The following is a 72089-nucleotide window of genomic DNA, read 5'->3' on the forward strand; positions in this document are numbered from 1 at the left end:
TTAAAATCTTAGATGAAGATAAGTGCACCAGTTTTTGGTGTTCTCTACCCGATTCGTGGGATACTCTGGTTGTTCCAATAGGTAGAAATACAACTACCTTGAAGCTTGATGAAATGGGCTCATCCTTACTGTCAAAAGAGATGAGATAGAAAAATATGGAGGGAAAGAATGGAGATTCTTTATTTATATGAGGATGGTCTCTTTACATAAACAAAAATAAGTCCTCGAGTGAGAGATCTAAATCTAGAGGGAGATCTAAATCTCCAGGAAAGCCTTCAAGGGTGTGTTGGAAATGTGTAAAGGAAGGGCATTTCAAAAAGGATTGTAGATATAAAGCTCCTGAGAAAGGAAAGGGATCTGATGATGCTCCTTCTGTAAAGGAAAAAAACCACAGATGAAGGTGGGGATGTGTACTTGGCTTCTTCTTCAAGTAAACATGTAGATCATGAGGCATGGTTGATTGACACAGGTGCATCATTTCACTTCACTCCCCATAGGGGGTGATTCTGCAAGTATGAGAAATATGATGGTGGTGATGCCTTCTTAGGGGATGACAAAAAGGCTAGAATCACTAGACGTGGATAAGTAAAGATGAAGTTACAAGGTGGAATGATTAGAACACTTATGTTTGCATATTCCTGAATTGGCCAGAAATATGATTTTTGTAAGCAAGATGGATGACGCAGGTGTAAAAATAGTGTTCGATAAAGATACCTGCAAAATGGTTCGGGAAGCACTACTATTGATGTGGGGAGCTTAAATTGGAACTATGTACAAGCTTTTGAGTAGCACTGTTATTGATGGGTGTAAAATTTCTGTGGTTCCTGAAAGTGGAGCAGAAAATTTAGTGGTATCTGGAGAAAAGACCATGCTATGGTATCAAAGGCTTGGACATGTTGGAGAGAAGGACATTCAAATATTTAATGGTAATAGTATGGTATAAGGTATGTCTAATTTCTCTCTCGATTTTGATTTTTGTGAACATTCTGTATATGGGAAGCTGAATCATGTGAGTTTCCCCTCTGGTGCTAATAGGGCGAAAGGGATATTAGAGCTTGTCCATAGTAATGTGTTTGGACCTATGTCGGTTCCATCACTAGGTAATTCTATGTAATATGTATCATTTATAGATCACTTCTCAAGGTGGAAAACCAGATAGAGAAGAAGATAAAGGTGTTGAGGACAGATAATGGCGGAGAGTTCTACAAGAAGGAATTTGAAGATTTCTATAAGAAGTGTAGTATAGCACGGAAGACGACTACTCCATACACACCTCAACAAAATGGAGTTGTAGAAAGAATGAACAAGACATTCACGGAAAAGGAGAGAAGCATGCTCATTGTTGTTGGCTTAGGACATGAATTATGGGTAGAGGCGATGGAGACCGCATGTTCCCTGGTTGATAGATCACCTTCATCAGTGTTGGAGGATAAGACTCCACATGAGGTATGGAGTGGTAATAAACCCTCTCTTTCACATCTGAGGTTATTTGGTTGTGATGTATATGTACATGTTCTAAAAAAGAAAAGAACCAAGGTGGATATTAAATATGAAACATGCATCTTTGTTGGGTATAAGGATGGTTTAAAATGTTATAACCTTTGTAACCCATAAACACGGAAGGTTGTGTACAACCGAGATGTGGTATTTAGAGAGGTGAAAGATGTTTTTGAACAAGAATTCCTACCAAAGGAACCTGAGAATATATAGCTTGAACTAAAGGAGGAAGAATCAGATTCTACAACAGAACATGAATTAGAAGATGAAGAGCCACAAACTCCAGTTGTAAGAAAATCGGTTCAAGAAAGAAGGCAGCCAGAAAGGTATAGTCCATTTAGTTTTTATTCAAATTTTTATTTATCTATTACTGATGATGACCCCAGAACTGTCAGGGAGGCAGTAGATTCATATGAGGCCATCGTTAATGAAATGGAATATTTGGACAAAAATGAGGCTTGTGATTTGGTGGAGTTGCTGGTTGGAAGGAAACCCATTAGAAGAAAATGGGTGTTTAAGAAGAGGATGAATGCAGAAGGCAAAGTGGAAAAATAGAAATCTTGGTTGGTAGAAAAAGGTTATTCGTAGGTGTTGGGAATTGATTTTGGTGATATTTTTTCTCTTGTTGCCAAGGTAGCTTCTATTAGATTACCTTTATATGTTAGTATTGCTTTTGATTTTCAGGTAGAATAGATGGATGTGAAGACAAAATTTCTTCACAGGAATTTGGAAGAAAAGGTCTAAATGAAGTAACATGAAGGATTTGCGGTGAAGGGTAAGAAAGAACTGGTATGCAGGTTAAAAAAGTATTTGTATGTGTTAAAACAAACACAAAGGATATGGTTTTAGAAATTTGATGCATGTATACGGGGACTTCAATTCACCAGAAGCAAAGCAGATGACTATGTGTATTTAAATTAATTGGTGACCATATTATTTATTTGGTCTTGTATGTGGATGATATGTTGTTGATTGGAAATGAAAAAGAAATTATCCAGGATTCGAAGATCCAATTATCCTCCAAATTCGACATGAAGAAGCTTGGTGCTGCAAATTATATTTTGGGCATGGAAATTAAAAGAGATCGAGAAAAAAGGAAGTTCTCGTTAAACCAGAGGAATTATGTTGGGAAAGTATTGTAGAGGTTTAATATGCAGGATAGTAAATCGGTGAAGGTTCCTATTCCTGTAGGTGTAAGTTATCTGTTGAACAGTGTCCCAAGAGACTAGAAGAGGAAGAGGACATGTCCCGTGTTTCATATGCAAGTGCAGTCGGTAGCTTGATGTATGTAATGGTTTGTATTAGATCAGAAATTACACATGTAATGGGTGGATTGAGTAGGTTTATTTCAAAACGAGGGCAAGAGCATTGGACAATAATGAAGCGATTTTTTAGGTATTTGCGTGTACTAGTGATTATGGTCTCTGCTACCAAGGAAGACTAGGATTGGACAGAGTTTTGGACATATGTGGCTCTGTTGATGCAAACTATGCTGAAGATCTAGATCAAAGAAGATCTACAAGTGGGTATACGTTTAACCTATTTGGAGGTGTAGTCTGTTGGATGAGAAAAAGACAGTCTGTAGTGGCACTTTCAACTGTAGAGGTAGAATACATGGCAGCCACTCATGCAAGAAAGGACACAGTTTGGTTGTAGATATTGTGTTCAAGTATGGGGTTAGTACAACGAGATATAAGGATAGAATGTGACAACCAAAGTGAAATTTTATCAGCAAAGAACACTTCTTATCATTCAAATGCAAAGCACATTGATTTTTAGTATCACTTTGTGAGGGATATGGTTGAGGACAAAAATTTGTTGCTGGTAAAGGTGGACACTTTGAAGAATTTTTTAGATGAATTGACAAAGTCTATGAGCACTAAGAAGATTTCTAGGTGTAGAGAACAATGGGCATTGCAAGGGTGAACCAATGACTACCTCTGTTGTGACCCCTTGCGTGGAAAGGAAAATAACAAGTGGGGGAATGTTGGGTGTGTTTTATATTTTTTCCATGGCTAGTAGCATGGGGGGAAGAGAAGGGGGGGGGGGGGGGTTTAGGGGGGCAGTAGCCCCCTTGTATAAGGTCTGGGGCAACACCCTAGGAATTTTTTTTTGGACCCTATATTAGGTGGGCAGACCTACCTATGGTTTTGTGCATGGGTTTTGCACATGGTTTTAGGCATGATGGATTTTTTCCCATGGTATTTTGTAGATCTGGTAAGGAAAGCTACGGTTATATTCTAATCCAAGATTAATGAATTGGGCTTTATGAATGCTTGCACATGTATATATATGTATTGTAACATTAAAAGGAACATAATATAAAATCAGTATGGTATTCTCGGTTTTTGGATCCAAGGGAAAATATTTGTGTATATGTGTTTTATGTTCTCGCCATTGTTTATTTTTTTGTTTTTAAATTCTTATGTAGATAATTTTTGTACAGGGTTAAAACCTACATTTGGTATCAGAGTTGTTTTAGATTTAAGGGAACGCCTTTGCTATTGAGGGGGTTTTCTCAGACCTATGGTAGACCCTATTTAGTGGGAGATCTGCGGGATCGATTCTTGCGATGAAAAAAGATGGCGAGCAATGGGAAGATAGAGTTTGACAAATTTAATGGTCAGAGTTTCAAGTTGTGGAAACTCAAGATGGAGGATTTGCTGGTGGATAAAGATCAGTGCATCATGGTAGATCCAGGTACTAAACCAATGAAAATATCATATGAAGACTGGGCGAAGTTGGATTGGAAGGCAAAGAGGACAATATGATTGTGTATCTCAAATTCAGTATTTTTGAATGTATCAAGGGAAGCTACGATGAAGGCTTTGAGGGACAAGTTAGGGACTTTGTACCAATCTATGTCTCTGGTGAACAAACTGTTCCTACAGAAAAAATTGTATAACCTAAGGATGAAGGATGGAGACTCGGTGACAAAGCATCTGAAGTCCTTTAATACTGTGGTAAGCCAGTTGTTATCTGTTGATATTAAAATTTTAGATGAGGATAAGTGCATCAATTTGTTGTGTTCTCTACCTAATTCGTGGGATAGTCTAGTTATTGCAATAGGTAGCAATACAATTACCTTGAAGTTTAATGAAATTGGCTCATCCTTGCTGTCGGAAGAGATGAGATGGAAAAATATGGAGGGAAAGAATGGAGATGATTTATCTATATGAGGATGGTCCCAAAACATTTAAAAAAAAAAATTCCTCAAGTGGGAGATCTAAATCTAGAGCAAGATCTAAATTTCTACGAAAACATGTAAGGGTGTGTTGGAAATGTGGAAAGGAAGGGCATTTAAAAAAGGAGTCTAGATCTAAAGCTCCTATGAAAGAAAAGGGATTTGATGATGCTCCTTCTGCAGAGGCAAAACCTACCTCAGATGAAGGTGGGTATGTGTATTTGGCTTCTTCTTCAAGTACACGTGTAGATCATGAGGCATGGCTGATTGACTCAGGTGCATCATTTCACTTCACTCCCATAGGGAGTGGTTCTGTGAGTATGAGAAATATGATGGTGGTTATGTCTTCTTATGGGATGAGAGGAAGGATAGAATCATCGGACATGGATAAGTAAAGTTGATGTTGTAAGGTGGAAGGATTAGAACACTTATTGGTGTTTTTCATATTCCTGCATTGGCTAGAAATTTGATTTTTGTAAGAAAGATGGATGACGTAGGTGTAAAAATAGTGTTCGATAAAAATACCTGAAAGATGATTCGGGGAGCATTGGTATTGATGTGGAGAGTTCAAATTGGAACTATGTACAAGCTTTTGGGTAGCACTGCTATTGATGGGTGTAACCATTTGGTGGTTCCTAAAAGTGGAGCAAAAAATCTAGTGGTATCTGGAGAAAACACCATGCTATGGAAGCAAAAGCTTGGACATATTGGAGAGAAAGGCCTTCAAATACTTCATGTTAATAGTATGGTAGAAGGTATGTTTAATTTCTCTCTAGATTTCAATTTCTGTGAACATTGCGTATATGGGAAACAGAGTCGGGCGAGTTTCACTTAGAGGGCGAAACGGATATTAGAGCTTCTGCATGCAAATGTGTTTAGACCTGTGTCAAGTCCATCATTAGGAAAGTTTGTGTAATATGTATAATTTATAGATGAATTCTCAAGGAATACGTTGATATATTTACTCAGGAATAAATTTGAAGTATTTGACAGGTTTAAAGAATTTAAGGCTTTGGTGGAAAGCCAGATAGAGAAAAATTTAAAGGTGCTGATGACAGATAATGGTAGAGAGTTCTGCAAGAAGGAGTTTGAATATTTCTGAAAGAAGTATGGTATAGCATGAAACAAGAATTGTCCATACACACCTCAAAAAAATGGAGTTGCAGAAATAATGAACAAGACATTGATGGAAAAGGAAAGAAACATTCTTAGTGGTCTCGAGTTAGGACAAGAATTCTGGGCAAAGGCAATGGAGACCACATGTTACCTAGTTAATAGATCACCTTCATCAGCGTTGGAGGATAAGACTCCACATGAGGTACGGACTGGTAATAAAGCTTCTCTTTCACATATGAGGGTATTGGTTGTGATGTATATGTACATGTTCCAAAGGAGAAAAGAACCCTGTTGGATAGTAAATATGAAAGGTGCATCTTTATTTGGTATAAGGATGTTTTAAAAGGTTATAAGCTTTGGAACACATAAACAAGGAAGGTTGTGTACAACCAAGATGTGGTATTTAGAGAGGTGAAAGATGTTATTAAACATGAATTCCTACCAAAGGAACCTGAGAAGATAGAGTTTTAACTAAAGGAGGAAGAATTAGACTCTAGAGTAGAACATGAATCAAAAGATGAAGAGCCACAAATTCTAGTTGTAAGAAGATCAGTTCATGAAAGAAGGAAACCAGAAAGGTATAATCCATCTTCTTTTTGTTCAAATTTATCTTTATCTATTACTAATGATGACCCCAGAATTGTCAGGGAGGCAGTGGATTCATAGGATGGGAAAATATGGAAAGAGGTAATGGTTGATGAAATGACATCTTTGGATAAAAATGAGGCTTGGTATTTGGTGGAGCTGTCAGCTGGAAGGAAACCCATCGGAATCAAATGGATGTTTAAGAAGAAGATGAATACAGAAGGCAAGGTGGAGAAATACAAAGCTTGGTTGGTAGCAAAAGGTTATTCCTAGGTGTCAGGATTGATTTTGGTGATATTTTTCTCCTATTTCCAAGGTAGCTTCTATTAGATTACTTTTATCTGTTACTACAACTTTTGATTTTGAGGTAGAACAGATGGACATGAAGACAAAATTTCTTCACGAGGATCTGGAAGAAGAGATCTACATGAAGCAACCTGAAGGCTTTGTGAAGGGTAAGAAAGAACTGATATGCAGGTTAAAAATGTATTTGTATGGGTTAAAACTGTCACCAAGGATGTGGTATCAAAAATTTGATACATATATATGGGGACTTCACTTCACCAAAAGAAAATAGGATCATTATTTGTATTTTAAATTAATTGGTGACCATGTTATTTATTTGGTCTTGTATATGGATGATATGTTGCTGATTGGAAACTAAAAAGAAATTATCCAGGATTCGAAGATCCAATTATCCTGCAAATTCGATATGAAGAATCTTGGTGTTGTAAACTATATTTTGGGCATGGAAACTAAAAGAGATTAGGAAAAAAAGAAGCTCTAGCTAAACCAGAGGAAGTATGTGGAGAAACTATTGCAGGGGTTTAATATGCAGGATAGTAAATCGGTGAAGGTTCTTATTCCTGTATGTGTAAAGTTATCTATTGAACAATGTCCCAAGACACAAGAAGAGGAAGAGGACATGTCCCATGTTCCATATGCAAGTGCAGTTAGTAGCCTGATGTATGCAATGGTTTGTATTAGACTAGACATTGCACATGTAGTGGGTGTATTTAGCAGGTTTATTCCAAAACCAGAGTAGGATCATTAGACAACAATGAAGTGAGTTTTCAGGCATTTTCGTGGCACTAGTGATTATGGTCTATGTCACCAAGGAAGACTAGGATTAGATAGATTTTTGGACATACGTGGTTTTGTTGATGCAGACTCAGCCCTTTGATCTAGATTAGAGAAGATCTACAAGTGGGTATGTGTTTAACTGTTATGAAACCAACTCAAGAAAAGATAGAAAAGATAGAGCAACGCCTTAGAATTCAGCCTCTTCGAGGGGGCAACCTCCTTTACATTACATAAATGAACAATTCTTGGATGATTCAAATGACAAAACCTCATTTCTATATATAGGAGTCTAAGGAGTCACAATATAATCCAGCCGACCTAACAATAATAATATAAAGCCACAAAAATAACAATAGAGGGATTCTATGGGGCACAATAATAACAATATGGGGGCAATAGGGGCACAACAATATTAATAAGGGGTATAACTACAATAGTAATGGGGTAATCACTAGTATTATGGGGACCCAACATGCCCCTCTCCAAAAAAGTGTTGTCCTCAACACTTGAGTAGTTCTAGATACTTCTGCATAAAATTCTCATCCTCCCATGTGGAATCTTCAGCGGATAAGTTCTTCCACTTGATAATATACTCTGAAATTGATCGATTTCGTAGCTGTCGAGTTCTTGTTTCTGTGACTACTTCCGGTTCCAATATAATTTTTCCTTCCTCATCAAGTTCTGGCAATATTGTTTGAATTGGGAGCTTGTCGCCTATAACCTTCTTTAAACATGAAATATAGAAAAATGGGTGCAATCGAGAAGCTGCAGGAAGCTCCAATTTGTATGCCATAGTACCAATCTTTTGCAACACCTTGTACGGACCATAATACTTTGGTGATAATTTATTATCCTTCTTAGCTTGCTTGAGGGACATTTTCTTATATGGTTGTAGCCGTAGGAATACCCAATCACCTACATCAAAACTTCTTTCACTGCGATGTTGATCTGCCTGTTGTTTCATTCTATTCTGTGCCAACACGAGGTTATCCTTTAAGAGTTGGAGGACTTGTTGTTGATGTTCGATGTGATGTTCCACTGCCTGAACCTTAGAATTTTCTCTTAAATATGATGTGATGGATGGTGGTTGATACCCATAAAGTGCCATAAATGGGGTCATTTTTGTTGTTGTATGGAAGGAAGTGTTATACCACCATTCAGCCAGAGGCAACCATTTGACCCATTGTGTCTGTTTATCAGATACAAAGCAACGAAGATATCCTTCCAAGCATTTGTTTACTATCTCAGTTTGCCCATCAGATTGAGGATGATAAGATGAGCTATGAGCTAACTGAGTACCAAGACAAGAAAATAATTCTGTCCAAAAATTTCCAGTGAAAATGGGATCTCTGTCACTTACAATAATCTTTGGGTTTCCATGTAGCTTTTGAATTGTTTCCATAAATGCAGTAGAAACTGTACTGGCTTTAAATGGATGTGATAATGCACAAAAGTGTGCATACTTGGTAAGTCTGTCAACTACCACCATGATGACACTCTTTCCCTCAGACTTGGGTAAACCTGTGATAAAATCCATTGAAACCTCCTCCCAACGTTGGCTTGGAATGGATAAAGGTTGTAATAGACCCGGTGTCTTAATTGTTTCAACTTTATTTTGTTGGCAAACCAAACATTCCGCCACAAACTTTTGAATATCTGATTTAAGGCCATCCCAAAAAAATTCCTTCTTAACCCTGTGGTAAGTTTTTAAAAATCCTGAGTGCCCTCCTAAGGGAGAAGTGTGCAATTCCATAAGAATCTTTTGTTTTAGCTGGGAATTCTTACAGAGGTATAAGCGATCTTTGTACCATAACGAATCATTTTGCCAGCTAAATGTATCAGACGTACTGGAATCTTGTTGTAACTTTCGAATAAGTGCCCACACTTCTTCATCATTCTTCCATTCCTCCCTTGCTTCATTTATCCAATCTGGTTGGATAATAGAAATGGCGTACAACAATGCTTCCACATCCTCATCCTTTCTTGAGAGTGCATCTGCCACCACATTTTGCTTCCCTTTTTTGTAGATGATTTCAAAGTCATAACCCAACATCTTTGTGACCCACTTTTGTTGCTCTTCAGAGGATAATCTTTGTTCTAAAAAGTATTTAAGGCTATCATGATCCGTTTTTACCTTGAAGTGTCTTCCCATTAGGTAGGGTCGCCATTTCTTAAGTGCATGGAGTATTGCCAACATTTCCTTCTCATAAATAGCTTTGCTTAAAAACTTTCCCTTGATTGGACGACTTTCAAAAGCAATGGGTCTTTCATCTTGCATTAGAACAGCACCAATTCCATTTCCTGAAGCATCACATTCCACAATAAAGGTTTTTGTGAAGTCCAGTGTAGCTAAGACCGGTGCTTGGCACATTGCCTCTTTAAGATGTTCAAAGGCCTTTGTTGCTTCTGGAGTCCATGAAAATGCATCTTTCTTCAATAATGTTGTTAGAGGTGCTGCTATTCTCCCATAATTCTTAACAAACTTGCGATAATACCCTGTCAACCCGAGAAATCCTCGCAGATGCTTTATGGATGTGGGGATTTTCCATTCCTTAATGGCTTTAATTTTGCTAGGGTCTACCTTAACTCCTTCATGAGATACAATATGACCCAAATATTCCACCTCCTGGACTCCAAAGAAACATTTGGATCTTTTTGCATATAATTGTTTCTCCTCCAATAGTTGTAGCACCCTGTCAACATGTTCAACATGATCCTTCCAAGACTTGTTGTAGATTAGTATATCATCAAAAAATACTAACACAAATTTTCTAAGGAATGGTTTGAAAATTGAATTCATCAAACCTTGAAATGTTGAAGGTGCATTGGTAAGGCCAAAAGGCATGACCAAAAATTCATAATGACCCTCATGAGTTCTAAATGTTGTTTTCGGAATGTCTTCAATCTTCATTCTGATTTGATGATATCCTGAACGAAGATCCAACTTGGTGAAGTAAATTGATCCATGCAATTCATCCAGTAATTCATCAATGACAGGAATGGGGAACTTATCTTTAATAGTGAGCTTGTTGAGCTCCCTATAATCCGGACACATGCGCCATGATCCATCCTTCTTGTGCACCAATACTACTGGAGCAGAGAAAGAACTTTGACTCGGTTGAATTATACCAGCCTCTAGCATTTCTGCAACCATACGTTCAATTTCACTCTTTTGGACATAGGGATATCTGTACGGCCTGATGTTTGGAGGAACACTTCCTGGAATCAGATGAATAGCATGATCATGATCACGCATAGGTGGGAGACCTTTGGGAGTCTCAAATACCTTGGAATGATTGTCCAGGACTTTTTGGAGATCTGGAGAAATAGATGATTCCGATGTGGAAACATCTAGCGAACATAATTGTGCAATTACACCTCTTTGCTCCTTTTTTAGAAGCTTTGTCATACCATTAGAGCTGATTATCTTTCCTGGTTTCCCTGCAATACCCCTTAATTCAACTTCCTTTCCTTCCGTAGAAAATTTGATGAAAAGTTCTTGAAAATTAAAAGCTATTGTACCCAAGGATTGTAGCCATTGGACTCCTAGTACAACATCAGCACCTCCCATTGGAATGGAAAGCATTGGGCTAGTCAATACATATTCTCCCATGGATAGCTTGATATTATGGCACTTTCCAGAGCAATTTATTGTTCCTCCATTTGCAATCATCACTTGACACTCTGGTGCTGGATATAGGAAGCAATTCAATTCTTTTGCTACCTTACAATGAATAAAATTGTGGGTGCTTCCTGAATCAATCAACACTATTACCTTTTTCTTCTTGATTTGTCCTTCTATCTTGATGGTTTGAGGAGTGGTAATTCCTGCCAATGCATTACAAGATATGGTCGGATTTATTTGTTCTTCATCTAGGCTTTGTTCCTGGAGTATATCCTCTTCTTTTGACCTTTCTTGCTCCTTTTCTTCTTCCTCTTCACAATCTATGTAGAATAATTTCTTCTCAGCACACTTATGACCTTTAGTGTATTTGCTATCACAACTGTAACAAAGCCCTTTTGCTCTTTTTTCTTCCAATTGTTGTGGTGTCAACCTTATAGGTTGTGGAAGACTAGGGGCAACAACACTTCCGTCTTTATAGTTGTGAGTGGTATGCTTCCTGGTTGCCATAATTTTGCTTTCCATTTTTCTTGCTAACCTGAATGCCTTCTCTAATGAATCAGGTTCCCAAAGGCGAACATCATGTTGGATATTATCCTTTAAAGACCCTATGAACACATCAATCCTATGCTCCTCTGGAATATCTTTTACCCTTATGTTCAATTTTTGGAACTCCTCAATGTGCTCCATTATTGAACCCTTTTGTTTGAGACTTATCAATTGGCTAAAAAAAGTGTTGCTTTTTGTATCCTCATAATGTGCTATCAATTCTTCCGTAAAAATTGCCCAAGTGATAAATTGTTTACGAGAGAAAAGCCATTGATACCATACAAACTGATTTGGTTCCAAATATAAAGTTTCCATACGTACCTTTTGTGTGTTTTGCACATTATTGAGATCGAAGAATTGCTCCATCTGTAATATCCATGTTGCGGGATCCTTGCCATCAAACTTCCTCATATCGATTTTTGGAATATGGTGGGTCTTCGATCCAACATTAGAGTCTATGGAATCATGATTAACATTTCTTTTGTTCTCATCATGAGTTTCCTTTACTACCCTTTCACCATTAGTGACCCTTTCTTGTAGCAACTTCTTCAATTCTTCCATGTCTGTCTTCAAATCTATCTTCAAATCATCCATCTTAGCTTCTACGCCTTTCTTTAAACCATCCATATTAGCTTCTACATCTTTCTTTAAACCATCCATCTTAGATTCTGTTCCTTTTTGTGCAAGTGACACTTGTTGCACTTGGTCTTGTAATTTTGCTATATCATGTTGCATTTCTTCCTCTTCTTCATAAGTCATGCTAGAGCTTTCAGGTCGCTTACTAGGTGTTTGCATTTTCTTTCCTTGGGGCATCAATTACCGATAATAATGCTTTACTATGCCCTTTGAATTCCTTCAAACCAAGCTTACGCAAAAATTTAAAAAAAAACTACACACCTTTTTTCACTTTGTAGAAGCCTGATATTGAATCTGATGTATCTCTGTAATTTTGAATCATCCAGTTCTGAAATTGTGACCTGTAGTAGCCTTCTGTGTCCTCTTTCCAATGCCACTAGTCTGATCCAAATTGGATTCTCCAAGAAAGAGTTATGCACAATCTCCAGCAGTGGCCCGATTGTAGACTAGTTCAGTAGAGTGAACTTGTATGAAGTTCCACGTGTGACTGTTTCGACCTTTGACTCTAAAAAATATATAAAAGGAAACTACAGTCCGTCCTCTTTCTATACCTTTTTTCGAAATTTCAATCCGATGCTCAGAAAGAAAGTTATGACGATTTTCCCCAGGTCACCTGTTTGGAATGTAATTTAGGAGTCTGCAAAAAGACCAACTTCCTCAGATCATATCTCCACAAATATAGCGCGAAAAGCTCTGAAATTCGGACCCGAGGTTCAGCGCGATTTCATCTCAAATGAATTTTTTTTGCAACTTCTAAAACATCACAGAAAAAAAATTTATAGCGAAAATGCCACGATGACCTGTTTGGAGCAGCGAAACCCTAGAATCCAAAGCTCTGATACCAAATGTTATGAAACCAGCTCAAGAAAAGATAGAAAAGATAGATCAACGCCTTAGAATTCAGCCTCTTCGAGGGGGCAACCTCCTTTTCATTACATAAATGAACAATTCTTGGATGATTCAAATGGCAAAACCTTTTTTCTATATATAGGAGTCTAAGGAGTCAGAATATAATCCAGCCGACCTAACAATAATAATATAAAGCCACAAAAATAACAATAGAGGGATTCTATGGGGCACAACAATAACAATATGGGGGCAATAGGGGCACAACAATACTAATAAGGGGTATAACTAGAATAGTAATGGGGTAATCACTAGTATTATGGGGACCCAACATTAACCTATTTGGAGGTGCAGTCAGTTGGATGAGCAAGAGACAGTCTGTAGTGGTACTTTCAACTACAGAGGTAGAATAGATGGCAACCACTGATGCAAGAAATGACACATTTTGGTTGAAGAGATTGTGTTCAAGTATGGGGTTAGTACAACGAGATATAAGGATAGACTATGACAACCAAAGTGAAATTTTCTCGGCAAAGAACCTTGCTTATCATTCAAAGACAAAGTACATTGATGTTTAGTATCACTTTGTGAGGGATATGGTTGAGGAGAAAACTTGTTGTTGTAAAGGTGGACACTTTGAAGAATGTTACAGATGCATTGACAAAGTCTATGAGCACTGAGAAGTTTTCTTGGTATAGAGAAACAATGGGCATTGCAAGGGTGAAACAATGACTAAGCTTTTCTGTTACCCCTTATGTGGAAAAGAAAACAACAAAAGGGAGAATGTTGGGTGTGTATTATATTCTTTCCATGACTAGTAGCACATGTGGGGGGGTGGGGTTTCAGGAGGGCAGTAGACCCCCTATACAAGGTCTAGGGCAACACCCTGGGAAATTTTTCTTGGAACCTGTATTAGGTGGGCGGACCTACCTATGGTTTTGTGCATGGATTTTGCACATGGTTTTGGGCATGATGGTTTTCTGCCCATGGTATTTTGTAAATCTGGGCAAGGGAACTACGATTATGTTCTAATCTAGTATTAATGGATTGGGGTTTATGAATGCTTCAGAATGTATATATATGTATTGTAACATTGAAAGGAACATAATGGAAAATCAATCTAGGGCTACTGGTTTTTGGACATAGGGAAAATCTCTGTGTATATTTGTTTTATGTTTTATGTTCTCGCCATTGTTTATTTTCTGTTTTTATAATTCGTTTGTAGGTAATTTATGTATAGGGTTAAAGCCTACAATATGGAGAGAAGCCTCATGCAATAAGGAAAGAAGAAATAAAGTAGAAGGTGAATGATAAGATAGAGACAATAGTCATGAGTCACAAAAGGATGGCTCAAGAAGATCAAAAGAAGGAATCGAAAAGAAGAGGCAGAGATTGTTTCCATGTTTAGAGAGGTTTAGGCCATATCCAAGGAACCAAGAAGTTTAACCAAAGATGGAGAAGAGATAGAGGGTGACTGGTGTAGCACAAATATTCTATCTCTGATATTTAATGGTAAAAATTTAAATTTTTGGGTTGTGAAAAAGAAAACTTTTCTTCGATGTAAAGAGTTAACTGAGTAACGGTATAATAAACCATATCATGAAGTATATGATGCTTTAGTATTGGATTTTATAAAAAAAGGCATTGGATGAGAATTATTTTTTCAAGATAGAAAAAGACACATCTTCCTTGGAAGCATGTTCAATCCTCTAAGGAAAATTTGGTACAAAGGAAAGTGAAATGGAGAAAAAATTTATGTCACAATCTATTGAAGAATCAAAATAAAAGTCAGCCATAGATATGAGAGTAGATGAGCAAGACTCTGGGAGGACAACATAGCTTGCAGAATCCCACTCAAAAGCGGATGATGGTCATGAAGACTATAAAACTGAAACCCAATAAGTAGACATACATATAGATGAAGAAGATGCATAAAATATTTCGGAGGGAGAAGTTAAAGCCTCCATGTGTGAAACAAAGCAAGAGCACATAGATGCTTAAGAACTCCAATGTAATATGGATGGTGAACCCCACTATGATAAGACACATGCACATGATGACTGTAAAGTGAGTTGTGTATTGATGAATCCCATAATATACCTTCATAATGATGGTGAAGCTGTAAGGACCATATCCAGACTGTATACATTTTTTTTATTTTTTTATTTTCTTTTTTTTTACAGAAAATACAACCAGAAAAGAAACGCATTGAAATTCAAATTTATTTAACACACACATTCCTGCCACTCATTTCAGGAAACATATCATAACATTTTCATACTTTTAACTAAGATCAATAGTAATGAAATACATATGTACCGTTCACTAGAAGGCGAGACTCCACTTGCTCTGCTGTTGCTGGTATTCCCTTGTAGCTGGTCACCTCCGCGAGTGAATGATGACGCACTTGATCCGAATGCGAAGACCCATCGGTTAACCTCCCAGCCTACTCCTTGGGTACTCTTCTTCCCCGCAGACCCCCGAGCTGCAATGGGGTTGCACAATGGAGGAAAGCACTAGCTGGTAGAGGAGAGCACACCTTGGCTCCAGAGTCCCCTCTCTAAAATCCTCTACCTCACCAAACTCACTATAGCTTCGTAATCACTGCTATGACATCATCTCATCCATCCAACAATAGGGTTCCCAAAAGTCCCTTCTTCCATGGCTTGCCCCTTCTTTTATAGGAGTCGTCACGTCATGCATAATTAATTATTCTTTTATAATTCAATAGCTTGATTATTCACCCACCCATGTGTCATTCTCACATCAAGGGTCTCCCAAAATTATTTACTTAAATTTTTATTGAAAACTAATATTTTCCTCACCTCAACAAGATTCCTATTTCTTCTCCTAGTTGTCTCTTTATTCCCCCCCTTTTATTCCTTAATTTGTGTTCATTACTTGAAGTCAATTAATGAGTCAAGATTTTATCCCCAATCTACTCCCTAATTTAACTCAGGTTATCTCCTAGATGGATATTCTTATGTTGGTTGTTGACACATGGAGCTTCTCTACATTTCTCTAAATTTAATTTATTATTCTCATTTTAATTCACCTTCCTCTTTTCTTAATTAGGTTTAAATTAGTTTAGGATTAATATTTATCCTTACCATTATGTTTGTCTTTCCCCTTTTTCCTAATTAAACCACATAATCTTCCTAGTATTTTCCAAAATGGGAAGGGTAGAGTTTTTAAGGTACTATATTTTAATTCTTCCTATGATCCTCCTTATTCCAAGTTTTATTTTTGATTTAATTACATTGGTTTCTAATCATCATTTACCCTTGATGTAAATTTACCTAGTTTTCATTCCTTGCTTATATTTATTTATTATTATTTATTTTTAATGACTCCAAGGATGCCAAGTTTGGTTGTGCCCTTCAAGAACTTCCCTAGAAGTTCCAAGGGTGCCACACCTAATAGTTTATTTGTGATGCCAAGGGTGTCAGTTTGGTTGTGCCCTTCAAGAACTTCCCTAGAAGTTCCAAGGGTGCCACACCTACTAGTTTATTTGTGATGCCAAGGGTGCCAAGCTGGTCGTGCCCTTCAAGAAATTCCCCTGAAGTTCCAAGGGTGCCACACCACTTGCCCTTCAAGCATCCAGTGACTATCAGGGGAAAGTATAGTGCAACTTCATAGACTACTATCATCTCCTATGTTGCCTGCTATAGTGAGACTAATGGTGTCGGGGATCAAGGAATCTGCCTTGATGCGCGCCCCCCAGTAAAGTCCTCATGAGCGACCCAACTTTGGGACTTGCCCTCATGGCATCGTGATCTTCAAGGCGAAGGTGTTTCATCCCTTCCAGCCCAAGTCACGGCAGAAGTGCTAGTGGGTGAGATCAAGGACTCTGTCCCACCCCTCCCATGTAGTTCCATCCACCTGTACAACCCCATCACCCATATGTGGGTCATTCGGTCAAGCAACTAATCTGTGCCTGCAACCATTAACATATCATCAGAATATAGTTAAACATATATGGCAGATTTCAAGATCGACTTAGACTTTAAAAGATAAAATAATATGAATTTTCATCAAACCAGGTGTCATCGACATGTCATATGCGAGTGCCTCTGATGGTTTCCTGCCATACTCAATAATCATCAGTAACAAGGTTTCTCAATGTTAGTCATTATCATAATAGCATCATTAACAATTCCTGGTCATTCACATCATTGTCCATTGTAAGTCTGAACTAACGAAAGTAGGTAACATAGGGGACACATCCCTCATGGCTATCATCAATAATCATCAATGGAAACATACATATTCATTAAGCTATCAACATCATAACATTGTAGAAATATACCTATCCATCCAATTTATCATCATTATGCTTTTAGTAGAGCGCATACATATTCTTTACTACCCTCATCATAAATTCAAATAGAGACCAACTTAACTATTTAATGTTGCAATCATCAGAATACTGATAGATAAGATACATAACCATTCATGCTATCATAATATCAATGGAAAGCATTCATAAACATCACAACCATGACTATCTCAATCGCTAATAATAGTGTCATGTGTCCGGATCCTCAACCTGAGGTCCTCAAAGAATAAAGTGTCTAAGATAATGTCATATTAAGGTCAGGAGACTAGAGTGGGCACTATAGAAGCTTTCAATAAATCAATGAATAACATTAGTGATCTAGTTGTAAGACTACAGTCGATGATGACCTCTTTACATCAGAGGTTGAGACATTTAAGTTTGAGAATGACAACTATAGTTTGTCATATGGAGCATGGTTCGTGGAGTTGAGAGTGCATCTGTCATGAATTTAGTAGCAACTTATGAATTTGGTGAAGTTGAATTTGTTAATGAGCTCATGCATGCTCGGATATCCCATCATGGAGTGAATGCAAATTATGTTGATGTTAACTATGATGAAGAAAAATTAATTGATGATGAGTGGTTTCACATGATGCAACAAAAAGAACACATTGATATGTTGTTATTTGGTGAGAGAATCCCACTTGTATCTGGAAGAGAAGTGGAAAACAACTTGTTTATAGTAGTAGAGGTTGGTAAAGAAGTGGAAGAGAAGGTAGAGGAAAAGAAGGAAGAGGAAGAGGGGAAAGATCTCACTGTAAATCATAATGAATATGTTTTTAACATTTATTTTGAGTGCGTGGATAAATAGAATAAGATTCCAGTTGAATGAGAAGATGAAGAAATTATGCAGGAAAGGACATGGAAGTTTCTAAAGACGAAGAAGAAAGCATTGAAACAACATTTCATTAATGGTGTCAAGAAGAGATTAATTGTTGCTATGAAGAAATATGGCATAAGGAAGATCAAGAATATGAAGCACAAGAAACAAAGTGATATTTACAGTGTGAAGATGAATAGTTGTGGCACCAATCCGTGAGTGACAGAATCTTGGAAGTGGAAGTTATAGAAGACAAGCTCAAAACAAATAAAAGAGAAGTCAATGAAAAATTCCAGTAGAAATAAGAGAAGAAAGATGGAGCTTATAATGAGAAATTTTAACAAAGAATGAAGTAGTTTTGAAGGTATAGAATTTTGAAGAAATGAAAAGGATGATCCAGAATTGTAAAATGTTTTTGATTGTAAGCCTAGCTGATACTTAGACCAATAAGCATGATTAAGTTATGTTGAGTCATGAAAAAGTTAATGTTGAGTTATACAATCATAATTAAGGGGGAGTGTTAGAAATAGTAAATTACTATCGTATGAATGCAATGCATGAAGTGTGTTGAAAATGCAACAATGAAGTTTCAATTTGTTTTTGCCTTGGTCAAATTGAGAAAATTTGAATTTTCACATTGGCGGATAACTTGGTTGCAATTAACTTATGTGAAATGGCTTATGTCACCCAGTTTACTTAGTAAATTTGACTTAGGGGGCTTGGAGTTCAGTTAAGCATGTGTGATTTATAATTTGTAGCAATCAAGGTCAATTATTTCAAGTTGCTTTCACTTAAACTAGTTCCAATTGTTGGAGGAACTAGTGGAAGATTAGTTATGCAATGAGACTTCATTCTAACTCAGTGATCATCTAGTTAACTAATCAATCGAACCAAAATAGCTAGTGCATGTAGATAATTCAAGTTCCCCAACTATGGTGGAGATTCCAAGGTAGTGTAACATTAGTTGTAAACTAGCCTTGAGTGTACAAGTGTTGAATGTAGTCAGATGACTAACCTTGGGAATTTCACAATCAATTTGAGGAATTTCATGAATAATAGAGGCCTAATTTCTCAAGGAATTGAACAAGGAAATAAGGGCTCAAGGAGAGGAAGAAATTGACTAAGTCTGGGTTATAGCTTCTTAGTGAGAAGAAAGATATGTTATTCACTTGCAGATTGTGCTAAGTTGAGCATAGAAATTGTGAGACATCTCTATTCATCAGATAAAATGGAACAAAATTCTAATCATAGATACATTGCAAGAGGGTGAAAAGGAACATTGATATAATGAATCAAAAGTCCAATCACAGAATATGTGTGTAATTGAATCTTTGCAATTCTTTACATTACCATATCATACATATGAAAATCACATACTAAGTTGGCATTGGAGAGTGCCCATTCTTCTCATTCTTCTCATTACCATACATATAGATGAATATCACATACTAAAGTGAGTTCCCACAAGTGATCTATTGACATACATATCTGCAAAATTTCGCAAGCCATTGCCAATAACAATTAATCCTCTCCTTAAATGAATAAAAGAACAAAAATCTGAACTGAAAGAAAGAAAAGCAATCAAAACTTAGGGTAGGTGGAGCCCTTTCTCCATGGCTGAGTCAAATTCAATAAATGATTTCAAAATCCTCTTAGAAACACATGTTATGCAAGTGTTGATGTGAAATTTAATCTCAGATTCAAAATTTATTCTGCATTAATGATCAAAGATACTTTTTCATTGAATCTGCGTGCTTGTGATCACCACACATACTTACAGAGACTTCAAGAGAATGATGTTTCATGGTAGGGATATAACACTTGAAATGAATTAAATGTATACCAAAGTCTCCAAGAACCATAGTGCATTAACACAAGTCTATAGGATGGAAATCATTAATGTTTGTTAAATGTCATAATATATTTGTGAAGGCATCTGTGTGTGGTATATCTCAGTAATTAATGATATTATGCATTAAATATTCCAACTCACCATTTAAGAAGTCCACGTTATGGCTAGGGTTTTAATTTACTTTGATATGGTTGTTATCTTCATTTTATAGCGATCATCCTTACCATGGTTTTAAATATAATTGAGTGGGTCAATGAGACAACATGGATGTAAACTACGACACGCTCCATAGGCATGAAATCACTTGTGACCTGTAACAACCCTTGTAAAAATTCCATGTAAAAATATATAAATACCATGGATGATGGGACACTTATTCCAAGCTGAATGGTGGGAAGGAAATCCTAGTGTGTGCTCATTTGGTTGTTTATGGCTAAGGAAATTGGCATTTTATTTATGAAAATAATGGAAATTAGGAGAAAAGGAAGGTGAATGGTCACAAGTTCCATGTGAGGAGGAAATTTAAGGAAAATAATGGAAAATAAAGAAAATAGAGGCGTCATTAATAAAAAGGCTTTTGAGGATCAATTGGCAGGCTTCTTCCTTTCAGTGTGAACCCTTTGTCAGTTTAGCTTTGGATCTCTTTTATTATTTTCTCTCTCTCTCTCATACTCTTGGACACTTAGAGTTTTCTTGGAGCACTTTGTCATTGGAGCAAGAAAGGAAAAGAAGGCAAGAGGAAGCAAAGATCAAGGACGAGAAGGAAATATCAAGTAGCTACAACAAGCTTCACCGTAGGCATCAACTTGCATGTGTATTTTCCTTGCTAGATTTGGCATCCATACACTACAACAAAACAAAAAATTTGTGCCAGATTTAGCACCAGATTTTAGTGCATTTTTTTTCTCAATTGGGATGAGCAGCTTGGTGCTAAATCTGGCTCTATTGTACAATTTTTAAAGCGTCTTTTTTTGCGCCAAATTTTGCATCTTTTTTTAGCCAAGATTTGCATTTGGTTTTACAACAAGTTTTTCTTCTAGTTTTGTGCCATTTTTTCACAAATTTTTGCATCATTTTTTCTTCCTATTTTGTACCATTCTTTGATTCTAATTTTGTGTCGTAATTTGCGTCACGTTTTACACCATCTTTTGCATTTGGTTTAGTGCCTTTTTTGCATCCAATTTGTGCCATTTTTTGCATCTAGCCTCATGCCAATTTTCTTCTAATTTTGTACTTATTTTTACATCTATTTTTTGCACTAGTTTTTTTGCCTTTTTTTACACCATTTTTTGCATCCAATTTGGCACCATATGTTGAATCTGATTTAATGCCAATTTTTTCTTCCATTTTTGCACCATTATTTGCATTCACTTTTGTGTTTTATTTGTATCCCTTTTTGCATTCACTTTTGCGTTTTATTTGTCTCCCTCTTTTGCATCCTATTTTGCACCATATTTTGCATCATTTGTTGCATCCAATTTAGCATCATTTTTAATACCATTTCTTGCATCAAAATTTACATCATTTTGAGCATCTAAATTTGCGTCCTATGTTGAACCATGTGTTGCATCCACCTTTCCATTCCATTTTGTGTCTAATGTTATGTTCAATTTTGAGCCATTTTTTTCGTCAAGTTTTGCATTTGTTTTTGCACCAAGTTTTGAATCATTTGTTGCACTTCATTTTGCATCCAAATTTGAAATTTTATGCCCCTTTTTGCACCATTTTTCTTACTTTTGTGTCCAATTTTGCATCCTTTTTGGTATCTAAGTTTTCATCGTTTCTGGCATCCAAATTTGCATCCTTTTTTCTACCACATTTGCACTCATTTTGCACCTAGATTTTAGTTCGAATTTTCATCTAATTATGCATCATTTTTGGCATCCCTAGTTTCACCCTTTCTTAGTCCCATTTTGCGTCTTGTTTTGTGTCTTTTCTTACATCATTTTTGCACCCAATTTTGCATCCTAATTTTACATCATTCTTTGCATCCTCATTTTTGTGTCCATATTTGCATCCTTGTTTGCACCCAATTTGGTATCCTTTTGTATGCCCTATTTTGTTCCCTTCTTTGTGTCTAATGTTGCACCCTTTTTTAATTCTACTTTAAAACCCTTTTGTGTCATTGTTTGCATCTTGTTTTGATGGCTTGTTTAACATCAAATTCTACTCCCAATTTTGCATCCATGGTTACATCCACTTTTGGCTCCTTGTTTATAATTTTACTTTCATTTCCATTTATGACCCCCTTTATGGGTTCATTTTACTAATTTAAATTACATAGTGAAATATATTACAGTTTCTAAATATCATTTTTCTATAGGATTTAATGCACAGTTAGATGAACATAAAACCCTCTCAATTTATCTGGGAAACTTAAGACAGGCCGATTAAGAGAAAGGTCGCTCTAAGGCTCAAGATTCTTAGTAGATCAAGATGTAGAGTATAGATTAAGAAAAATAGAAGGAATTCCTGTGAGTCCTCGCATGCAGGTATTGTTGGAATTTTTAGTTTAGCTAGGAAGCACTCCTAGCTGGCTCCAAAGATTGGTCCTACACATAAGAGAGAGAACAAAGAAACCTTCACAACATAATATCTTGATAATCAAAACTTTCATAAACATATAAATATTACTGAATAAATAAATATAAACCAAAAACCCATACATTCATTAGTTAAATACAATAAGTAAAGAATGAATAGAAACATATGGAAGGAAGAACAACAAATCTATATTAATAAAGGAGTTGGAGGAAATTCACAACCAACAGATACAGTTTTAGCAACACCTCCCCCCAATTCCTAGCTCAAAACCTCCCCCAACTCCTAGCTCCAAAAATCTCCCTCTCAAGATACATCTCGGCAGCATGACAATAGAAGAATTCTAATCCTTTTCTCAATGGCCAAGCTTCCAATATATAGGAAAGTGAAGGCTATGAATATTTCCAAATTCCTCATTAGTTCAATTTGGGAAAAATATTTTGGGTCCCGGTGAATAATGTTTCCTCATATAAAAATTGCATTTTCCACTTTTTAGATGCTTTTGTGCTTAGGAAAATGCTTCCCCATGCTTTATGGCTCTTTCATGCTTTTGTATACTTTTGTTTTTTTAGGAAAAAGCTAAAGATGAGGATAAAGAGATCACATTCCACCATATGAGTTTCTGAAAGTGAACAAGAGTGTCAAATTCTAGTTAACTCGAGCTTTTTTCCTTGTGACTGAGTGAGAATTTTGGTAAAAATAGTTAGATGAAGGAGGCAACTTGTTATAGACTAGGATAATGTGGTCCGCATGGTACATAACTTGTATTATAGCCTTATATATTCTAGGAGAAAGGGGTATTTCAACCAACAACATAGTGTTCTCCTCCAAGATGATGAGGAGGAATTTTCATGTGTAACACATTTAAGAAGATATCACAATTCAAATTGATAACTTAATATTTGTAAACAAATTTAAGGGTAATTGACAAAATTCATAAAAAAGATTGCAGTGTCCTCATATATAACAATTCTCCATTAAAAAATCATCGACAAATTTCAATATACATATATGGCTACTAAATCAACACTTATCGCAAATATAATTATTACAAGGTAAATTCACAACATTACATCCAAAAATAGTAATATCATAATACATAATTATTCTCCATCTAAAAGCATTGACAATTTTCAATACATACATAAAGTAACAAGATAATACTAATAATATCCTCATCATCTTTAATCAAATCAACTAAGATTCAAATGTGTGATTACCAGATCAAAATATTTTGTGAACACCATTATTCTTTGGTAAATTCACAACATCCATCAAAAGATAATAATATCATCATAAATAATAATTCTCCATCAAATTAATGTTGGTAATTTTCAACATATACATAAAATAACAAGATAAGAATGATAATATCATCATCATATTTAATCAAATCAACTAAAAGTAAATGTATGATTACCAAATAAAAATGTTTCATAGATATCATTATTCTAAGGTAAATTCAAAACATCCATTAAAAAATAGGAACTTCATCATATACAATACTTTTCCATAAACAAAATGTAAACAATTTTCGACATATTCATAAAGGTAACAAGATAGTATCGATAGTATCATAGTCATTACTTGAATCAACTAAAATTCAAATGTATGATTACCTTATTAAGACATACCAAATAAATATAAAAAACAATGCATGGCTAGCTAGCACCATGAAAATCATAATCAAAAGCATCCTCATGATCATTTCCATGATCATCATCCTGACCATCTTGATAATATCACCCACATAATCATCACCAATGTGATCGCTATCCTCATCATCATCATCTCTGGTATATGATGTAATATAAAAATAGTTTGTATCATCATCTTCGTGGTCATTACCTGTAGCATTTTGGAAAAAAAAGCAATATTACATGTTAGTACTAATTCTATAGCACAATGCATTTTTTAATTACAATGCTAACCATAAAATGAGGTAGGACATAAATTGGAGGGATCTGATGTCAAAATTGCTTTCTGGGTAAATTACCAGTGTTGTTTATCCCATATCCTTTTCCAGTTGCTATATAGGTTAATGTTAGTAATAAGACGCAGCAAGACAATAAATTGTGTGTATATTCAAGATCTTCTCCATTGTTTCACATGTGTATCCTTCCTCTGAGTCGGCATTAAAACTCGAGGAAAACTAGTAAGAAGGCTATGATTTAGAAACATTACAGACACATGGGCCATTATTTGCGGATAATCTGCAAATGATTCACACAGCCAATAGGTGAAGATTATTGAAAATTGAGAATACCATCATCTATGATATGCTCAAGTAGGCCACAAGATAGAGGACATCGGGGTTACCTTGACTAGCAATAAGGGGCACCAAGACACCATGAAGAGGTCCTACATTAGAGAAGTCACCAGGGGATAGTGGGTCAATGAACCATCCTTCATGGCATTTCTACGGATCTGATACAGTAATTACTAGAAATGCAATCAAGTATGGCATCAATTTATGAAGATTAATATGTAAATTCCATGGGATTCAAGTATAGTTCCAAGTATGGTATGAGATTCAGTTGGTCAGATTGGTGCGGGTAGGAGTCAATGGGAGCCGATCAACATCTGGATGCAATTTATAGACCACGGTATAAGGGAATTCTTTCTGCTTAGTTGTTATATTGCTATCTAAGTTGGTCACCAGGATTTGATGCTCATGGCCGCAAGACTAATCCAATCTAGCCTAATTGAAATCATCATGCAGAAGCAATAAAAATGGGAAACATCCAAGTCAGCAGAAACATTCCCAACAATAGCTGAAAGGAACAATGTGGGACAAGACAATAGCCACGACCGATTATGGTAATCGCGCATTTATGCACCACCCTCTATCATGGTCAGACAATGTTTCATGTCAAATTGTGATCAAACTATGTAATATTGAAGGTGGAACGTAATTTATGACTATTAAAATTGTCAAGCTGAAGAATTGACCCAACCATAAAATATTAAAAGTTGGAAACAACATTTATGGTTCCTTGTTGAACATTCTATGTTATTCATTTACATCTTGGATTACACTCAAAGTACAGAAAATGAAGATAGTTTGTTCAACAAAATGCCATCTCAATGTATAGATAAAGAAGGTTGTTTGTTAAACAAAATGTCATTTCCCTTAAATGAATGTCACACCTCAAACATATATTTGGTCTATTCTGTTTCAACTTTCAACTTGATCACAAACATTTTTCTTAGCTGCAATAGGTTTTATCAGATCTCTTGTGCTTCTAATGTATAATACAAAACAAGTCTGCATAACGTGCGTCTGGAAATAGTAGTTACAACAAAAGTCCAATACCTTGTCTATCTTCAATTTAGTAAACACGTCTTGCAGAATTTTATAATTCTGGATCATGTCATGCTTCGTTTTTGCATCGAAATTTACCTACAATGTAGCAAATTCCAAAGGGTCATCAAATACTTCAATCAATGAATCATCAGACTTGAATTTTTTTATTAAAACTATTCATCGTTAAGTGCTTCATATCTTAACTACTTGAAGAGCAGGTTTATTCATCAAACTTGAAATGCATGCACTTTTCAGCCCTGGTGAGGTGGGTAGGAGTGATCCATCAACTCTTTGTATGTAAAGTGATGTGTTTAATTGTGCATCGAATCCAGACGGTGCATTAGGTCCATTGACTATGAACACCAGCATAGACCCTCTAAACTCCGGTCAAATATGCACCTGTAGGTTGAAAAATCTCAAGTACCCAGGTCACTTGTGTAAACTCGAGATATTTATCCTCACCTGAGCAACCTCTAGGTGCATATCAGACGCGCGTTTATGAGGGTATGTGCTAGTAAATATAGTATCATAGATTCTCCATAGATTTCAAACATTATAGGCAGAGTGAATCATCGAAAGACGAGCAACGACTCAGACCAACAACCTGAGCATGGATTCAAATAGAATTACATGGCAATTGTGCTCAAAAGCCATTGTGAGTTTTATTTAATTTAAACCTTGTGCATGGAGACAACTCCTGGGTGAACCATGTCTATCATTTGGCATTGAACAACTCCTGATGCAGCCTGTATATATACACATAACCATCATCCTCATTTCAGAAATCAAGACATGAAAATGTGTTGGGCCCTCAAATGATACATACAGAATCCCTTACAAATGATCATTCAATGATGGCATCCTGCTACTATCATGTTTTAACATCTCAGCATTCAAATACTGGCAATAACAATGAATTGGGTATGTATTGACTATTGAGTACCTCCTCTATTTTGGAGAGATTGAGATGCAGGGCAGAATTGATCCATTCTAGAAGCTCGTTCTTGCCTACAAAGTAGGCACCATCCATCATCCCTATATTAGCTCCTACTTGTTGAAGAGGGCTTTGTCGTAGGTTTTGGATTTTGAGGTAGATCATGGGTTGGAGCAGGGGAACCTGAACATGATCCAGGTTTAGGAACAACAATTTCAAGAAACAACCATTAGAACACCACCAACAACATCATCACTAAAATAAACGAAAACCAAAGTAATTGCATCTTATAAGAGAAGGCTACTTGGAAGACTCTGGTCATTTCCAGCAATTCCCCCCCAAGTCTGGCAAAAAGTACCACTATAGGCCTACTATTGTAGGTTGTAGGTTTTTTCTGCTGATAGTTGTCTCTTGCATCTACGAAGTTATCATTGTTATCAGGTCCTGCAACAACAACACCAAATAAAACATTAGGGTCATTCCACTAGCAATTAAACCATATCGAATATCCTCCTTTGCAACTAAGAAAGATTGAATCCTCTTTGTGATACAATGGAAGAAGCCCTGTGGTGGAACTGACGAGGATACGTTGGTCCATATCCCACCATGTAACTTGTGGCCCTTGGATTGTTACCCAGTATGTAATCAACATGAGAAAGGTTTTAGTCCATAGACTGGAGAAAATTTCAATATTTCTATCTCTTAAGCTAACTGAATTATCATAATGGATAATAATAACCCACCAAGAAGACATTCCAGGCACCAGAAGCAATTTTCTGTGAGATATTAGAAAATGCCCAGCTGGATTTCTGCACGTATTAAATTTACAGAAGCTGGGTTTTAATCTTGTATACTCTATATTAGAATTAGTTAACATTATCTCCCATGGCAATGAAACAAAATTATATACTGCAAGGTTGAAGAAATTCTATAGGATTTTTAGTGGTACTTCTCTCACTCATTGGTCTCTGAAAGAGTATATTGTAGACATATTCAACTCAGCTTCAGCAGAAAAGCTGCCCAAAGTGATGATTGGGATTGCATAATTATATGGAGGAAATGTTAACTTCTTGCTGCCATGAAATGGGAAAGAGTGCATAGTATTCAGATGAACTGGAACTTCTAGATAAAAGAAATGAGATCCTTCCTTCTCTTGATATCGTTTTGCACACCTTTAGATTAGTCATACATTGGTGATTCACCAACATTCATTTTAACTAATTCTAGGAGCTTACCTCTCATTGAATCAAAATGTACAGTTTGGGCATAGTCATGTACTATAAGCCTTGATCATTGTAAAAGAGGCATCTCTGTTTAGCTGGGAATTTTTTTTTGTTTATTTAGTTGCCTAATACCAAAAGTCCAATACCTTGTCTATCTTCAATTTAGTAAACATGTCTTGCAGAATTTTATAATTCTGGATAATGTCATACTCTGTTTTTGCATCGCAATTTACCTGCAATGTAGCAAATTCCAAAGGGTCATCAAATACTTCAATCAATGAATCATCAGACTTGAAATTTTTTATTAAAACTATTCATCATTAAGTGCTTCATATCTTAACTACTCGAAGAGCAGGTTTATTCATCAAACTTGAAATGCATGCACTTTTCAGCCCTGGTGAGGTGGGTATTTATATATTTTACTTCTGAAATCACTATTTACTCATAAAATGTATTTATATATTTTACTTCTGAAATCACTATTTAAGTTTGCAAAGTTATATATATTCTATTTTTAGTGTGCAAAGTCATGCATATTCTATCTGTAAATTTGAATTCTAAATTTGAATTGATAACTTTTGAATGATGCAACATATTTTTTTAACCATCAAATTATATTAAAAGATGATATTAAACTACTTGTTCTCGGATCATCTTGCATGTAGTTTAATCTCTGTTTTGTTATTGAATTTCTCCCTACCTTTATCTGACAATATCCATTTTTTACTATATGTGAAGCAGTTGCAAACTAATTTGTAGTTGCTGTTCAACTTTCAGCGTTGAAGGACATTTCTGGACGTTCTCTGTATTGCTTCAACTCCGGTAACAACCTTAATCTCCTTTCCGAGTTTTTGCTTCATTTCTATTTCATCCATGGACCATGATAGAAAATCCTCTTCCATCAATTGTACATTAGCCACTCAACAACTATAGAGTCTTACTTGAAAGCAGAAAGTGTTTTTCATATATTTAACATTATGTATATTATAGAAGTAAAAGATGAGTCTTTTATCATATTGTTCAAGTTCCTTTGGAGACAATGCTTAATAGTAAGTGGGTATTATGGTAAACATTTTTATTTGTTGGGGCACCCACATTTGCCTAGGATTTTATAACATAAGAAAACCTTTAAATCGCTGCAAAACCTTCCTCGTGAGGATTAAATTGTGTGGATTATGTTGGGTTTTCTTCTCGCAAAGACTATTAATTTGCATAGCACTGTGCAGCTTATGTTGGTTACTCACACAACAATGTTAAATATAGATACTTTGCCTTGGCCTACTCTGTTTTGTCATTGGGCAATCCAACTTTCAACATTGAGGGACATTTCTGGGCATTTTCTGTATTGCTTCATCTCCGGTAACAACCTTAATCTCCTTTCCGAGTTTTTGCTTCATTTCTAATTCATCCATGGGCCATGATACAAAATCCTCTTCCATCAATTGTACATTAGCCACTGAGCAACTAAAGAGTCTTATAAATTTCATTCAAAATTATTTTCCGATTGAAATGATTCAGTTAAATATATGCTTTCTTGATAATTTAAACTTTATTCCTTTGTGTTAAACTAATGCAAAGTGGTGCCATCGTGGCTGTCTTGTTTTTAGTGAACAGACTCTAGAAAATCTTAGATACAAACTTCAATACCATTAGAGAAGTCACCAGGGGATAGTGGGTCAATGAACCATCCTTCATGGCATTTCTACGGATCTGATACAGTAATTACTAGAAATGCAATCAAGTATGGCATCAATTTATGAATATTAATATGTAAATTCCATGGGATTCAAGTATATTTCCAAGTCTGGTATGAGATTCAGTTGGTCAGATTGGTGCGGGTAGGAGTCAATGGGAGCCGATCAACATCTGGATGCAATTTATAGACCACGGTATAAGGGAATTCTTTCTGCTTAGTTGTTATATTGCTATCTAAGTTGGTCACCAGGATTATATGCTCATGGCCGCAAGACCAATCCAATCTAGCCTAATTGAAATCATCACGCAGAAGCAATAAAAATGGGAAACATCCAAGTCAGTAGAAACATTCCCAACAATAGCTGAAAGGAACAATGTGGGACAAGACAATAGCCACGACCGATTATGGTAATCGTGCATTTATGCACCATCCTCTATCACGGTCAGACAATGTTTCATGTCAAATTGTGATCAAACTGTGTAATCTTGAAGGTGGAACGTAATTTATGACTATTAAAATTGTCAAGCTGAAGAATTGACCCAGCCACAAAATATTAAAAGTTGGAAACAACATTTATGGTTCCTTGTTGAACATTCTATGTTATTCATTTACATCTTGGATTACACTCAAAGTACAGAAAATGAAGATAGTTTGTTCAACAAAATGCCATCTCAATGTATAGATAAAGAAGGTTGTTTGTTAAACAAAATGTCATTTCCCTTAAATGAATGTCACACCTCAAATATATATTTGGTCTATTCTGTTTCAACTTTCAACTTGATTACAAACATTTTTCTTAGCTGGAATAGGTTTTATCAGATCTCTTGGGCTTCTAATGTATAATACAAAACAAGTCTGCATAACGTGTGTCTGGAAATAGTAGTTACAACAAAAGTCCAATACCTTGTCTATCTTCAATTTAGTAAACACATCTTGCAGAATTTTATAATTCTGGATCATGTCATGCTCTGTTTTTGCATCGAAATTTACCTGCAATGTAGCAAATTCCAAAGGGTCATCAAATACTTCAATCAATGAATCATCAGACTTGAAATTTTTTATTAAAACTATTCATCATTAAGTGCTTCATAGCTTAAATACTCGAAGAGCAGGTTTATTCATCAAACTTGAAATGCATGCACTTTTCAGCCCTGGTGAGGTGGGTAGGAGTGATCCATCAATTCTTTGTATGTAAAGTGATGTGTTTAATTGTGCATCGAATCCAGACGGTGCATTAGGTCCATTGACTATGAACACCAGCACAGACCCTCTAAACTCCGGTCTAATATGCACCTGCAGGTTGAAAAATCTCAAGTACCAAGGTCACTTGTGTAAACTCGAGATATTTATCCTCACCTGAGCAACCTCTAGGTGCATATCAGACGCGCGTTTATGAGGGTATGTGCTAGTAAATATAATATCATAGATTCTCCATAGATTTCAAACATTATAGGCAGAGTGAATCATCAAAAGATGAGCAGCGATTCAGACCAACAACCTGAGCATGGATTCAAATAGAATTACATGGCAATTGTGCTCAAAAGCCATTGTGAGTTTTATTTAATTTAAACCTTGTGCATGGAGACAACTCCTGGGTGAACCATGTCTATCATTTGGCATTGAACAGCTCCTGATGCAGCCTGTATATATACACATAACCATCATCCTCATTTCAGAAATCAAGACATGAAAATGCGTTGGGCCCTCAAATGATACATACAAAATCCCTTACAAATGATCATTAAATGATGGCATCCTGCTACTATCATGTTTTAACATATCAGCATTCAAATACTGGCAATAACAATGAATTGGGTATGTATTGACTATTGAGTACCTCCTCTATTTTGGAGAGATTGAGCTGCAGGGCAGAATTGATCCATGCTAGAAGCTCGTTCCTGCCTACAAATTAGGCACCATCCATCATCCCTATATTAGCTCCTACTTGTTGAAGAGGGCTTTGTCTTAGGTTTTGGATTTTGAGGTAGATCATGAGTTGGAGCAGGGGAACCTGAACATGATCCAGGTTTAGGAACAACAATTTCAAGAAACAACCATTAGAACACCACCAACAACATCATCACTAAAATAAACTAAAACCAAAGCAATTGTATCCTATAAGAGAAGGCTACTTGCAAGACTCTGGTCATTTCCAGCAATTCCCCCCCAAGTCTGGCAAAAAGTACTACCAGAGGCCTACTATTATAGGTTGTAGGTTTTGTCTGCTGATAGTTGTCTCTTGCATCTACGAAGTTATCATTGTTATCAGGTCCTGCAAAAACAACACCAAATAAAACATTAGGGTCATTCCACTAGCAATCAAACCATATCGAATATCCTCCTTTGCAACTAAGAAAGGTTGAATCCTCTTTGTGATACAATGGAAGAACCCCTGTGGTGGATTGTCACCCAGTATGTAATCAACATGAGAAAGGTTTTAGTCCATAGACTGGAGAAAATTTCAATATTTCTAGCTCTTAAGCTAACTGAATTATCATAATGGATAATAATAACCCACCAAGAAGACATTCCAGGCACCAGAAGCAATTTTCTGTGAGATATTAGAAAATGCCCAGCTGGATTTCTGCACGTATTAAATTTACAGAAGCCGGGTTTTAATCTTGTATACTCTGTATTAGAATTAGTTAACATTATCTCCCATGGCAACGAAACAAAATTATATACTGCAAGGTTGAAGAAATTCTATAGGATTTTTAGTGGTACTTCTCTCATGCATTGGTCTCTGAAAGAGTATATTGTAGATATATTCAACTCAGCTTCAGCAGAAAAGCTGCCCAAAGTGATGATTGGGATTGCATAATTATATGGAGGAAATGTTAACTTCTTGCTGCCATGAAATGGGAAAGAGGGCATAGTATTCAGATGAGCTGGAACTTCTAGATAAAAGAAATCAGATCCTTCCTTCTCTTGATATCGTTTTGCACACCTTTAGATTAGTCATCCATTGGTGATTCACCAACATTCATTTTAACTAATTCCAGGAGCTTACTTCTCATTGAATCAAAATGTACAGTTTGGGCATAGTCTTGTACTATAAGCCTTGATCATTGTAAAAGAGGCATCTCTGTTTAGCTGGGAATTTTTTTTTGTTTATTTAGTTGCCTAATACCAAAAGTCCAATACCTTGTCTATCTTCAATTTAGTAAACACGTCTTGCAGAATTTTATAATTCTGGATCATGTCATACTCTGTTTTTGCATCGAAATTTACCTGCAATGTAGCAAATTCCAAAGGGTCATCAAATACTTCAATCAATGAATCATCAGACTTGAAATTTTTTATTAAAACTATTCATCATTAAGTGCTTCATATCTTAACTACTCGAAGAGCAGGTTTATTCATCAAACTTGAAATGCATGCACTTTTCAGCCCTGGTGAGGTGGGTATTTATATATTTTACTTCTGAAATCACTATTTACTCATAAAATGTATTTATATATTTTACTTCTGAAATCACTATTTAAGTTTGCAAAGTTATACATATTCTATTTTTAGTGTGCAAAGTCATGCATATTCTATCTGTAAATTTGAATTCTAAATTTGAATTGATAACTTTTGAATGATGCAACATATTTTTTTAACCATCAAATTATATTAAAATATGATATTAAACTACTTGTTCTCGGATCATCTTGCATGTAGTTTAATCTCTGTTTTGTTATTGAATTTCTCCCTACCTTTATCTGACAATATCCATTTTTTACTATATGTGAAGCAGTTGCAAACTAATTTGTAGTTGCTGTTCAACTTTCAGCGTTGAAGGACATTTCTGGACGTTCTCTGTATTGCTTCAACTCCGGTAACAACCTTAATCTCCTTTCCGATTTTTTGCTTCATTTCTATTTCATCCATGGACCATGATAGAAAATCCTCTTCCATCAATTGTACATTAGCCACTCAGCAACTATACAGTCTTACTTGAAAGCAGAAAGTGTTTTTCATATATTTAACATTATGTATATTATAGAAGTAAAAGATGAGTCTTTTATCATATTGTTCAAGTTCCTTTGGAGACAATGCTTAATAGTAAGTGGGTATTATGGTAAACATTTTTATTTGCTGGGGCACCCACATTTGCCTAGGATTTTATAACATAAGAAAACCTTTAAATCCCTGAAAAACCTTCCTCGTGAGGATTAGATTGTGTGGATTATGTTGGGTTTTCTTCTCACAAAGACTATTAATTTGCATAGCACTGTGCAGCTTATGTTGGTTACTCACACAACAATGTTAAATATAGATACTTTGCCTTGGCCTACTCTGTTTTGTCACTGGGCAATCCAACTTTCAGCATTGAGGGACATTTCTGGGCATTTTCTGTATTGCTTCATCTCCGGTAACAACCTTAATCTCCTTTCCGAGTTTTTGCTTCATTTCTATTTCATCCATGGGCCATGATACAAAATCCTCTTCCATCAATTGTACATTAGCCACTGAGCAACTAAAGAGTCTTATAAATTTCATTCAAAATTATTTTCCGATTGAAATGATTCAGTTAAATATATGCTTTCTTGATAATTTAAACTTTATTCCTTTGTGTTAAACTAATGCAAAGTGGTGCCATCGTGGCTGTCTTGTTTTTAGTGAACAGACTCTAGAAAATCTTAGATACAAACTTCAATACCATTAGAGAAGTCACCAGGGGATAGTGGGTCAATGAACCATCCTTCATGGCATTTCTACGGATCTGATACAGTAATTACTAGAAATGCAATCAAGTATGGCATCAATTTATGAAGATTAATATGTAAATTCCATGGGATTCAAGTATATTTCCAAGTCTGGTATGAGATTCAGTTGGTCAGACTGGTGCGGGTAGGAGTCAATGGGAGCCGATCAACATCTCGATGCAATTTATAGACCACGGTATAAGGGAATTTTTTCTTCTTAGTTGTTATATTGCTATCTAAGTTGGTCATCAGGATTTAATGCTCATGGCCGCAAGACCAATCCAATCTAGCTTAATTGAAATCATCATGCAGAAGCAATAAAAATGGGAAACATCCAAGTCAGTAGAAACATTCCCAACAATAGCTGAAAGGAACAATGTGGGACAAGACAATAGCCACGACCGATTATGGTAATCATGCATTTATGCACCACCCTCTATCACGGTCAGACAATGTTTCATGTCAAATTGTGATCAAACTGTGTAATCTTGAAGGTGGAACGTAATTTATGACTATTAAAATTGTCAAGCTGAAGAATTGACCCAGCCACAAAATATTAAAAGTTGGAAACAACATTTATGGTTCCTTGTTGAACATTCTATGTTATTCATTTACATCTTGGATTACACTCAAAGTACAGAAAATGAAGATAGTTTGTTCAAAAAAATGCCATCTCAATGTATAGATAAAGAAGGTTGTTTGTTCAACAAAATGTCATTTCCCTTAAATGAATGTCACACCTCAAACATATATTTGGTCTATTTTGTTTCAACTTTCAACTTGATCACCAACATTTTTCTTAGCTGGAATAGGTTTTATCAGATCTCTTGTGCTTCTAATGTATAATACAAAACAAGTACGCATAACGTGCGTTTGGAAATAGTAGTTACAACAAAAGTCCAATACCTTGTCTATCTTCAATTTAGTAAACATGTCTTGCAGAATTTTATAATTCTGGATCATGTCATGCTCTTTTTTTGCATCGAAATTTACCTACAATGTAGCAAATTCCAAAGGGTCATCAAATACTTCAATCAATGAATCATCAGACTTGAAATTTTTTATTAAAACTATTCATCGTTAAGTGCTTCATATCTTAACTACTCGAAGAGCAGGTTTATTCATCAAACTTGAAATGCATGCACTTTTCAGCCCTGGTGAGGTGGGTAGGAGTGATCCATCAACTCTTTGTATGTAAAGTGATGTGTTTAATTGTGCATCGAATCCAGACGGTGCATTAGGTCCATTGACTATGAACACCAGCACAGACCCTCTAAACTCCGGTCTAATATGCACCTGCAGGTTGAAAAATCTCAAGTACCAAGGTCACTTGTGTAAACTTGAGATATTTATCCTCACCTGAGCAACCTCTAGGTGCATATCAAACGCGCGTTTATGAGGGTATGTGCTAGTAAATATAGTATCATAGATTCTCCATAGATTTCAAACATTATAGGCAGAGTGAATCATCAAAAGACGAGCAGCGATTTAGAGCAACAACCTGAGCATGGATTCAAATAGAATTACATGGCAATTGTGCTCAAAAGCCATTGTGAGTTTTATTTAATTTAAACCTTGTGCATGGAGACAACTCCTGGGTGAACCATGTCTATCATTTGGCATTGAACAGCTCCTGATGCAGCCTGTATATATACACATAACCATCATCCTCATTTCAGAAATCAAGACATGAAAATGTGTTGGGCCCTCAAATGATACATACAGAATCCATTACAAATGATCATTCAATGATGGCATCCTGCTACTATAATGTTTAACATCTCAGCATTCAAATACTGGCAATAACAATGAATTGGGTATGTATTGACTATTGAGTACCTCCTCTATTTTGGAGAGATTGAGCTGCAGGGCAGAATTGATCCATGCTAGAAGCTCGTTCCTGCCTACAAAGTAGGCACCATCCATCATCCCTATATTAGCTCCTACTTGTTGAAGAGGGCTTTGTCTTAGGTTTTGGATTTTGAGGTAGATCATGAGTTGGAGCAGGGGAACCTGAACATGATCCAGGTTTAGGAACAACAATTTCAAGAAACAACCATTAGAACACCACCAACAACATCATCACTAAAATAAACTAAAACCAAAGTAATTGCATCCTATAAGAGAAGGCTACTTGGAAGACTCTGGTCATTTCCAGCAATTCCCCCCCAAGTCTGGCAAAAAGTACCACCATAGGCCTACTATTGTAGGTTGTAGGTTTTGTCTGCTGATAGTTGTCTCTTGCATCTACGAAGTTATCATTGTTATCAGGTCCTGCAACAACAACACCAAATAAAACATTAGGGTCATTCCACTAGCAATCAAACCATATCGAATATCCTCCTTTGCAACTAAGAAAGGTTGAATCCTCTTTGTGATACAATGGAAGAAGCCCTGTGGTGGAACTGACGAGGATACTTTGGTCCATATCCCACCATGTAACTTGTGGCCCTTGGATTGTCACCCAGTATGTAATCAACATGCAAGAGAAAGGTTTTAGTCCATAGACTGGAGAAAATTTCAATATTTCTAGCTCTTAGGCTAACTGAATTATCATAATGGATAATAATAACCCACCAAGAAGACATTCCAGGCACCAGAATCTGTGAGATATTAGAAAATGCCCAGCTGGATTTCTGCAGGTATTAAATTTATAGAAGCTGGGTTTCAATCTTGTATACTTTGTATTAGAATTAGTTAACATTATCTCCCATGGCAACGAAACAAAATTATATACTGCAAGGTTGAAGAAATTCTATAGGATTTTTAGTGGTACTTCTCTCATGCATTCGTCTCTGAAAGAGTATATTGTAGATATATTCAACTCAGCTTCAGCAGAAAAGCTGCCCAAAGTGATGATTGGGATTGCATAATTATATGGAGGAAACGTTAACTTCTTGCTACCATGAAATGGGAAAGAGGGCATAGTATTCAGATGAGCTGGAACTTCTAGATAAAAGAAATCAGATCCTTCCTTCTCTTGATATAGTTTTTCACACCTTTAGATTAGTCATCCATTGGTGATTCACCAACATTCATTTTAACTAATTCCAGGAGCTTACTTCTCATTGAATCAAAATGTACAGTTTGGGCATAGTCTTGTACTATAAGCCTTGATCATTGTAAAAGAGGCATCTCTGTTTAGCTGGGAATTTTTTTTGTTTATTTAGTTGCCTAATACCAAAAGTCCAATACCTTGTCTATCTTCAATTTAGTAAACACGTCTTGCAGAATTTTATAATTCTGGATCATGTCATACTCTGTTTTTGCATCGAAATTTACCTGCAATGTAGCAAATTCCAAAGGGTCATCAAATACTTCAATCAATGAATCATTAGACTTGAATTTTTTTATTAAAACTATTCATCATTAAGTGCTTCATATCTTAACTACTCGAAGAGCAGGTTTATTCATCAAACTTGAAATGCATGCACTTTTCAGCCCTGGTGAGGTGGGTATTTATATATTTTACTTCTGAAATAACTATTTACTCATAAAATGTATTTATATATTTTACTTCTGAAATCACTATTTAAGTTTGCAAAGTTATACATATTCTATTTTTAGTGTGCAAAGTCATGCATATTCTATCTGTAAATTTGAATTCTAAATTTGAATTGATAACTTTTGAATGATGCAACATATTTTTTTAACCATCAAATTATATTAAAAGATGATATTAAACTACTTGTTCTCGGATCATCTTGCATGTAGTTTAATCTCTTTTTTGTTATTGAATTTCTCCATACCTTTATCTGACAATATCCATTTTTTACTATATGTGAAGCAGTTGCAAACTAATTTTAATTGTTGTTCAACTTTTAGCGTTGAAGGACATTTCTGGACGTTCTCTGTATTGCTTCAACTCCGGTAACAACCTTAATCTCCTTTCCGAGTTTTTGCTTCATTTCTATTTCATCCATGGACCATGATAGAAAATCCTCTTCCATCAATTGTACATTAGCCACTTAGCAACTATACAGTCTTACTTGAAAGCAAAAAGTGTTTTTCATATATTTAACATTATGTATATTATAGAAGTAAAATATGAGTCTTTTATCATATTGTTCAAGTTCCTTTGGAGACAATGCTTAATAGTAAGTGGGTATTATGGTAAACATTTTTATTTGCTGGGGCACCCACATTTGCCTAGGATTTTATAACATAAGAAAACCTTTAAATCCCTGAAAAACCTTCCTTGTGAGGATTAGATTGTGTGGATTATGTTGGGTTTTCTTCTCGCAAAGACTATTAATTTGCATAGCACTGTGCAACTTATGTTGGTTACTCACACAACAATGTTAAATATAGATACTTTTCCTTGGCCTACTCTGTTTTGTCACTGGGCAATCCAACTTTCAGCATTGAGGGACATTTCTGGGTGTTTTTTGTATTGCTTCATCTCCGGTAACAACCTTAATCTCCTTTCCGAGTTTTTGCTTCATTTCTATTTCATCCATGGACCATGATACAAAATCCTCTTCCATCAATTGTACATTAGCCACTGAGCAACTAAAGAGTCTTATAAATTTCATTCAAAATTATTTTCCGATTGAAATGATTCAGTTAAATATATGCTTTCTTGATAATTTAAACTTTATTCCTTTGTGTTAAACTAATGCAAAGTGGTGCCATCGTGGCTGTCTTGTTTTTAGTGAACAGACTCTAGAAAATCTTAGATACAAACTTCAATACCTTTGCTTATGTCTGTCTGAATTCTGGACTAGTCATATCCCTGTATTGATATTATATTCCACTTGGCATTTTTTTTGTCATCCACACATTAAGAAAGCGGAAAACAAATACATGCATGTACATTTACATTTAGAATGCATGCGGAAATTGATTTAGGACTTTGCGTGTGCTCTCTGCTCTATGTTGAAACCGTTTCGCTTCTCTTTCCTTAGTAGCTAGGATTTTCACTGCAAAAAAGAAAGTAAACGATTGTTTATTATCTTAGATTGCATATTTAGGAATTGTATATGTACATCACGCGACCAACCTTAAAGGAAAACTTCTTAAGAAAGATCAACTATAAAATACATTTCAATAAACATAAAAACGCTTTGGAACCTAACGCACACCATTTAGACGTCCAGGCTAGAGACGTGTTCCGGCGTCGTAAAGCCTGGTAACTATCACTTTCATCGTAGGTTGGGTGATTCCTACTCTTTGAAATGACAAGTGCCAGTACGGACTTGTGCTCCCACGTACCATCGAGTATATATTGGGAGACCACAGTAGGCTATATCCTTTATCCTTAGGAAGCCGTGTCTGCCGCCCTATCGATCGCAATGCACTGAACACAACATTCGGGAATATTGACTGCCGTACCATAAAAAGTATTCTGCAGTTTTGCGATTGGTTTGGTAATCCCCCTGTCTAGATATCCAGAGTAGTCACTTTTGTTCCTTTTCGGACTCCTTAAAAGAAAAGGACCATCTGAGCACTTGTCACTTCAGGCTCGTTAAAAATCGAAGGCGACTAGAGTCATCTTTAGCTTTTTCTCGACTCTTAAAAATTGAAAAAGCAAATTGTGTCAAAGTGTCATAAAATTTATTTAAATCGGAATAACCTCACTGTTCCCTCGTTGGTCTTAGGGTAGGAAAATGGAGTCCACCAATCAAGGATTTCCCCTTGGAGGAATCCTGCTCCCTTTTCCTCTAGGGGAGATGTTGGTGCACCTCATATGGCTACATTGACCCTTCCAGGGCTTGCAATTGGCCTGCCAATATGCTTTTTCTCGACCTCTGCCGTTCAAAACACCGTGATTCTTGAACAATCAACTCAGCAACCAGATGATACTAGAGTTGCCCAAATCGAAGGCGACTAGAATCATCTTTAGCTTTTTCTCGGCTCTTAAAAATTGAAAAAGCAAGTTGTGTCAAAGTGTCATACAATTTATTCAAATCGGAATAACATCACTGCTCCCTCGTTGGTCTCAGTTTGACAAAATGGAGTCCACCAATCAAGGATTTCCCCTTGGGGGAATCCTACTCCCTTTTCCTCTAGGGGAGATGTTGGTGTACCTCATATGGCTACATTGTCCCTTCCAGGGCTTGCACTTCGCCTGCTGGTATGGCTTTTCTCGACCTCTGTCGTTCAAAACACCATGATTCTTGGGCAATCAAATCAGCAACCAGATGATGCTAGAGTTACCCCCAAACCTGCTATTTCGTTTGTTTCTCCCTCTCCTTTCTTTGCACTTCGTGGAAGTATGCTTAAAAAAAAATGAACGTATAAAAGTTGTTGTAATAAATATCTTTCTTCATTATGTTTACAAGCTTAGATGCCCACTCATTTAGAAAAAAACTGAACATGCTTCTTTCAACATTTTTGTGTTTTGTTTTGTACCAGAAAATGACATCAAACCTCATTGAAAATGCAATTTCCTCAATGTTATCTGGATCAACCCATATTCAACCATACCTACAAATTGCTGAACTTGAGCCAATACAATCAATGCAAAATTCAACTCCATGATATCGTACTGCAATTTCAGATGGAACACATAAGAAACACATCATGCTTCCAAAAGATTTCAATGATCTCGTAGCAACAGGCTTGCTACAAAAGGGTTCTATTATAAATGTTAAAAGTTGGACTACCTCAGCTATTGGTCCTTCAACGTAAGTTTGTATAAATTTCTTATTTCAAATTTAACATTTTTTTATTTATAACACAACCGCTTCTAACAGTTATTCCTTTGCCTCTCATTTTTCGTGTAGGTCTATAAAGCTAATAGACTTTGAAATATCTACTTCATTTGCACCCTTAATTGGCAATCCAAAAACTATGAGTATCCCCATCACATCTGATGAAAACTCTCCATCCTCATCGGATCCACATCCTCCATCAAAAATGCACTGCCCTCTTCCAACTACTCCAACCCCGTCCGTTCAACCAGTTCAAATTCCCATCAAATCGTTAAACCCTTACCACTCAAACTGGTACATAAAAGGATACGTCCAAAGGAAAACAGCTCTTCGACAGTTTCAGAATCAATACGGACCCGGTAAAGTGTTTGGTTTTGACCTGTTCGATACAAAGGGTGGAGAAATACATATTATATGTTTCAACAATGTCGCAGATTATTTTTTCGACAAAATCCAAAATGGAAATGTCTACATTGTCTCTAAAGGGAATGTAAAAGTGGCTAATAAGAAATACAACCACTTGAACAATGACTGGGAAATTTTGTTGAATGCAACATCTACCATAGAACATGTTGCCAGCGAAAAAAAACATAATCCAACAGTGCGATTCAATATAAAATCAATTGATGATATCAGAACAACAAACGTCAACTCCATTGTTGATATTCTTGGTGTTGTCACAGACATTTCCAGTGTATGCACTATACGTAGAAAAGATGGCTCTGAAGTCAATAAACAAACAGTACAACTTCGAGACATGTCAGGGTATAGCATAGATGCAATCTTTTGGGGAGATAATTTTAATGCCGTTTCACAGGAAATCTCCTCCCTATGTGCTACAGGAAATAACCCCATCATTGCAATCAAATCTGCATGTGTTGGAGAATTTAATGGAAAAAATATCGGCACTACAACGAGATCCATTGTTCTTGTAGATCCTGACATTGAAGAGGCCCATGCGCTAAAGTCGTGGTTTAAAAAAGAAGGCTCGACTGCAGCTTCTACATCTTTGACAACAAGATCTCCTTTTGGCCACCAACAAAAAAAAATAACAATTGCTGACATTTACAGTATGGATTCCTTAGAGAAACCAACATTTTTCCAATTAAAGGGCACAATAACAAAAATTGGTATGGATAGTTTTGACTACATTTCTTGCCCGTCGATTGTTGGTGGGAAAAAATGCATGAAAAAACTTATTCCACAAAATACAGGGATGTGGTTCTATCCAAAATGAAACACTGAAGTAAGCGACTGTGATTACAGATACTTATTGAAAATCGACATACAAGATCACACTGGTGAATTGGCTTCAACTGTTGCTTTCGAAGACGCGGGCTCTACAATTCTTGGAAATAATGCCAAAGACTTCTATCTATTATCTTCAGATCCAGAACTAATCAAGGAAATTGTCTCTAGAGCTCTATGGACAGATCATATCTTCACCCTATCGGTGAAGACAAAAACTTTTAAAGAAGTCCCACGATTGAAATGCGCTATCATAAAAGAAGAAAAACTGCATTTCACGACAGAATGCAACAACATCCTTCGAGAAATTCAGAGCATCTCGACATTGTAGATAAATATTGCAGAATGTGTTCCTTGCTTTTTGGAAATTCCTATTGTCCAATTTTTAAATACAACTTTACAAGATATATTGTTGCATGTCTTCTTATGAAATTTTCTTATATACCATTGAAATAAATATTCGTTCTCCATTGTATCTAGCATTATGTTAGTAGAAAAAATCACATTTTTTTTTCCTTTTATCAGCTTTACACATGAAACTACCTACATGTATGCAGAAAAAATACTAATACGTTCTTTCAAAAACATTTCTCAAATAAAAAAATTCACATGGCACTGTTCAAAACTTAGATTTTTTTCCCCTTCTTTCGCTTTCGCTTGCATTTTTTACCCTTCTTTCGCTTTCATATAATAACATGGTTGTTGTCTCCAAATAACATTCTTCTTTTCCCCTCCCTTGCTTATAGGTACCATAAATTTTGCGAATGGCTTCTTCTTCTAATAATGAATGTGCTCGAAGATACTATGCAACAAATAAAGAACGAATAAATGCACGGCGCCGTGAGCTTTACCAAGCAAAAAAAAACATCATAGAATGTCAAAAACACAAAAAACAAAAGGGTGACCAACCTTCCTCGTCTGAAATGGCCCACCCTGAAAACAATCCTCCCTTGCAATTATCAGACTCTTTATCTTCTCAGCAAACCTCTCAAACAAATACATCCATGCCTCATTGCCCTAACCCCTCCTTCGCACATGCTTTCAGCAACGTTTATACTGATCAAGCACATCGAGATTTCCGTTCAAAGCTTGATAAACTTCCACCTAAATGCCCATGCTCCATTTGTCTTGAATCATATCCTGGAATACATATCCTCAATTCCAACCACATGTATTGCTGCTCCAGATGCGCCTCTGAAACAAAGGGTCATCGCTTCTCATTATCAAAAAACATGGACCCTGGCCCTCAACCAGCTACCCTTACGTCTCTTTCACAAATAGAAGAAATGCTCATTGCTAGGGTTAACCCTATACTGCAGGTAACACATGCACGCGGTGGCCAGTATAAATACAGTGGCCACACAATTTGTTTTCCTCAAGACATTACAAAAATCGCAAACATGTTGCCACGACGTGTTGAGCACTTGGACATCCTAATTGTCACGCGTCATAGTAATGACCATAAGGCTTATGATTTCAATGTCAGTAGACATCACGTTCTCGCTGCATTGGAATACAAATTGGCTAATGACCCATACTATAAGAATGTTCGTATTGATTCCAACGCACTGGCATCCTTACCAACAATCCCCACCGATGTCTCCTCCTCCTTTCACCATTCCAATACTACATAAACCAATATTCACCTTCCACTTGAACCACCCCATGAGCTCACCGAAGATTTCACAGACCCATCCGCTGGCCAAACATCATCGTTCGTACCCATCATACCTAATACAAATACAGAAATCCAAGAAATCTGCCATTATTTGCATGCTTACAACCACCAATCTGATACTACAATTGAGTGGCCAACAATTGGTTTATCGCCAGTCAATGAATACAACACAGAAGGTCTACTCTCTATGGCTTTCCCCGCCCTTTTCCTGATAGGCGCTGCAATGCCAAATCAGCCAAGAATGAAAGCAGTGCAGTTACATGAATATGCACTTCATCTCATATGTTACTACGATAACAGATTTGGAAGCCACCCACGCTTTCGTTATTACATATATAATCTCATGATGCGGCATCGTAGTCAAGCAACAACGTCAATTTTTGTGAAAAAAAACATCACATCTAACTTTCCAATATCTATTCAAGGTCTGAACATTCGATTATAACAATTTCCAGATGAGCAATTGGCAGAGCAAGTCATGCAATTCGGTAGCTCTTTACGTGGAACAAGGTCATTTTGGCACAAAGCTAAAAATGAACTAATGGACATGATATCTCAACTCGGTTGCCCGACGTTCTTCTTCACATTAAGTGCAGCTGATACAAAATGGCCTGATCTTCATGCAGTCATGCCCGGATGTCTTCCTATTGATATTGGAAAACAACAAAAGTGGAGAAATGATAACATTATCTCTAACCCACATTTAACATCACTATATATGCACCATAGATTCACAGCATTTCGTGAGATTATCTTAGAGAAACACTTGAATACAAAAGATTACTGGTACATGTACGCATTCTACTGCATTTTTTTTCCTCCAAGAACTCTAAACAACATTCCTCACCTATTGCAAAATTATCATACAAAAACGCATACTTGTTAGGTATGAATGGCAACATAGGGGATCTGAGCACATCCATGGTTTCCTTTGGATAGAAAATGCACCTGATATGGAGAATCTCAACTGGGAAGACACAGAAGCAGTCGATATTGCAAGGCAGTTCTTCGACAAATATATTTCCACTTGGAACCCTCGTGCTCCTTCGACTCCAAACAAACCAAATGCTTGGACAAATCCCGAAGACCCTTGCCTGTTGTCCACACCGCAAATCTTCAGAACCAATCCTTTCAGTGACTATGAACAGCTCGTCAATTGTGTTGAAGGTCACACAAAATGCTCAGAAAGCACGTGCCTAAGAAAAAATGGATCCTCACTCCAATGTCGTTATAAAGCACCGTGGGAATTACATCCAAAATCGGCCTTATTCATTGATTCCAATGGCCAAAAAACATACACCCCTGCTCGGAACGACGATCGACTCAATAGCCATAACCCTACCATCCTATCTATTTGGCGTGCAAATGTTGACTGCCAACCAGTACTCTCCATACACGCTGTACAAAAATATATCGCCAAATATGCATCCAAAGCAGAAAAAAAATCTGAAAGCTTCCACGACATGCTACGTAGAATTGTCCTGGCTTCACCCATTGCTGACCTAGCAACATCTGCATTTCGAAAATTTCTTGCAGAAACCCTTGTTGATCGTGACATTGGAGCACAAGAAACCTGCCATACGCTGCAAAAATTGCCATTAACATTATGTAGTCAGCCATTCATTTCTTTAAATGTAAACCAAAAAATTCTTATGCGCCTTCCATAAACGGACACCACCTCCACTACATCCCCGCACTTCATAGATACATATATCCAGCGCCCTTCCACCCTAGAGTCCACATCACTAATAGAGTTGGCAAGATCCTGGTCATATGATCCTCGTCGCAAAACAAACAAATGGAAACAAAGGCCTACAAAAGAAATTGTTCGGGTCATACCACGTTACTCCTCCATACCATCCACAACAGAACCTTGCTACGCTGACTTTTGTAGGGTTGAACTTATGCTATACAAACCTTTTCGCCGTATCGTACAAGATATAGGAGATTCTGCTGCAGAATTCATCGCAAATTGGCAAACATTTCGCCCATTCTACAATCCTTGGCATCAACACCGCACACTATCTGATATTGAATCTGTCACAAATGATACCTCAACTATGAATGAAGCCAATCCAACAGACACCATGGAAATAAATGAATGGGAATTACTTTCCCAATTACACCCTACAAATGAGCTTCTCATAAACGACCTTGACATGCTTGGTCTTCGTGGCTTTGATGACACCCATAATTGGAATCATACCACTATCCCATTGGATCTACAAAATAATGCAATACAATTCATTGAGAATAGCTGCTCCATCCACCGCATTCTTCAAACACATCAACATACCCTGCCGACCCTTACTACATTATCTCCAATGCAAAGAAAAGCTCTAAATATTATTTTTAATCATTTTGCTAGGAAGGATTATTTACCCGCTCTCAGAATGATAATACAAGGCACTGCGTGGGAAAATCCCTCCTTATTAATTGCATCAAAGATATGCTCATAGGCCTTGCAAGCCTGGAACCTTCACCGATCATGCTCCTCGCCCCTATAGGGGTTGCTGCATTCAACATACAAGCATCGACAATCCATTATGCTTTGCAACTTCCTATAAAGGATCTTATGCCGTTAGAAGGTAGTGCTCTTGCAAAATTCCAAGAAGAACTCAGGCATATAAGATACATACTAATCGATGAAATGAGCTTCATTGGGCCAAAGCTTCTCAGCCATATTGATGAACGTCTTCGCGAGGCATTTCCCCACCAAAGAAACACTCCTTTCGGTGGTTGTTCCATAATATTGGTTGGTGATCTCGGTCAGCTACCACCCGTCAAAGACATACCTCTATATGCAGGGACGAGCCACGGAAGCGCACTGTGGAACACCTTCAACACAGTCATCACATTAGACACAACATTTCGTCAACAAGGCAACGACATCGCACAGGTTACTTTCAGGAACATTCTCCAGAACATTAGAGATGCAAATCCAACAATCGACGACTACAACGTACTCATGTCGCACACAAATTCCTTTTTATCAGAAGAAGAAATATGTTCATTCCATGATTCCATGCATCTATTTCCAACAAATGCTCAAACAATGGTCCATAATAAGCAAATGATGAAATCTCTAAACACTCCTATCGCACGACCCATTGCTGAAGATGACAACACATATTCCAGTCTTTCCTCTGAAGATGAGCAACTTGAGCGAATTGTATTGCTATGCAATGGCGAAAAAGTTATGTTGACTTCCAACCTTTGGGTTTTAGCCGGTCTTGTTAATGGTTCCCTTGGAAAAATTGTAACCATCTTTTACAAAGAATCAACTACACCACCACAAATTCCAACATTTGTTGTCGTAGATTTCCCCAAGTACATTGGGCCTCCTTGGGATGAAAGAAACCCCACTCACTTGCCTATTCCAGCAGTAAATAGAAATGGTCGTGCACAAATTCCACTGAAGATGGCTTGGGCTTTAACCATACATAAATCTCAAGGTATAACACTTCCAAAAGCAACAATTGACATTGGAAAAACAGAACGTCAAGGTCTCACATTCACAGCTATTTCAAGAGTGCCTTCTCTACAAGATCTCCGGATTAACCCCGCATTCAGTTTCGATCGTTACAGTAAAATGAAGGACAACAAAAACATTGCTCGCAGAAAAAACGCAGAAGAAATTATCTGTTCAATGCCGCCTCCAGATAATCTGCTCCAACCCGTACTTTGACATCACCAAAAGGTTTCCTCCATTTATTTACCTCATTCTATTTCATGACATACTTTTCATATCTTTCAACAACAACAAACTTTAATCAATATTATTAAATAAGCAAATATTAGAATGTCTTTATATTATCTGTACATCTCATTCTAACCTTTTCTTTCTTTTGCAGCAGGCCACATGGGCCCAGAAATAGCATACCTGCACAACTACATGTAGATTGGCAAGCAAAAAAACTGCATCTCCAGCTGTGCATTGACCTCCAATGCTGTTCAATATGCCGTTATTCACCATGCATCTTCCACTAACAATATATGGATCCCCATAGCAAAGGTAACTTCATTACCATTCATTCCAGATTCATTTTGACACAACTCACTTGCAGAGTATTACTAATAAATTTATGCAACTGATTTACATATTACTAATTCTAACAAAATATAAATTTTGCAGGTTCATTGCTACTTCTTCAGGCCTTCGCTACCTCCACCATGTTTTCGTACAACTTCAAATATGGAATGACAAGCACAATGTTCTTTAGACTATTATATTCCTTCTCGAACCTCTTTTGTTACAATTCACTGTTTGTATTTTCCATTTCAAACTTGAAAAAGGATGTTTCAAGATCAAATACCGTTTTCATTGTTTGTTTCCTCACAACTATTTGTGTTTTCCATTTCAATCTTTAAAAAGGATGTTACAACACACTATTTGTATTTTCCATTTCAAACTTTAAAAAGGATGTTACAATACACTATTTGTATTTTCCATTTCACACTTAAAAAGGGATGTTTCAACATCAAATACCATTTTGATAGTTCATGTCCTCACAACTATTTGTGTTTCCCGTTTCAAACTTAAAAAGGGATGTTTCAAGATCAATGCCATTTTGATAGTTTATGTCCTCACAACCATTTCATTGTCAATGGGTTTTAACATATTTTGTTTACAAAATCAATTGACTTTAATGATTATAATACATGTTTTCAATATATCTTCAGATTAATTTAATTTTCAATTTGAGTAATGGTTTCTTAAATAGCCCTTTCCAAATCAATATGGTTGCCCGGTTGTTGTTCGCATATTAATTTAATTTCCATTTGCAGAATGATTTCTTAAATAGCCCTTTCCAAATCAATATGGTTGCCTGGTTGTTGTTCGCATGGATTCATTCATTTATCTTCACCTTTAACTCCACAATTTTTACCAACTACAAACAAAGGTCTCTAAATAGGTTCAATGCATATTATGGCTGCTTGCATTCCATTTCAACGGTTTTAGGCATCGCTCCCTCAAATTAAAACTCTAATTCATCGACCCTTGCTTCCAAAAAAGCCCGCAAAAGCCTATTCACATTTCAATATTCTTCCACACACTATGCCTTACGGCGTTTCCTTTGCAACACTAGGTGCAAATGCTAGTTTAATTACAATGCTAACCATAAAATGAGGTAGGACATAATAAAATTTAATAGTACTAAAAAATAAAATGAAAATATTGTTTAATATATATTGTAGATCCAACTAAGGTTACACTTGTAATTCACATTAAGTAGTAGAAGCATTTTTTAATGCATATGAAGTAGGTACCCATTTGTTCTTCATATTAAAGTGTGAATGTTTTTATGATATCCATGCATGATTGGTAAATTAAGAGTTACTGGAAGCTTTATTTAAAATTACAATTGTAATTAAGATTATAAATAGAAGAAATTTTAACAAAAAAATAATGTGATATGAAAAAAATAAATTGTTTTTAATGAAAATAAGTCACATACAATATGAATTCCACATGAAATATTGAGTTGTTTTTAGTGCATGTACTTTTCTCTATGATAAAATGGATCCTAATGTTCGTTCAAGAAAAAATTCTCACAATTAATTACTTCATTTTATCCATTATCACAGTTAATCCATTATACTAGTGACAACAATGATTACATTCAAATTGCTTTGAACTCCCTAAATATAATGTAAAAGAGGAAAGTCCACGACCACGACCATGACTGCAACCCCCTCCCTTGCCTTGTACACCATCATAGACAATGAATGTGGAGTTATGACCACGATAGCAACCCCTCCCTTGCCTCGTGTCTACCATCAGAGGCATTGAATTTGGAATTAAGAGTACTCGTGTTTTCTTTGCTCTAATTAATCTCTAAGGAATCAAAACTTGATCAATATATCAAGGACTATGTTAGGCCCCTATACTACTAGTGTAACCCCTTATTGTTATTAGTACAACCCACTTATTATATTGATGTACCCATATGGTTCCCATATTGTTACTATTGTGCCCCATAGAAGCCCACTATTGTTATTATTGTGCCCTTACATTATTATTGTTATGTCGGATCTGATTATGTTATGACACCTTAGACTCCTATATATAGAAAGGAGGTCTTTTCATTTGTATCATTGAAGAATTGTTCATTTATGTAATGTAAAGGAGGTTGCCCCCTCGAAGAGGCTGAATTCTAAGGCGTTGATCTATCTTTTCTATCTTTTCTTGAGCTGGTTTCATAACATTTGGTATCAGAGCTTTGGATTCTAGGGTTTCGCTGCTCCAAACAGGTCATCGTGGAATTTTCACTATAAATTTTTTTATACGATGTTTCAGAAGTTGAAAAAGAAACCCATTTGAGAAGAAATTGCGCTGAACCTTGAATCCGAATTTCAGAGCTTTTCGCATTATATTTGTAGAGATATGATCTGAGGAAGTTGCTCTTTTTGCAGACTCCTGAATTACATTCCAAAAAGGTGACCTGGGGAAAATTGTCATAACTTTCCCTCTGGGGATCGGATTGAAATTTTGTAAGAAGGTACAAAAAAAGGATGGACTGTAGTTTCTTGTATGGATTTTTCAGATCCAAAGGTCGAAACAGTGACTCGTGGCACGTCGGACAAGTTTGCTCTACTGAACTAGTCTATAATCAAGTCACTGTGGGAGATTTTGCATAACTCTTTCTTGGAGAATCCAATTTGGATCAGACTGGTGGGATTGGAAAGAGGACACAAAAGGCTACTATAGGTCACAATTTCAGAACTTAAATATCTGAAAGTACAGAGTTACAGTCATTTCAAGATCGAGCTCCTAAAATCAAGAAAAAGCAAGATGAGGAAGTTTGATGGCAAGGATCCGGTAAATTGGATACTTCAGATGGAGCAATATTTTGATCTACATGGTGTACCACTGTTACAAAAGGTATGTATTGCATATTCATATTTAGAACCGGATCAATTTTTATGGTATGAAGGGCTTTGTTCTCGTAAACAACTTGTTACATGGTCAATTTTCACGGAGGAAATGATAGCACGTTATGAGGATACAAAGAGCAACACCTTCTTTAGAGCAACACCACAACAATTGGAAAGAGTAAAAGGGCTTTGTGACATACTGTAAAGCAAAATCATGGAAACCAAGAAGCATACCCCTCACAACTATAAATATGGAAGTGTTGTTTCTCCTAGCCTTCCAAAACCTACAAGGGTTACACCACAACAATTGGAAGAAAAAAGAGAAAAAGGGCTTTGTTACAATTGTGATAGAAAATGCACTAAAGGTCATAAGTGTGCTGAGAAGAAATTATTTTACATAGAATATGAAGAGGAGGAAGAAAAGGATCAAGAAACATCAAAAGAAGAGGACATACGCCAGGACTCCACCCCAGAGAAAGAAGAAATGAATCAGACCATATCCTGTAAAGCATTGGCAAGAATTACCACTCCTCAAACTCTCAAGATAGAAGGACATATCAAGAAGAAAAAGGTGCAAGAAGTGAAAGATCACATCGAGAAAGAAGAAATGAATCCAACCATATCTTGTAATTCATTGGTCGAAATTACCACTCCTCAAACTATCAAGATAGAAGGACATATCAAGAAGAAAAATGTTCAAGAAGTGAAAGATCACATCGAGCATCAAGAAATGAATCTAGCCATATCTTGTAAAGGATTGGAAGAAATTACCACTCCTCAAACTCTAGAGATAGAAGGATATATCAAGAAGAAAAAGGTTCAAGCAGAGAAAGATCACATCGAGCATCAACAACTTGTTCTCCAACTTTAAAGGATAACACCACTTCAGTGCAAAATCAAACGAAACAACAGGTAGATCAACATCGTAGTGAAAAATGTTTTGATGTAGGTGATTGGGTATTTTTACTGCCACATCTCAAGCAAGCTATTTATGAGAAGGAAATGTTGGCAATACTACATGCACTTAAAAAATGGCAACCTTACCGAATGGGAAGACTCTTCAAGGATGAGGATGTGGAAGCATTGTTTTGTGCTATTTCTATTATTCAACCAGATTGGGTAAATGAAGCAAGGGATGAATGGAAGAAGGACGAAGAAGTATGGCCACTTATTCAAAAGTTGTAAAAGATCCCAATTCAAACAATATTGCCAGAAATTGAAGAGGAAGGAAAAATCATATTGGAACCTGGAGCAGTCACAGAAACAAGAACCCAACAGCTACGAAATCGATCAATTTTAGAGTATCTCATCAAGTGGAAGAACTTACTTGTTAAAGATTCCACATGGGAGGACAAGAATTTTATACAGAAGCATCAAGAACTACTCAAGCGTTGAGGACAATGATTTTTGAAGGAGAGGGGCATGTTAGGCCCCTATACTAATAGTGTAACCCCTTATTGTTATTAGTACAACCCACTTATTATATTGATGTACCCATGTAGTGCCCATATTGTTACTATTGTGCCACATAGAAGCCCACTATTGTTATTATTGTGCCCTTACATTATTATTGTTATGTCGGCTCTGATTATGTTATGACCCCTTAGACTCCTATATATAGAAAGGAGGTCTTTTCATTTGTGTCATCCAAGAATTGTTCATTTATGTAATGTAAAGGAGGTTGCCCCCTCGAAGAGGTTGAATTCTAAGGCGTTGATCTATCGTTTCTATCTTTTCTTGAGCTGGTTTCATAACAAACTCCATCAAGAAATAGATATATCACATGCGAAGCTCAATAGGATTTTCAAAAAGAGTGTGAAATAACACTTATCTTTGTTTTATGAAATAACTCGAGTGAGTCGAATGAATGGTGAGAAACACTTACCAGGGAAAGGAAGATTTTTGGTCCGTCCTTATTTCTATTATTATTTTTTCTTAGAATGAAGGGAAGTGTTTAAAAAAAATATTAAAATTATTTTAAATTAAAAAAATGTATATATGTTTGCTTATGTTTTAGTTTTTTTAAATATATATTTAGTTTTAGTATTTTTTTATTTTCTAAAAAATATATTTAGTTTTTGGTATTTTTTTATAACAAAAATTATATTTTGTTTTTATAAAAATGGATTTTAAACATTCCATTCATGCTAAATTTGTGATTTTATGATAGAAGTTTAAATTATATATAAAAAATTAACTTAATGCCATGTGTTGTGTCACTGAGATGGGTATTATACATCTCTTCCTTGCTAAGTTATAGAATGTGCTTGGGTTTTCTTAATGCAATAAAATTTATTCTACTCTTCATTATATTTTGATATGTTCAACTTGCACCTAATAAAACAATAAAGTTAAAATAGGTTTGCCTTTGTCTTTTTTACATCTTTGTCCCCGTTAATCTTGGTCTTAATAGATTAATTGTCTTATGGTGGCCTTGAGTGGTCACTCCCATTAGTTGCATTCTTTTTAGTTTTCTGTTAGTGACATTTCTTAGGCTTGATAACGTGTTATTTAATTTATCAAAATGTGTTATTGTCTATATTATAGTTAAATATTAATATTACATATGTTGGTTTTGAGAATGGTTTAGCAAAATGTTCTCAAAAGGTTTATATATTGTATTTTATAATGTAATGATTCATTGCTTGATGAAATTGTTTTGGATACCTTTTTAATGATTCATTGATTGATGATATTGTTATGGATTTTTTTTAAGTATATTAACTTGTATGTGATAAAGTCAAAAGTCACATCTTTTTTATATTTTCATTGGTCAATTTCCCTTAAGGCCATCAGGTTCACCATTCAGTCACAGGTTAAAGAAATATAGGACTCATGAATTGGCATTGTCCAAGCACTTAAACCTTTAAACTTGTTTTTTTTAGTCACATGATACTTCCTTTCTGTGAAAATTATTCATGAAAATAGTCTCATGGAACATGGGGGGCCTCAGTATTAAAGGAAAACAAAGACTCCTAAAAGAAAAATGGTACACAAAGCACCCATGAATAATGTTGATATAAGAAACAAAATATTAAGTCAGGTTCTACCTCATATAATTAGCAAATGGGGGAGGAATTGCCAAGTAGTAGTGATTGATGCTTAGAGATACTTGGGTGGAATGACAATTATTTGGAATGATCAAGACATCAATATTACCAATATGTTTACCTATTTTCGCATTATGAAAATACAATTTTAGTAAATTGACATCGAGGACTACTACCATGTATCCAATGTTTATGACTCCAATATCACGAATGGAAAACCTCTATTTCTCAATTCTATTTTCAGCACAAGTAATTTATACTTCCCATCTCCATGGATTATTGGGAGTGACTTCAATATTATCAAGTGTCTCGAGGAAAAGAAAGGATGAATCACAATGTTTACTAAGAGATTTTGTAAGATATACCATCAAAGCCCTAAACTAGTCTCCATTAAAGTTCTCAAGCAATGAGTCTCCAACCCACGCATTTGGATCAATGAGATTTAATACATGTGTGTGTGGTGACTAACTTAATACACTACTCTAATAACTCCACAAACTTAAGTATTTCACTCTGTCACATAAATTGATTGTAGTGTCACATAAGTAAACCAAGAGTAGACACAAAAACCTTAGGCAAAAGAGATTCTCTAGATCCTCAATTAGGTTCTTAAATGATGAAGTGAAGATGCAAGGGGAAAAGAGGACTTCATGATGTAACCATCACAAACATGTGATGAAGTGTGACTAGGAGTGTATATATTCATATGTTTTCCAAAGAGGGAGTGAATACATGAGTTACCATTCATCAGGCCTTATTTTTGTTTCTTTTTCTTTTTCTTATATATAGGACTTAGGGAATAAGGTTTTCATAAGTTTGGCACAACTCATAGATATAACATTTAAATGAATTTCCACTTCAACCTTAGAGTTTAGACTTATATAATCATTATAGTGTATCTTTAATGATTTTGACTTTCACTTTTTGGTTTTCTTTCATCACAAATGACAAAAGGGGAAATATTTTTCTACAAATCTATGAATTCTTAATCGTAAAGGTGTCATGTGATGAAAACAAATTAATGATGTTATTCTCTATGAAGACGATCGGTATTCTTGAGAAAAGATTATGTTTGTGGATGTCTCCTCCCTGATTGAGAGGGAGTGAGGGTGGACACAATATTATCTATGTGTCATATACTATGGCTAGGACTAATAGTCATAAGCCTAGTAAAGACACCAGTAAGGAGAATGGTGGATTGGATAAATATCTGGGACCAATATTCTTTGAGAATGTGTACTTTGACTAGGACTAACCACCATAAGTCAAGTACATTAATCCAAGATAAGAATAGTCATGAGGATCGAAATTTCCTGGTGTCAAATATTATGCCAGTGGATTAGGAAATTATCATGTGAGGACATACCTGGTGAACATCTTGGTGGGGTAAGTGCCTAGAGAGGTAGTGGTGTAAAAATTTATGCCTCCCAACATTATGTTGTAATCTAATGGAGAGATAGAACTTGTTAGTCAAATATTTTATGTTTTGACAATGTTGGCTATGATGATGTAAATCATCATTGATGCTTATCAATCCAGATCCCTTATTATATGAATATTCAACTTGAGGGTACTTTTTTGTGTCATTATGAGTATGTCGCTAGTTTATAGGGAGTGTCATCATCTTCATTATCGTCATCATCACCACCATCATCGTCATCATTATTGTCATCATTGCATTATCGTCATAATCACCATTCATGTCATCATCATCATCATCATCATCATCATCATCATCATCACCATCATCATTATGGACATTGTTGTTAATTGTTCATAATTATAGGTGTCGTAAGTGTTATCACCCCAAGAAACTCTCCTAGGTTGTATATCAGAGATGCTTGGGAACATTACAAACTCAACAAAAATGTTGGAAAATGGTGGATGGATGAAAGAAATGCTGCATATTCAAGCCAGATAACCACTTCTACTATGCTTAACCCCAGACATGGGTGAAAACCCCCAGACTACAAGGCTTTAGACCACCAATTACTCACAATTTAAGGAAAATGTGATACTGGAGAATACTGATCACACCAGCAGATGCACAGAACCCTGTGATGGCCAGCTGCAGCCAGTTAAAAGGTTTGTAAATCTATTTCCTAATGCATAGACATAATGATAGCTCTCTAGCATTAAAACAACAGAAACCTGCATACAAATTCAATGATACAGCTAAATTCTAACACAAAGGTGGGATGACAGCCCCTCTAATGCTAAACATCAACAACACATGAATAAATGCATAATAGGCACAGCTTGGAACAAATAAGAATAAGTGGAAAGTGAGCAATTAACAGCAAAATAAGCTTGCATTAGCTGAAAATGAAGACTAGAAGCTGCAGGTGTCACAGTAGTTACAGTCTCCAAAAGTTGAAGTTTACACCAACATAACATTCATCAACCTCATTACATCTTCTTTGTGGGTATATATGTAGGTTGAATACAAAAAATCTCTGCTAACCTATGCGTGAAGGGGTCATAACTAACCACCAACCACATATACAATCAGATATGGTCTTTGATATAGTTTGATTGTTTTAATGGACAAAATGACCTTTTTGCTGCTCTATTGTACTTCACGAACAGGTGAAATGCTGTGTTTATCTGCTCAAAGCTGTCCTTATTGTCCTCGGCCGTGCTGCTCTTTAAATGTGGTTGCTAAAGTATTAAATACAGAGAGTATTGAACCATGGTCTCCTTTCTCCTTTGGGTGCACATGACTTCCCAAAACACGAAAATTGCATTGAAAACAAACAGGAGCTGAGAACGAGCGCTAGCCGTTGGATGGCTCAGACGGACGACCGAGATTTGACTATGCGGGTTGTTGGAAGACATATGTGGATGGAAGAGTGTCGACCATTAGATCTTGTAAATGAACAGTGGATATTCGATTATAGAGGCCATCGGGAGGGAAACCTGACAGGCGGCAGAGATGATCGACAGTTAACGAGCGGGGAGTCGTACAGGAAGGGGGGTAAGCAGTTTCCCTACACCGCTTATGGGAAAAGGTGGTTTACGTATGCAATGGCACGATCCCATCAGGTTATGACGCGTGGCGGCCATGTCCGGCGGGAAACCGCCTTCCCCACTGACTAATGGATGTGCAGGTTGCAGGAGCGGGAGCAACGGATACCGTCGGATCGACGGGAAATGATCGGACGATGGTGGGTGAATGCGCACATTTCGGGTCTGATGTGACAGGGACAGCGACAACGCCTGGCTAAATGGATATAGTTATGTGGATTTAGACCTTGCGCTCGAGAGTTTGAGGAATATGGGTTTGTGAGGAATTTAGCGTAAAACCGAGGAATGGGGAGCCATAAGAGTGCAAGCAGAGTAATAAGGGAAAGGAAAGTTATGGTGTGTGGTAACATTATTGGGGGTTTTATAGGGTTTAAAAAGACAAAAAGAAATAATGGAGTTAAGAGAATAAGGAGAATGAAAGGAAAGAAGGAAATGGAGGTAGCGGGGTTATAGGAAAAAAGGGAAAATGAAGGAGAAAGCATGAAAAAACTGCTGCCAGCCTTATACAACCAAACCAGCACTGCTCAACACCTATTTTAATCCATCAAGTATCAAAGAACATAGCAGAGCTAACACTGGCTCCTTCTGGGGGTGAGATCCTCCCTGTGAGGTCTCAAGAACCTGCAAATCAATGCCTTTCCAGCTGAAAACAAATTAGCCAAAATTCCTAGTGTTCCATTGGGCATGGAGTCTACTACACCTATACTAAAACTGATAAAAACACAATATTTACAACTTTTAAGGCCCAAAGACCTTAAACAACATAACCTTTTAGAAAACGCCCATTAACTGGGCCATCAAAAACTACTTCTCCTCCCATACTTTTTAGTATGAAGGTGTTGTTCCCTTGAATCTATGAAATAATGAAAGGCCCTGTCCAGAAAGCATCAAATTTCCCATGATTTCCTTTCTTTTCCTTTAGTGCATCCCACTTCAAAACCAAGTCTCCAACCTGAAAATTATCTATCTTTGCCTTCTTGTCAAAGGCTTCCTTAATCTTTTTCTGATGTGTTGCAGCCTTTTCAACCAGCTATTCTCTAATCTGATGTATTTTTGCTAAATTAGTGATCCTCTTTGCCATTTCTTCTTCCTCATTCTGCTCTTCTTGAAGGAATTTTGCCACAGGGAGAGTTAGCTGAATTGGAAATACAACCTCAGTACCATATACCAGCTTGAAAGGAGAATTTCCTGTGGATTTCTTAATGGTCACTCTGTCAGCCCACAGTGCATACTTGAGCTTTGAATCCCAATTCTTTTTATTGTCCTCTAACAGTTTTTTAATTATCCTGATCAAACTTTTATTAGAGGATTCTGCCAGACCATTTCCTTGTGGATAATATGAGGTGGAATGAACAAGTTTAATACCCATAGAATCACACATTTCCACCAATTCTTTTGCCCTGAAGGCTACTGCATTATCTGTTATTAATTTATGTGGACAACCAAATCTGCTGAAGATATTCTCTGTCAAAAACTTCATGACCACATTATGATCAGCCTTCCTAGTAGGGATTGCCTCAATCCACTTGGTAAAATAGTCAGTGGCTACTAATATCTATCTATGGTTGCCACTGGAATGTGGATTGATTTCTCCAATGAAATCCAAACCCCACTGCTGAAAAGGTCCTTTTGCCTGAATTGGTTTTAGGGGCAAGGACTTCAACTGCTGTTTTCCTTCAAATCTTTGGCACCTATCACAAGATTTAACAAAAGAAAATACATTAGAAAATAAAGTGGGCCAATAGTACCCAGCTTTGAGGATTTTATGGGTTGTGGTCTTCCAATAATGGTGCCCTACACACATGCTGGAATGAAATTGCTGCATCACTTCTATTAACCGTTTCTTGTCCAGACACCTCAAAAGCACTCCAGATGGATCCCTCCAGTAGAGCAGATTTTCATTAATGCAATATTTAGCTGCTCTAAGTTTTAAAGTTCTAGCTTGACTTTGAGTAAATCCTGAAGGGATTTCTAGCTTCAACAAGAAATTAATTATTCCAGCATACCAATTACAAGAAGCTAGATTCTCGGCCACTAACTGCTTTCTCTGTGGTTCAGCTGTTTCCTCTTCTTCTGCCTGACCATTTTCTGCAATAGTGCACAGGAAATCAATATCTAAAGACCTGCAATTTTCTTCAGCTAATAATTTGGCAAGACCTTGACCTCTGACCAGCTTGGTGGGCTTCAGCTCTATATTAAATTCTATCATTTTTGCAATCCATTTTGCCCTTCTTCCATTAGCATCAAGTCGTGTTAAGACATCTTTTATTGCAGCAGTGGGTACATATGCAATTATCTTTGAATGAAAGATATAAAATCTGAAAGCTTTCAAGGATTTAATAAGAGCATATGCCTTTTTTTCAATAATATCATACCTCAGTTCAGCATCCCTCAAATTCTTGCTGAAAAATGCTACTGGATGTTCTGAACCTTCTTCATCTGCCTGTAATAACACTGCTGCAATGGTATCTTCAGAGGCAAATGAGAATACATGAAACTCCTTGGTGTAATTTGGACTTACTAATGTGGGAGCCTCCATAATAGCCTTCTTAATGGACTCAAAAGATTGTCTTTCCGTATCAGTCCATTTGACCTTTGCTCCTTTTTTCAACATGGAGGTAACATGCTTTACCAATTTTGCAAAATTTGGAATAAACCTCCTTACAAAATTTATTTTTCCCAGAAAGGATTGGATATCCTTATTTGATCTAGGAATAGACAAAGTCTGTATTGCTTTGACTCTTTCTGGATCAATCTGAACACCTGCAGCAAATACAAAATGTCCTAACAGCTTGCCTTCATTTAAAGCAAATTGAGATTTTTTAGGATTGACTAAAATCCCAAACCTTCTACACTTCAAGAACACTTTTTTAAATGCTGCAAATGATTTTGATGGATGCAAGAGTAAACCGTTATGTCATCAAGGTAGATAAGGACAAATTTGTCCTTCTCTCCCACAAATGCTATATCCATAGCTCTCTAAAAGGTAGCTCCAACATTCATCAACCCAAAAGGAATTTTGGCATACATAAAAGTGCCCCAAGGAGTGGTAAATGCAGTCTTTTCTTGATCGTCTAGGTGCACAACAATCTGATTAAAGCCTGAAAAACCATCCAAGAAAGACAGTACTTTGGCTCCTGAGACCTTCTACAACAAATGCTCCATCTTTGAGAAAGTATAGTTGTCTTTCTTAGAGCATTTGTTCAAGTTTTTGAAATCAACACACAGTCTGATTTCTCCACTTTTCTTCCTTACTACCACCAAATTGGCTACCCATTTAGAATATCTAAGAGGAACTATAATCTTGGTAGCCAACCATTTTTTAATTTCTTTTTCAATTAGAGGAAGAAGCATAGGATTTATTAGTCTCAGCTTTCGTTTGAAAGGAATAGTGTCTTTCTCCAGAGGGATTTTATGCTGGATTATGTTCTTATCATACGTTTTCAGATCACTATATTCCCAGGCAAACACATCAACAAATTTCTTCAATAAATTGCAGTATTCAACACTTTGGTCAGCAGACAGATGAGTGAACAAAGTCACGTATCTAGGCTGACCTGGACTTCCTATATCATGCTTATAGACTGTAGATTGGTCTTCTTTTTGGGCAGCCTTGTAAGGAACATCATTCTAGTCAAACAATCTTTCAGGAGGAATTAAACCCTTAGGAATATGATTAGTAGGAAGCTGGACAATTCTATTTTTACCAATTTTATTTCTAAGTTGGGATTTGGGGTTTTCTTCCAAGGCTTCATTAGCTTGGTCAATTTTCATTTCAGAAAACTCATTAATGACTTGAAGGAACCTATTTATCTCATCATCATCATCAAAAACTCTCCAATGTTGGACATTATCGGGCAAGGATGGTCTATACTTCACTCGGACTTCATAAACTAGTCTGGGAGGCATGGGAGGTATAAATAGACTAGCAGAGACAACAAGGGAATTAGCAAGCTGATTTTGGGCTCTGGGAATATATGAAATACAAAAATAATCAAAAGAATATCTGATTCTCCATACCTCATCTCTGTATGCCTTTAGCCTAGGGTGCTTTGCTTGAAATGTTTTATTTACTTGCTGAATGATCAAATCAGCATCTCCAAACACTTTCATTTTCTTGATTCCTCTGTCTTTTGCTGCATTAAGGCCCAATAGCAGAGCTTCATATTCTGCTATGTTGTTTGTGACTTGAAAAGCCAGCTTGAAAGACAGTTGAATGATTTCTTGTTGTAGAGATACTAGCACCACCCCTGCTCCTGCAGTCTCCCTGGAACATGCTCCATCAAAGAACATCTCCCAAACCTGACTTCCTTGCTCTTCCTTGGCCTGAACTGTTGGTTTCCTGATCTACATTGAGGCCTTCTGAGATTCTTCTATTTGGAGAATACATGCTCCAAAATCAGTGTCCACTGCATAAATAGGATGATTAGTAGGATTCTTCTCATCACTGATGATATATGCCAGCTGTGCTTCTCTGTACAATCTCCTGCTTTCCCCTCCAAAAACTGGGACAATGGCATAAGATAGATCATTTTGTAGTGTCCCACCTAGTCTCTTAATCCATCCTCTAGACAACAACATGCCAAACTTAGGAGGGACATCTGCTACCACAATATCCATCATCATACTCTTCATGGGCAGCTGAGTTAAGGTAATGGCCAGATCTTTAATCAATCCAAGACATTTCACTTTCCTTGAATCAAAAGAGAATAAATCATGATATGGTCTGGTGATATCAAGGCCTAACTCTTCCATGACAGCTTTAGGCATCAAATTGTGGCTGGCCCCTGTGTCTAGTAGGCAATTGTGAAGGATTTTGACATGAATGGTCAATGAGACATAAAAAGATGGAGAATTATTATCAACAGGTTCAATCATGGGACTAAACACAATGGCAGGCTTATCATCTTGCAAATTGACTGAGTTAGTGGAGGTTTGTGTGACTTCTAGCTCAAGGGCCTTAAGGATAGGTTTTCTAAATACTTGATTCTTTACCAACTCTACCAGAGGCACATATATTTTCAATTTATGAATTTCTGACTCAAAGTTGAAAGAAGAAGGTAACTTATCAGAACCTTTTACCTCTTGAACTGGAGTTTTGAGGATGACTGGATCAATTGCTAGCCTTATTTGTTTGACTGTGATTTTGCTTGGACAACAGCACTTTGGGCAGGATTCTCCTTAACATTTCTTGCATTTGACCTCAGGTTATATCTTTGCTGTTCACCAATATGTAGAACAGCACCTCTGTCCCACTCCTAATTGTCTTGTTGCTACAGCAATGATTCTTCATATTGGGCCAATGTCAAAAAGGCAGCACTGCCTTTATCTTCCATGCAGTGAATTTCATCCTCATCCTCTTCAAATTGTTCCTCCTTCATGACTACATTTTGGAAAGGAGCTTTAACCTTATGTTCTTATTTTGATTCTTCACCCCTCTGCATAATTTGTAATTGCTCATTTTCTCTTTTGAAAGGATTTGGATTTCTTGGAGCAAATGTGATTTGCTGCCTTGTTTTTCCTGAATTCTGCTCAACCTTTAGCTTAGAAATTTCAGCAGCCAATGACTCTATCATCTTAGTCATTTTGTCTAATTTAGGTTCTAAAGATGATGCAGAAGAAGTAGAGGCCTGACCTCTCTGCCTCCTTCTGTCAGCTTGACTTTTTAGCTTTTCTGCAGCCATGATATTAGACTCTAATTCTAGAGCTGCATCCTGCATGTTTGCCAGTGTAGCACATCTTCTTTCTCTCAATAACAGGCATAAATAAGAGTCAAAATCATTGGCATAAGTGAGTTTGGCAGAGGTAGGAGTAGGTTTTACATCACCTGGTATCTTACTATACATTCGATTGAATCTTTTATTAAAATCAGGCAAAGATTCACCATTTTCCCTCTTCATGTTACCAAACTAAGTATGGTAATACAACAAGTCCTTTTTATCTCCCTAGTGCTTCAAAAATGCATCATCTAATGCCTGAATATCTGTTATAGATCTCTGGGGTAATTCTCTGAACTACTTCCTAGCCTCTCCATCAAGGCTCTGGACAAAAACTCTCATCCACACATCATTTTCACTTATATCTAAATTATCAGCATAATTGTAAACAACTTCTAGGTGTTCTTCTGCTGTTACTCCCTTTGTGCCAGTGAATTTAGGCATATATTTCTGATATTCTCCCATAGGCATAGGATTTAAAGGAATAGGCAAGACTAAAGGTCCATATCTAGCAACAACAATTCTTTCTATCTTCGTGGGTGCTTGGTGTCCTACCATGATTGGTGTAATTGGAGGAGTACTAGCAGCTTGAATGGTAGGAAGTAATGTGATGGATGGTAGAGACAAAAGGATGTTATGGACTATATGGGAAGGTTTCTTTGGACTGAGATTCAAAGGGGAACTAACTGTAAAAGGGGCTGAATTAATCTATGAAGAAATTTCCTTATTAACATTTCTGGGCTCTAAATCTTCAAACTGTGTATTATCAACTATGACTTTATCTTTCAAAGATGAATGAAATTTCTTAGGCTTACCTGATCTTGATGCCCCTTTCTGTGAAGATTTCTTTGATTTAACAGTCCTCTCAGGGTCTGGCACTGGTTCAACTGGTGATTTCTTAGGATTTCTTTGAGTGTGTCTCATAAACTGAGCTAGAACTTCAATGTGGAGTTGCCAAAGGATGGTCTTCCTCCAATGGAGTCGCCAGATAGATGATTACAACCAGAAACTATGTTCAAACCTTGTCTATCATCAAAGCTTGAAGCTGTGTCGTTCTCCTAGGGAAGCTGAGCTTCAATTCTCCTCTCCCTGGCAACGATGCCAATTAATGTTATCACCCCAAGAAACTCTACTAGGTTGTATATTAGAGATGCTCGGGAACATTACAAACTCAACAAAAATGCTGGAAAATGGTGGATGAATGAAAAAAATGCTGCATATTCAAGCCAGATAACCACTTCTACTATGCTTAACCCCAGACATGGGTGAACACCCCCAGACTACAAGGCTTTAGACCATCAATCACTCACAGTTTAAGGAAAATGTGATACTGGAGAATACTGATCACACCAACAGATGCACAAAACCCTATGATGGCCAGCTACAACCAGTTAAAAGGTCTGTAAATCTATTTCCTAATGCACAGACAGAATGACAGCTGTCTGGCATTAAAACAACAGAAACCTGCATACAAATTCAATGATACAACTAAATTCTAACACAGAGGTGGGATGATAGCCCCTCTAATGCTAAAAATCAATAGCACATGAATAAATGCATAACAAGCATAGCCTGGAACAAAGAAGAAGAAGTGGAAAGTGAGAAATTAACAGAAAAAGAAGCTTGCATTAGCTGAAAATGAAGACCAGAAGCTGCAGGTGTCACGGTAGTTACAGTCTCTAGAAGTTGAAGTTTACACCAACATAATATTTATCAACCTCATTACATCTTCTTTGTGGGTATATATGGAGGTTGAATACAAAAAATCTCTGCTAACCTATGCATGAAGGGGTCATAACTGACCACCAACTGCATTTACAATCAGATATTGTCTTTGATACAGTTTGATTGTTTTAATGGACAAAATGACCTTTCTGCTGCTCCGCTGTACTTCACGAATAGGTGAAATGCTGCGTTTATCTACTCAAGGCTGTCCTTCTCGTCCTCAACCGTGCTGCTCTTTAAATGTGGTTGCTGAAGTATTAACTGCACAGAGTATTGAACCATGGGCTCCTTTCTCCTTTGGGTGCACAGGACTGCTCAAAACATGAAAATTGCATTGAAAATGAACAGGAGCCGAGAACGAGCGCTAGCCGTTGGATGGCTCAGACGGACGGCCGAGATTTGACTATGCGGGCTATCGGAAGACATATGCAGATGGAAGAGTGTGGACCATTGGATCTCGTAAATGAACGGTGGAGATTCGATTACAGAGGCCATCGGGAGGGAATGCGAATGGAGGGACGTGGGCTGTCTGATCATGGGATGGACGATCAGATGGCTGATGGGCAGTAGAGATGATCGATGGTTAATGAGAGAGGAGTTGTACAGCAAGGGCAGTAAGCAGTTTCCCCGCACCACTTACGAGAAAAGGTGGTTTACATACGCGATGGCGTGATCCTGTCAGGTTATGATGCATGGCAGGCATGTTCGGCAGGAAACCGCCTTCCTCGCTGACTAACGGACGTGCAGGTTGCAGGAGCTGGAGCAACGGATATTGTCGGATCCGCGGGAAATGATCAAATGGTGGTGGGTGAATGCACATGTTTCGGGTTTGATGTGATAGGGACAGTGACAACACATGACTAAATGGATAGTTATGTGGATTTAGAACTTGTGCCTGGGAGTTTGAGGAATATGGGTTTGTGAGGAATTTTAGCGTAAAACGGAGGAATGGGGAGCCATAAGAGCGCAAGCGGAGTAATAAGGGAAAGGAAAGTTATGGTGTGAGGTAACATTATCGGGGGTTTTATAGGGTTTATAAAAGACAAAAATAAATAATGGAGTTAAGAGAATAAGGAGAATGAAAGGAAAGAAGGAAATGGAGGCAGCGGGGTTATAGGAAAAAATGGAAAATGAAGGAGAAAGCATGAAAAAACTGCTGCCAGCCTTAAATAACCAAAACAGCATTGCTCAACACCTATTTTAATCCATCAAGTATCAAAGAACATAGCAGAGCTAACAGTAAGAAATATCATTAACCCAAAAAATGCTACGAGTGCTCGAAAAGGTTTCTTAGGACACATGATATATGAAAGAGAAATAACAACTTTATTTTTAGAGATGATTGATGATCATCATCATCACTACCATTATCATCGTCATTATAATTTTCATCATTCCCATAATCATAATTAATGTAATTTCTATCATAATTGTTGTCACATTCGTCATGAACATCATAATCATCATTAATACCATTATTGTTGTTGATGATGACCAAGATGAAAATAATGATAATTATGACCAGATGATGATGACTTGGAAGAAAACACCAAAGATAATGATTATGATTATGACCATGAGAACATTTAAAAAACGGGAATATTTTCCAAGGTCATTAGCATCGTTATCATCATTGTTGTAACCCCCATTGTCTTTATCATCATTTTAATTATCATAATAATCACAATTCATGTCATCATCATCATAATTATTGACATTGTCACGAGTTGTTCATAATTGTCAATGTCATAATAAATATCATCAATGAAAAAAATATGATGTGTTGGAAAAGGGATGCAAAAGTGAACAAAAAAATTGGGGCCAACAATAGATGTAAAATTGGATGAAGAGTGGACACAACATAAGTATCTGCAAAACAAGACGGAAAAGTTGACACAAAAGTGGATGAAAAAGTATATGCAATAGTTGATTCTAACTTGGACACAAAATAAGATGAAAACATGGATGAAAAAGTGGAAGAAAACATGGGTGTAATAGTAGGCATAAAAATTAACATGAATTGTGGTGAAACAAATGTGGATACAACAACGAACGCAATAGAAAACACACACTTGAATGAAAAAAGGAGATAAACTTGGATGCAAAAAGGGATGTAAACATGTACCAAACATGGGTGCAATAGTGGACACAAAATTAGATGCAAAATTGGATGCATCAGAAGTGGATGTAAAAGTAGATGCAAAATGGGATGCAAAAAACATAAACAATATTTGATGCAAACTTGGACACAAAAGAGGATGCAAATGTGGATGAAAAAGTGGAAGAAAATGTGGGTTACAATGATAGGCACAAGATATGGCACAAATTTTGGCACAACAAAAGTGGATGAGAAAGTGGATGTAATAGCGGACATAAAAAAAGATGCAAACTTAGAAGCAAGACAAGATGCAATAAGGAATGTGAAAGTGGATGCAAACATGGGCGCAATAGGAGAAAAAAATTGGATGCAAAATATGGATGCAATGGAAGTAGATGCAAAATAAGATACAAAATGAGATGCAAAACCCAACACAAAAGTGGATGCAAAAATAGATGCAATATTTTATGCAAAAGAGGATGAGAAGATAGATGCAAAATTGGAAGAAAACGTGGGTACAATAGTAAGTAACAAACATGATACAAATTGTGTCACAACAAAAATGGATGTAATGATAGATGAAAAAAAAAGCAAATGAAGATGCAAAAAGGGATGCAAAAGTGGGCGTAAACATGGGTGCAACAATGGATGAAAAATAGGATGCAAAAGTTGATGCAACAAAATTCGATGCAAAAGTAGATGCAATATGAGACACAAAACCTGATGAAAATCTTGATGCAAACGTGGATACAAAAGGGGATGAAAATATAGACATTAAAGTCAATGAAAACCTAGATGTATATGAGGATGCAATCGTGGATGCAAATTTAGAAGAAAAAAAGGGTGCAAAGGGAGGTGCTAAACTAGGTGAAAATTATGGCACAATAAAAATGGATGCAATAGTGAACACGAAAAAGAAGATGTAAATATGGATGCAAAACAAGATGTAAAAGTGGATGCAACAAAATTAGATGCAAAATTAGATTCAAAACTAGACACAAACCTCGATGCAAAACTTGGCGCAAAGGGGATGCAAAAAATGATGCAAAAAATGATTTAAAAAATGATGCAAAAGAGGATGCAAGAGATGATGTAAAAGTTGATGCAAGTGTAGGCACAAAAAGTGGATGCAATAGAGGATGAAAAAGTTGGTGAAACAAAATTAGGTGCCAAAATTGATGCAAAACATGGTGCAAAGGATGGCACAAAACTTGGCATAAAACTTGGTGTAAAACCTGGTATAAAATCTAGTGCAAAACCTATTACAATACCTAGTGCTAAAATTAGTGAAAGTCTTGGTGCAAAAATTGGTGAAAACTTTGCATCACGTATTGCACCATATTTGATAAATGGACACAAATAGCACCAAAAGTGGGCTCTAAACGCAAAAAGGAAGTAAAAGGGACACTAATCACAGGGTTTTGTTGTAGTGATGGGATTGCATGTGTTTCTTTTCTTCCATGGCATGGGTTTTGCCAGGTGTGCTAGTATTTCCAGCCTAGCCTTGCCATTTCCTGACAGGTTTGATGAGATGGGTTCTCTCATGTTGTTGGGCATTGAATCCCCCCCAAGACATGCATGAAGCTGCCGCGTGACAGCAAAGCTATGAAGGGACTGCAAGAACTCATCACTAGATGTGCTAGGAGAACCGCGCATAGTTTGGAAGCTTGAGAAGCACACAACGTGAACATGAAGGGGGATGAGATTGACCAAATCGAGGAATATGAAATGGATCAAGTGATTTTAGATCTAAGATCAGACGTGAACATCCTGCCAAAGCAGACATGGGAGAGCATGGGCAGTCCTATGCTGGAATGGTCTCCTATACAATTGCAAATGGCGAATTAGCAAAAGATCCTACCTATGGGAAGATTGCAAGGAATAACGGTAGATATCAAAGGTGTGAGTGCACTTGTAGATTTCCAAGTGATAGATATTTTTGATGATAGCAATCCCTATCCCACGCTACTGGGAATAGATTGGGCCACTGACATGAATGGATTGATAAATCTAAAGAAGCGCAAGATGAGTTTTGAGAAAAAGTCACTACACGTAGTGGTACCCTTAGACCCTACAGAAGGATTGCTCTACACAGAGCCGGTGCGAGACTACGATAGTGACAACAATCTATACTATATCTACAAGATAACTGTGTGGGAGTAGGACTGGGTAAATCCAACATTGGATGACGGACTCTCGTGGGAGCGCAAAAGCTCCTGCACCTTAGATTCGTATGAGAAAATAGAGCGATGGCAGAACCAGTTACACAGGGTAGGCACGCTCAACTGTAACATGATGACAAGGTCACTGCACTGTGTGGCAACAGAGGTAAGAGATCTTCCTATGTATGACAAGTTGATTGAGGTGGATTATTTCCTAAACAAATTTTAAAAAGAAGTGCTGGAACAACAGCGGTTCGATGCTTTGAATTGGGTACTACGTGAAACACCCACAAGATGGTGGGGTACACATCAAAAAAGTTTTGAGGACTGGCGCAAATGTAGAAGGATGATGCTCATGCAGTTTGGAAAGCCTCAGATGCAGATGAAAGCTGGGTATGATGGACAAAAAAACCCACGCGCCCACCTTTCTAGATGGGCACAGGTGTATGGTGCGCAACCTGCACAAATGCACACCGTCCTCGCGATAGGAAACACGACTGAAAAACAGGAGTGGAAAAGACAATGGCACGAACGATGACCAGGAAGTATGATAAGACCAAGTGCATTGAAGATTATCCACATGGAAGCCTTTGACAAAGTGTGTGAAGTACTGAACGCGGTCCACCATGTGAAATGCACTGATTGGTGTGGAGCACTTGAAAGGTATGTTTTTGATAAACAATTTAGTGACTTTTCAGTAACAATTGTAACCTTTTCTACATCATGAACTCAAAGAAATAAAGAATTCTAATAAAACGTGTGAGAATTAGTATGGAAAGCTTAATCGCTGATAATTGTCGTTTTTCTATGCAGGGAAAGGTGGAAACGAAGAGCTGCCATTCAAAAGGGAAAGACAAAGGAGGAATAACTGCTGTCCCTCTAGAAGGGAACCAGACGTAAACGAGATCGAACAGATCGAAGCAGAACGACCCAGGAAAGAAAGAAGGGATACCAATTCAGCGGAACAGGGAAAGAAAAGTAAAGGATTAACAACTTGGCGAATCCCTCAGGATCTTTGATCCTGAGGGATCACTGTTTTACTTATTTTTGTTACCTAGATACCTCCGCCGTTACTTTTATAAAAAGGAACAACATCATTAAGCAAAGGGACTTTTATGTAATTTTCAGTTTCAGACTAAACTTTGATCATCGACTCTCACTGAGACTTGGTTTACTGTACGTTTGTTGATGCGTTAATATAAAAGACTTGGTGTTTATTTCATCTTTGCGTCTGGAGTAATCTAAGGCGGTGTACCATTGGAAGCTAAGGGCCCGGCTCCGAAGGACACTTGCTTTTGTATCATTATAACTTGATTTCTGCGTGGTTTGCTTATCTTTATTGCTCGGTAATCTGATATGCTTTTCATGTGCTATTCCATGCTCTGCTACGATTAATTCATTAATGGTTTCTTCAGGAAATTCATGTAGTGACTCTGTATTGTATGAGTGAATCTTTTCGGAGTTGATTGCATGTTATTAGTCTAAACCAGCTATTTCTGTTACAGAGCGTTTGTACTGAATATTACTGTTATTTGATTCATTTGAAATCCCGATTATTGGAATCCGAAAAGTAATGTTATTCTATTTGGAAACATAGTCGTATTCACCTTAATCGTCAGATTACTATATTAGCATGCTTTATGTATATATGGTTGATTCTTGCTGTTCCATAATTCATCAGTGAGTGTTGTTCCATAAAGTACATTTCATCCGATTTGCCTTAAGAGAGAAGATTGTTATTTTATTTCAGAGTGTGAGTTTGGTTCAATAGAGCAAGTTTGGTTCTGACTCGCGAGACTTAGTTTATTTGAGTGCTATTCCATTTTAGACTTGCTGTTCCATTTCCTATTTTCTGTTCCATTTTACTTTCTACCGTTCCATTTACTTGTATTTGCTGCTTTGGTGTGAGAGAAGGTCTAAGGCTGTAGTGAGCCTCAGCAGTCGCTGCCTAGCTCCCAGACCTATGGTCCATGCTCTAATTTCCTTTCCATCAGTTTCTAGAGGGATGGGTTATCGCTTCCGCACCCTTGACTGATAAGATGCCTTGTGTGATTTTATTCTTTTAAAGTAATTTAGTCATAGTTTAGCATCCGTTTACTCTTGTATTTTCTGAACGCTGTACTACTAAGCATTACTCTGACGAATAGCCTCGAATTGAGATACTCTTTGCAATAACAAAGCATTCCCGGATTGACTTATTAATGTGGGATAACTAGAGGTGAAAGAGACCCTTGTTACAGCTCTACATTTTGGCGCCGTTGCTGGGGAAAGAGTATAGCCATTTGTCTTTTACAGAGTAGTGTACGAATCTGCTAGGGGAGAGTTGGATTTTAAAAACGGAAGGTAAGAACCTACGTGCGGAGCATGTAAAAGCCCTTCTCCACCGTCCGCTTTCCTAGCAGAATTATGGGTTGAATAGGATCTAGTAGTTTATAGAGTGCATGACTAAGCAGAAAAAGCCAGAAAAGAATATCAAACCTCCATTCAAACTCGAAAAAGCCAAAGGGCCGGTGACCCTTGGCCGAACAACCTTCATAGACGAAATCTATAAGAAAACTGAATCTCAGCCATCAGTAGGGCCCAGGAAAACCAATTCTAAACAGCCTACTAGCTCCCTTCAGGCCGCAGGATCAACATCTGTAGCCTTCGCTGAGGTGCATAGTCGGAATGATGAACAGGACTTTCAAGAAATTGAAAATTCTATTCCTGAACGACTGCAGGAAGGGAATCTAAGCAATCTGTGTGAAGGAGAAGGGGAAACAGGAGAAGTTGGGGAGCCAAGATCTCCTCCTAGGATAATTCAGCCATTAAATAGCCCAGATAAAGGGAGCGCTGCAAAAATCATTATTGGGGGAATTCAATCTCCTCAAACAACAGGGACTTTCATTATTCCAGACAAAGGAAGTGCTATTAAAACAATCCCTGTCAAGGCCGTTCCTTCTCAGCCTAGGAATACCCTCCTAGAAATCTCGGAAGGTTACTGGCATATATTCGATCCCATGGGTCAGAATCAGCCAAATACTCAAACTTCTACATTACAATACCCTATAGTGGATTCCGCAGCAAATGCTCCTATGAAAGCAATTCCCCTTCAACACATTCCTACATTTCACAAACTTACATCAGAGGACCCCGATGCATTCTTATTTGAATTTGATGTGTTATGCAAGGGATATGATTACACCACTGACCCCCAGAAATTAAAATTGTTCCCCTCCACTTTGAAAGGGGCGGCTTTAAGATGGTTTATGGGTTTAGGTGGTGGAGTTATAAATAGCTGGGAGCAAATGAAAGAATCTTTCCTAAAGAAATATCAAGATTACTGTAG

The 72089-nt window shown here is 36.8% G+C and overlaps 1 protein-coding gene and 1 long non-coding RNA gene across 2 annotated transcripts; both read right to left on the reverse strand.

Moving 5' to 3' along the window:
• Positions 1-30733: 30733 nt before the first annotated feature.
• Positions 30734-31770, reverse strand: LOC149146246 (uncharacterized). Its single transcript, XR_016264745.1, has 3 exons — positions 31668-31770; positions 31402-31470; positions 30734-30820 (listed from the first exon to the last, which is right to left on the reverse strand). It is a non-coding gene; the product is annotated as an uncharacterized LOC149146246 (long non-coding RNA).
• A 1168-nt stretch (positions 31771-32938) lies between these two features.
• On the reverse strand, positions 32939-36513 carry LOC149146247 (microtubule-associated protein RP/EB family member 1A-like). Its single transcript, XM_089446375.1, has 3 exons — positions 36361-36513; positions 36096-36164; positions 32939-33061 (listed from the first exon to the last, which is right to left on the reverse strand). Exons 1-3 carry the CDS (start codon positions 36448-36450, stop codon positions 32954-32956), a joined length of 267 nt encoding a protein of 88 aa, XP_089302501.1. The 5' UTR covers positions 36451-36513; the 3' UTR covers positions 32939-32953.
• Between the last annotated feature and the right edge of the window lie 35576 nt (positions 36514-72089).

This window comes from Pinus tabuliformis, chromosome X, assembly GCF_031772625.1.
Source record: "Pinus tabuliformis cultivar Carrire ecotype Pingquan chromosome X, CPIR1, whole genome shotgun sequence".
NCBI classification, from domain to species: domain Eukaryota; kingdom Viridiplantae; phylum Streptophyta; class Pinopsida; order Pinales; family Pinaceae; genus Pinus; species Pinus tabuliformis.

Excerpts from the sequence above, each read along its gene's own strand:
- LOC149146247 (XM_089446375.1), bottom strand. The coding sequence starts at position 36,450 with ATGATGGATGGTGCCTACTTTGTAGGCAGGAACGAGCTTCTAGCATGG. Across the intron at positions 36,165-36,360 it reads ATCTCTCCAAAATAGAGGAG|GCTGCATCAGGAGCTGTTCA; the intron begins GTACTCAATAGT and ends GTATATATACAG. Across the intron at positions 33,062-36,095 it reads GAGTTGTCTCCATGCACAAG|GTAAATTTCGATGCAAAAAC; the intron begins GTTTAAATTAAA and ends GCTACATTGCAG.